General features: G+C 51.7%; 2 protein-coding genes across 2 annotated transcripts in view; both read right to left on the minus strand.

The window, feature by feature from the left end:
* Positions 1–1,387, minus strand: part of UBD (ubiquitin D) — a 3,783-nt gene extending 2,396 nt beyond the window's left edge. The window contains 2 exon segments of the mRNA XM_053722214.1: positions 921–1,002; positions 1,004–1,387. Of these exon segments, the coding sequence (XP_053578189.1) occupies positions 921–1,002; positions 1,004–1,387 (466 nt within the window).
* A 29,693-nt stretch (positions 1,388–31,080) lies between these two features.
* Positions 31,081–58,734, minus strand: GABBR1 (gamma-aminobutyric acid type B receptor subunit 1). Its single transcript, XM_047102877.1, has 23 exons — positions 58,717–58,734; positions 58,292–58,385; positions 57,514–57,717; positions 56,640–56,825; positions 55,355–55,375; positions 54,090–54,250; positions 50,895–51,029; positions 50,446–50,616; positions 49,410–49,511; positions 48,668–48,733; positions 48,056–48,247; positions 39,608–39,850; positions 38,956–39,019; positions 37,553–37,630; positions 35,579–35,729; positions 35,023–35,155; positions 33,874–33,990; positions 33,676–33,783; positions 33,251–33,344; positions 32,544–32,671; positions 31,985–32,113; positions 31,691–31,834; positions 31,081–31,474 (listed from the first exon to the last, which is right to left on the minus strand). The coding sequence occupies exons 2-23, from the start codon at positions 58,383–58,385 to the stop codon at positions 31,301–31,303; spliced, it is 2,895 nt and encodes a 964-aa protein (XP_046958833.1). The 5' UTR covers positions 58,717–58,734; the 3' UTR covers positions 31,081–31,300.
* Positions 58,735–70,518: the final 11,784 nt, after the last annotated feature.

A 70,518-nucleotide genomic window follows, 5' to 3' on the forward strand; every position in this document is an offset into this window, starting at 1 on the left:
TACAGATGAAACATATCGATGGAAACAGAAATTAGTAGAACATGGAACCCAATCTAAAACTTACACTAACTTGCTGGACAAAAGAGGAAACAGCAGTGTCTCTATAAATCGGAGGGGGCCAGGGAAAGATTCAATTGCAAGCTGGCTTTTTTTTTTTATTTTTTTTTAACATTTTTATTTATTTTTGAGACAGAGAGAGACAGAGCATGAACGGGGGAGGGTCAGAGAGAGGGAGACACAGAATCTGAAACAGGCTCCAGGCTCTGGGCTGTCAGCACAGAGCCCGACGCGGGCCTCGAACTCACGGACCATGAGATCATGACCTGAGCCGAAGTCGGACGCTTAACCGACCAAGCCACCCAGGCACCCCTGCAAGCTGGCTTTGATGCTGTCTCCACAGTGCCTTAAAGATTTATGTTCTGCTGGAGTCACATGCACAATCTTGCCACCTAATCAATTATGTGAGATCCAGGAAGGTGGGAATTAGAAAGCAGAGTTTTTCTGCAGCCCTTCCTCCCCACTTAACCCCACATCTTCTCTATCTTTCCCATTAATTTGGGGAAATCATCAAAGGATGTGGGTGGTGAGTAAGGGCTAGCAGTAGCCCTTCTGCTCCTGGATCACCCACCCATGATGCGGTCACCCCACCCCCCCACACCAGATACAGTAGGTCGTCATGAGGAGTAAACTGCCCCCTTTTTTTAAATTTTTTTTAACATTTTTATTTATTTTTGAGACAGAGAGAAAGCATGAACAGGGGAGGGTCAGAGAGAGAGGGAGACACAGAATCCGAAACAGGCTCCAGGCTCCGAGCTGTCAGCACAGAGCCCGACGCGGCGCTCGAACCCACGGACCACGAGATCATGACCTGAGCTGAAGTCAGACGCTTAACCGACGGAGCCACCCAGGCGCCCCTAAACTGCCCCTTTTGATGCCATACTCCCCCATGGTCTTCCCGTCTTCCAGCTCCTTGCCATTGCAAACCACAGTCTGTTTCTCAGGCAGGCGCTACAGCCATCTTGCTCTCAATCATCTGTCTCACCTGGGCCACCGAACTGGACCTTCGCACCTGGAGGAGGTGCCTCTGCCCCTCATCACCAATCTCCACCAGAAACAGGGACAGCTACTCGTCACTGGGCTTCACCACCTTTAGAGTGAGGTGGATGGTCGTCTGCCTGTCGATGCCATAAGATGACAGCTTTCTCTGGGGCTTGAGAGTCTTGGATCCCAGCAGAAGGACCTGGTCCTGCACAGGAACGTTGGTCTGAGCCCAGACATATTCAGTGATCTTCTTCACTCTGTTGTCCAAGTTAGCAGTGAGGGTCATTGATGCCCATTCCTCAGAACAGACCTCCACCTGGACAATGAAAGCCAAGCGACCCGGCATCAAGGTGACTGGAATGCCTGCAGCCTTTGCACCACTTGTCCCCTCTCTGACACACCCGGCTGGCCCTCCAGCTCCTTCAAAACAAGCTGTGCCCCCCCCCCCGTCTTGGAACTTCTTGTTTGGAATTTCCAGCTTAGAACTCAAGAAAATCAATCGTATTCCTTTATAGCCATACCTCTTCTTCATCCCAACGTCATTGATGGTTTCCCACATTACTTGCCTCCCTCCTATCCATGTAGTTTGTCAAAGGTCAGAACTAAATACAATTACAAAGCATCCAAAGATATATACCAGACTCTAAAAACAACTCCCAGGAGAATTCCCAAGCCGTGGTGGCCTCAGGGGTTACTCCCAGCACTGCTCTCCAGGACTATCTTACAAGGAAGCCCTGGCTAGGATGCCTATTCTCTGTACAATTGTTTCATTTTTTAAGTGTCCCATGGCCTCATAATAACAACTCAGTGTGTTATGTGCCTTGTTCACCTGTATTTCCTGTGTTTTTATATATGCCTGTTGTAGAATACGATCTCCTCCTGTAACTAGACTAGGGCCTCACTCACAGGAGGTAGGGCCAGGTCTGAGTCCTACTTGAATAATCTAAAACTGGGCAAGCTTACCCTGTGTCATTACCAGCAAGCCTGGGAGGCCCTCCCTCCTGCTCCACTCAAACTCATCTTTCCAGTCTGGATGCCACAGACATTTCTTCACTGGACTGGGGCCCCTCTGTGCCAAGCTCTTATCCTAGCTCTCTTCACGGTGCACATAATCTTTACAAGATAATGTATCAGGCCTTTAACAGCTGGGGATAAATGAGTTTTGTGAACTGCTCTTCTGGGAGGAGAAGGAAGTTTAAGAGCCCAGGACCCCTAAACACAATAAGAGTCAAAGGGCTTGCATGGTTTCAAATCTTGGCAGCCCCATTGAGCACAAGGCCCACTCATACCTCCCACCACCCTCCCCTAAGCAGCCTGTCAGATCTGACACAGAAGAGAACCCAGGAGTCAAGTGAACCTCTTCTATTTCCAGAATCTTCCTTCACCTCTGTAGATATCGGTGCCTGGTGCATCCCTGCAAGATGGCTTCCCAGCTCCTCCCAGCTCCATCTCTCCTGCACTCCTGAGCCCCCTCACGCCCCATCTCTCCCCAACCCCACCATCAAGCCCCAACTCATACGGAGGCAGGAAGCACCAGATGACATGTCTGCAGTCAAGGGACCAGAAGCAGGAGGCTGAGGAAAAAGAGCCTTGTGTCCAGCTTATATGCATAGGCTGGGTTGGAAATCTGCTGCCTGAACCACTGTGTCTGTACCCTTTGTTCTCAAATGATCTCATGAATTTTCTTTCACTTTTGCTACAGTGGAGTCGGTAAACAAAGAATACTGTCTGATCAAGCACTTTGTTGTCTGCCAAAGCATCTACCCTCCTGTTCCAAACACAGGATGGTCCTTCTCTGTTGAGAATTCTCCCTGCTTCACAACCACACCCCTGGTCCTGACCTCTGGACCCGGAAAGGCTGGCCAGGGTCGGTGAGGAGTGATGTGACCAGAGCAGCCTGTTCACACCAGCCTGACAGAGGGAACCAGGTCTCCAGAAGACACAGGATGAGTCTCCTGCATGGATGGAAGACAAGGCTGCAGTCCCAGGGCGCCACCTGCTACGTGCGCTCCAGCAGGTGCGTTCGCCTCCTCAGATGTTTGTTTTCCAGCCTTAACATGAGACGATTGGACAGAATTTCTAAGTTCTTCCAGGCTCAGAAAACTGTTCATAAAATGTTCTTCACAAAGAACTTTAGGTTCCTGGGTCGTGAGCTCTCTAACCTTCTTCCTATCCTGCCCCAGAACCTGCAAGCCAAATCCAGTACTTAAAACAATCCTAGACCAACAATCAAGTGCTGAGCCCACCTTCCGCACACCAGAACACCGCACATCCGCTGTCACATCACAGCACTGTTTCCCCACCTTTCCGCTGGACATTACCTACTCCCTATGCGCTGTGACCTCCCAGAATCTCCCAGGAAGCTGTTGCTTCCTCCCTGGCTCTGCAGGGAGGATTTGGATTGAGACAAAGAGGGCGTGCACAGGCTGTGTGCCCTCAGGGAATTGACTTGACTACTCTGATCCTCCTAACATCCCAAAGGAACCACTACCCTCTCCCAAACTCAGGACAGTGCCACAAAAGCCGTTCTCAAACACCATTTATTAAAAGTACTCCCAATGTTTTCCAAATAAAAATTCCCTAAATATGTCAAGTTATCATCTTTTTTGCTGTACTTTTAGTGGCCATTCACTCACGGAGAGATGCGAAATGGTCCCATTTTACCGCAGGAGTCTCCAACCTGCAGAACTTGGATTTACAGAAGCGCCTGTGTAGGGTCATGGGATCCAAGACCAACCAAATATTTTTAAAAACTCAACGTAAATCATGTTGGTCTCCTTGAAGCTCTTACTGGTCAATAAAATTGGAGGAGGACTGAGACCATCCGCCTGCAGGGCTGCACCTGCATCCGGCGTCCAATAGGATCCGGGCATCCTGAAGCGTCAGCAGTAGCCGAGCAGAAAACACCGGATCAGGTTGCGGGAGGCTGGAGCCAGCGCTGCAAAAAGAGGTTAGAAGCCGGGAAGCCATCTCCGTCGTGTTTGCGCAAAGCATCTGAGCCCCTCCCCTCCTCCCACCTTGGCCTCGGACCGGACCCCTGGTCTGAGCCCCTCCCCTCCTCCCACCTTGGCCTCGGGGCCCGGACCCCTGGTCTGAGCCTCTCCGCTCCCCTCCTCCCACTTTGGCTTCTGGACTGGACCCCTGGTCTGAGCCCACCCCTCCTCCCACCTTGGCCTCGGGACTGGACCCCTCGTCTGAGCCCCTCCGTTCCTCACACCTGGACCTCACACCCGGACAGAGATCAGGTGTTGAAAGCTGCTTACCATTCGCGGCTTCTCATGCTTCCCTCTCAGCCCTTCCCGCCTGGGCAGGCTACACCATGTTGGGGCCCATGTCTCCTTTCTCGGAAAAGCTCCTGCAGGGGGGCCCAGGACGAGGTTTCTTGGGAACAGAGTCTGTCGAGCCGCGGACCTGCCGGTCTAGCTGCGCCCGTGCACCGTCCGCGTTCCCTGCAGATGCCCCGACACCAGGTCAGGGAGCATGCCTTTCCTTCTGGCCCGCCCCTCGGCCTCAGGGGTTTACACAGATCAACCTGTGCGCAGCACCTCCTCCAGGAAGCCCTCTCTAACTCCCTTCCTATGCTGGGCCATGGGCCCATCCTCTCTCCAGTCATGAGCCTTCCTTGAGCCCCTCGGAACAAGCTTCTCCAGCAATAAGACCACCTGCTTACTTGTCTGTCACCCCCACTAAACAGTAGGAATCTTGGGGACCATGACTGTGTCTTGACTGACCTGTATCTTCAGCACTTCGTGGGCATCTGTCTGGTGCAGTAAATACTTGATATTTACCAACGGCATGAGGACTTACGAGATTCCAGGAACTCCAGGAGACATTTGTAAATGCACCGCATACCCTGTTTCCACTTTCTATGGGGTAAATGTTGGTACCCCTCCAGCTCCATTGATAAGAAGGGAACTCACCCACAGTCTTGCTAGTAGCTGCTGGCAAGCAAGACTGGAGATGCAAATCTCTACTGCCTTCCTTCCAGTCTTCTCCCAGAACAAAGGAAAGGGGGAGTGCGTGGTGTGCGCGCCCTGGCATTACAGGAAGGGCACACGTCAGGGAAGGAACAGGGCAGAGAAGGGGGCTGGTGAGGAATGGGCTCGAGCTCGGGTCTGTATGTGGATGGAGCACCCTGTGTGGCGGGCCCTGCCTGGACCTCCGGGCAGCGGTCAGCAGAGAGCCTGCGAGAGCAGACGTCAGAGCCTGGAGGAGGACAGCCCCCACCCGAACACTGGTGGTGGGGTGGGGATAGTTTACAGGGGCTGCTGTCACACCCGCCTCAGCCATAGGGGAGTCACCCAGGGGAGCTGGGGATTTGCAGCTCGGAGCCACTGCAAGGGCCAGCCTGGGATTTCCCTAAGAAAAACCGATTCAGGGGATTCCCTACCCAGACAGGGTTGGATTCCAAGACGCACTGTGCTTTCCAGCAATCCAAATAACAAACCTGGACTCTGATCTCTCTCCACATGGTTCCCTTCCATGCCGCGGCCCGGGCTGTGCCCTGTGCCCTTCTGGTGGCCGCAGGGAGGATTTCTTCCCAGGACCTGACCTTGTCCTTGCTTCCTAGCACAGTAGAAATCTGAAGCTTTTTCCCTCTGTCATAATAATTTTTTTTAGGCTCAGAAAGATTCCTTTTCATTTGCCCTTTGTCATAGATTGTGGGTCTGGAGTTCTCTCTTGCCCAGCAAGAAAGCGGTAGGCAGGGTTGAGATGCGAGTCAGGGTCTATATATATATAGATATATATATATATATAGATATATATATAGATATATATATAAATATATAGATATATAGATATATAGATAGATATATAGATAGATAGATAGATACACACACACACACACACACACACACACACACAACGGAGTATTACTCGGCAATCAAAAAGAATGAAATCTTGCTATTTGCAAGTACGTGGATTGAACTGGAGGGTATTATGCTAAATGAAATTAGTCAGAGAAACACAAATATCATATGACTTCACTCATTTAAGGACTTCATGGGACAAAACAGATGAACATAAGGGAAGGGAAATAAAAATAATATAAAAACAGGGAGGGGGACCAAACAGAAGAGACTCATAAACATGGAGAACAAACTGAGGGTTACTGGAGGGGTTGTGGGAGGGGGGATGGGCTAAATGGGTAAGGGGTACTAAGGAATCTACTCCTGAAATCATTGTAGCACTCTATGCTAACTAATTTGGATGTAAATTTTAAAATAAATAAGAAAATTAAAAAAAATTCTAGAAGAAAATATAAAAGTGGATATTCTCCTCAAATTTCTCTATGGATACAATACCTATTAAAAAAGCAGGACTCTTTTCTTTCTTTCTTTCTTTCTTTCTTTCTTTCTTTCTTTCTTTCCTTTGAAACTGACAGGCTGATCTTAAAAGTTAGAATACAAAGGACTAAGAATAGCCAAAAACACTTTGTAAAAAAAAAAAGGTGGCAAAATTATACTTTGATTTTAAACTTATTATGAAGCTTGAGTAATAAAGACAGTGTAGTAGTGACATAAAGGGAGACATGCAAATCAATGGACTATGATGGAAAATCCAGAAATAAAGACTTACATTTGTAAGTATTTCCACATTGTCCTTCATGAGAGTGGATGAATTGTTTTTCCAATCATAAATAAATGACAATTCTCAAGAACTTTGTGATGGAGTTTGGTTGGCATTTCTGAAGTGGTATTCTAGCTCTCTGAGCCGTTTTCCACATGCCCCCTGGGACACCAGAAAACACACAGGAGGGGCCTCTGCCCTGATGGCAGTGAACTGCCTAGTGACCCACCCAACACCAGCACCGACCTGCCTGGTTTTTGAGGGAGTCACACTGGCTGGTTGTACCGGTTGTACGTGTATGTGTCTGACACCTTCCTTTTATGAGCTGGTAAGGCCTCTGTCGCATGACATTTTACCTTGGCTGATTTTCTGACTCTGTTTGAAGGGCTGTGGGGAATAAGTTTACGAATTCCCCGAGCTTGCACCAATGGGTTAACAAGGCATAAAGAATTAGAAAGCCATAGGATGAACACACCCAAGTTTGGGTAAACAAGATTTGGTAAACAAAATTAGGTAAACGGGGCAAAAGCCCCTATACAAAGGTGTAGGAATAGGAAATCTCAGGATAAAAATATACAAGATTAGGTAAACAAGATTAGGTATTCCAATTTAGTCCAATAGCAGAAAGCTGCTTTCACAGGAAGGAAGGACCAAATTAGGTAAACAGGAAAAACAGGGCTTCAGACTGCTGTGGGGTGAAGCTGCCCAGAGTGGAGCTAATTAGAAAGAGAAAGGTGCCTTGTTGACCCTGAGGTAGCTTGCTCTGTCTTTCTTGTCCCCAGGTCAGTTTAGGTAAACAGAGGTGGTGCCACCAGAATTTTGTTTTGTGTTGACCCAAACCCCTAACACATATATCTTCAAAACGCCCTTTCCCCCATGCCCATGAGTAAATGTTCACGGTTTCATTGTCTCTCTGTGCACACCCATCAGCCCATCATGCTTGTAAGCCTGATCCTGACAAAAATGGAGCAAGGACCCTGACTATATATATATGTGTGTGTATGTATACACATATATACATATACACACATATATATGTATATATACCACATCTTCTTTATCCATTCATCCATCGATGGACATTTGGGCTCCTTCCATACTTTGGCTATTGTTGATTGTGCTGCTATAAACATTGGGGTGCATGTGTCCCTTTGAAACAGCACACCTGTATCCCTTGGATAAATACCTAATAGTGTAATGCTAGGTCATAGAGTAGTCCTATTTTTAGTTTTCTGAGGAACCTCCATACTGTTTTCCAGAGTGGCTACACCAGCTTGCATTCCCACCAGCAGTGCAAAAGATATCTTCTTTCTTCACATCCTCGCCAACATCTGTCCTTGCCCGAGTTGTTAATGTTAGCCATTCTGACAGGTGTGAGGTGGTATCTCATTGCGGTTTTGATTTGTATTTCTCTGATGATGAGTGAAGTTGAGCAGTTTTTGATGTGTCAGTTGGCCATCTGGATGTCTTCTTTGGAGAAGTGTCTATTCATGTCTTCTGCCCATTTCTTCACTGGATTATTTGTTTTTTGGCTGTTGAGTTTGAGAAGCTCTTTATAGATTTTGGCTACTAACCCTTTATCTGATATGTCATTTGCAAATATCTTCTCCCACTCTGTCGGTTGCCTTTGAGTTTTGCTGATTGTTTCCTTTGCTGTGCAGAAGCTTTTATTTTGATGAGGTCCCAGTAGTTCATTTTTGCTTTTGTTTCCCTTGCCTCCAGAGACGTGTTGAGTAAGAAGTTGCTGCGGCCAAGATCAAAGAGGTTTTTGTCTACTTTCTCCTCGAGGATTTTGATGGCTTCCCATCTTACATTGAGGTCTTTCATCCATTTTGAGTTTATTTTTGTGTATGGTGTAAGAAAGTGGTCCAGATTCATTCTTCTTCATGTCGCTGTCCAGTTGTCACAGCACCATCTCCTGAAGAGACTGTCTTTATTCCACTGGATATCTTTTCCTGCTTTGTCAAAGATTCATTGCCCATATAATTGTGGGTCCTTTTCTGGGTTCTCAATTCTGTTACATTGATTGAGTGTCTGTTCTTGTGCCAGTACCATACTGTCTTGACGATCGCAGCTTTGTAATATATCTTGACATCCAGGATTGTGATGCCTCCTGCTTTTGTTTTCTTTTTCAAGATTGCTTTGGCTATTCGGGGTCTTTTCTGGTTCCACACAAATTTGAGGATTATTTGTTCTAGCTCTGTGAAGAATGCTGGTGTTCTTTTGATGGGGATTGCATTCAATATGTAGATTGCTTTGGGTAGTATCGACATTTTAACAATATTTGTTCTTCCTATCCAGGAGCATGGAATCTTTTCCCATTTTTTGGTGTCAATTCAGTTTCTTCCATAAATTTTCTACTGTTTTCAGTGTATAGATTTTTCACCTCTTGGGTTAGATTTATTCCTAGGTTTTTGGAGCAATTGTAAATAGCATCAATTCCTTGATCTCTCTGTTGCTTCATTGACGTTGTATAGGAATGCAACCGATTTCTGTGCATTGATTTTATATCCTGCAATTTTGCTGAATTCATGAATCAGTTCTAGCAGTTTTTTGGTGGAATCTTTATGGTTTTCCATATAGAGTATCATGTCATCTGCGAAGAGTGAGAATTTGACTTCCTCCTGGCCGATTTGGGTGCCTTTTATTTCCTTGTGTTGTCTGATTGCAGAGGCTAAGACTTCCAATACTATGTTGAATAACAGTGGTGAGAGTGGACATCCCTGTCTCATTCCTGACCTTAGGGGGAAAGCTCTCGGTTTTTCCCCATTGAGGATGATATTAGCATTGGGTCATTCATATATGGCTTTTATGATCTCGAGGTATGCTCCTTCTATCCCGACTTTATTCAGGGTTTTTATCAAGAAAGGATGCTGTATTTTGTCAAATGCTTTCTCTGCATCTATTGACAGGATCATATAGTTCTTGTCCTTTTTTTATTGATGAGATGAATCACATTGTTTTGTGGATATTGAACCAGCCCTGCATCCCAGGTATAAATCCCACTTGGTTATGGTGAATAATTTTTTTAATGTATTGTTGGATCTGGTTGGCTAATATCTTGTTGAGGATTTTTGCATCCATGTTCATCAGGGAAATTGGTCTATAGTTCTCCTTTTTAGTGGGGTCTCTGGTTTTGGAATCAAGGTAATGCTGGCTTCATAGAAAGAGTTTGGAAGTTTTCCTTCCATTTCTATTTTTTGGAACACCTTCAAGAGAATGGGTGTTAACTCTTCCTTAAATGTTTGGTAGAATTCCCCTGGAAAGCCATCTGGCCCTGGACTCTTGTTTTTTGGCAGATTTTTTATTACTAATTCGATTTCCTTACTGGTTTTGGGTCTGTTCGAATTTTCTATTTCTTTCTGTTTCAGTTTTGGTAGTGTACATGTTTCTAGGAATTTGTCCATTTCTTCCAGATTGTCTATATTATTGGCATATAGTTGCTCATAATATTCTCTTATTACTGTTTTTATTTCTGCTGTGTTGGTTGTGATCTCTCCTTTTCATTCTTTTTTTTTTTTTTTTAATTTTCAACGTTTTTATTTATTTTTGGGACAGAGAGAGAGACAGAGCATGAACGGGGGAGGGGCAGAGAGAGAGGGAGACACAGAATCGGAAACAGGCTCCAGGCTCCAAACCATCAGCCCAGAGCCCGACGCGGGGCTCGAACTCACGGACCGCGAGATCGTGACCTGGCTGAAGTCGGACGCTTAACCGACTGCGCCACCCAGGCGCCCCTTTTCATTCTTGATTTCATTTATTTGGGTCCTTTCCTTTTTCTTCTTGATCAAACTGACTAGTGGTTTATCAATTTTCTTAATTCTTTCAAAGAACCAGCTTCTGGTTTCATTGATCTGTTCTATTGGTTTTTTTTTTTTTTTTTTGGTTTTGATAGCATTAATTTCTGCTCTAATCTTTATTATTTCCTGTCTTCTGGTGGTTTTGGGTTTTATTTGCTGTTCTTTTTCCAGCTCCTTAAGGTGTAAGGTTAGGTTGTGTATATGAGATCTTTCTTCCTTCTTTAGGAAGGCCTGGATTGCTATATGCTTTCCTCTTATGACCGCCTTTGCTGTGTCCCAGAGGTTTTGGATTGTGGTGTTATCATTTGCATTGACTTCTATATACTTTTTAATTTCCTCTGTAACTTCTTGGTTAGCCCATTCGTAGTAGGATGTTCTTCCAATCTCCAAGTATTTGTTACCCTTCCAAATTTTTCTTGTGGTTAATTTCGAGTTTCATAGCGTTGTGGTCTGAAAATATGCATGGTATGATCTCAATCTTTTTGTATTTACTTAGGGCTGATTTGTGTCCCACTACATGGTCTATTCTGGAGAACGTTCCATGTGCACTGGAGAAGAATGTATATTCTGCTGCTTTAGGATGAAATGTTCTGAATATATATGTGAAGTCCATCTGGTCCAGTGTGTCATTCAAAGCCATTGTTTCCTTGTTGATTTTTTGATTAGATGATCTGTCCATTGCTGTGAGTGGGGTGTTGAAGTCTCCCACTATACTAGTATTTCTATCAATGAGATCCTTAAGTTTGTGATTGACTTATACATTTGGGTGCTACCCCATTTGACACATAAATGTTTACAATTGTTAGGGATTTTTGGTGGATAGACCCCTTGATTATGATATAATGCCCTTATGCGTCTCTTGATACAGTCTTTATTTTAAAGTCTAGATTGTCTGATATAAGTATGGCTACCCCGGCTTTCTTTTGTTGACCATTAGCATGATAGATGGTTCTCCATCCCCTTACCTTCAATCTGAAGGTGTCTTTAGGTCTAAAGTGGGTCTCTTGTAAACAGCATATAGATGTATCTTGTTTCTTTTCCATTCTGTTACCCTATGTCTTTTGATTGAAGCATTGAGTCCATTGACGTTTAGAGTGAGTACTGAAAGATATGAATACATTGCCATTACGTTGCTTGTAGAGTTGGAGTTTCTGGTGGTGTTCTCTGGGCCTTTATAATCTTTGTTGCTTTTGGTATTTATTTATTTTAATTTTTCATCTTTTCTCCCCTCAGAGAGTCCCCCTTAAAATCTTTCAGTGCTGGTTTAGTGATCACTAACTCCTTTAATTTTTGTTTGGGAAACTTTTTATCTCTCCTTCTATTCTGAATGACAGCCTTGCTGGATAAAGAATTCTTGGCTGCATATTTTTCTGATACAGCACATTGAATGTATCCTGCCACTCCTTTCTGGCCTGTCAAGTTTCTGTGGATAGGTCTGCTGCAAACCTGATGTGTCTTCCCTTGTAGGTAAGGACTTTTTTTCCTTTGCTGCTTTCATGATTCTCTCCTTGCCTGAGTATTTTGTGAATTTGACTATGATATGCCTTGTTGATGGTCGGTTTTTGTTGAATCTAATGGGGGTCCTCTGTGCTTCCTGGATTTTGATGTCTGTGTCTTTTCCCGGACTAGAAAGCTTTCAGCTATGATTTGCTCACATAACCCTTCTACCCCTATTTTTCTCTCTTCCTCTTCTGGGACCCCTATGATTCTGATGTCTTCCCTTTTTAATGAGTCACTGATTTCTCTAATTCTCAACTCGTGCTCTTTTGCCTTAATCTCCCTCTTTTTTTTCTGCTTCATTAGTCTCCATAAGTTTGTCCTCTATATCACTGATTCTCTCTTCTGCCTCATCCATCCTTGCTGCCGCTGCATCCATCTGTGATTGCAGCTCATTTATAGCATTTTTTATTTCATCCTGACTAGTTTTTACTTCTTCTATCTCCACAGAAAGGGATTCTAATCTATTTTTGACTCCAGCTACTATTCTTATTATTGTGATTCTAAATTCTGGTTCAGACATCTTGCTTGTATTTGTGTTGGTTAAATTCCTGGCTGTCATTTCTTCGTGCGCTTTCTTTTATGGTGAATTCCTTCGTTTTGTCATTTTGAAGGGAGAAAAGGAATTAATGTGGTAGAAAAATTAAAATTTAAAATTTAAAATTTAAACACACACACACAAAATCAAATAAATGATGCTAGGTCCTAGGTGTGTTTTGTTCTGTGTGTTGAAAGTGGTTTCATAGATTAGAGAAAAAAAGGGGGATAAAAGGGAAATCATTTGAGAATTTGAAAAAATGAGTACACTGAAGTAGACTAAAAGTAAATGATGGGAGTAAAATAGAATTTGAAAAAAATTCGGTAAATGTAAAAAATATAGTAGAAAAAAATCAGAATAATATTTTTAATAAAAATTAAAAATAAAAATAAAGTTTTCTTTTTCTGTATTCAAGAGAAAGAAAAGAAATGAAAAAGAGGGAAAAAGGAAATTGAAACTTTGAAAAAGTGAATACACTGTAGTAAAATAAAATAAAATGATGGAAGTAAAATATAATTTGAAAAAATTTCCATAAAACTAAAAAATATAGTAAAAAAGTTAAGAAAAATATATTTAATAAAAATCAAAAATAAAATGAATTTTTTCTCTTTCTATATTCAAGAAAAAGAAAAGAAGTGAAAAAAAGAAAAACAAAGAAAATTGAATAGATGGACCTGCTAACAGATTGAAATACGACTGAAATTACTTATTTTTCCGCCAGAAGTCAGACTGTGAACTGCTTTATAGCCCATAAACTAAGCAGGCAGTGAGACTTGCGTCCCTGAAGAGCGAGGTTGGCCCAGTTGGGCGGGGCTTAGTGTAATGGCTCTGTTCTCCACTAGATGGCACTGCTAGCCTACTGGGGTGGATTGTTGTGGTGCTCGTGGATACGTATGCGCAGGAGCGGTGAAAATGGCGTCTCCCAGCTACCCAGTCTCTAGTATCAGAACTCTGTTCTTCCCAATCAGCAATTGTGCACCATCCTTTGTCATCCACTTTTGTCCACTACCCGCTTTTTCACTGTCAGTGACCAAGCCCCAGACAGTACTTCTCTCTCAAATTTTGTCTCAGATGCGGCTGTTTTTCCCAGCTCCTTACTTCTGAGGGACTGTGGCTTTGACCCATTCCGTGCTTCTGCAGAAGGGTCTCACTGAGCAATGGCCGGCTGCACCCAGGCACGTTTGCTGGTCCCTGCTGCTGCCAGTGTCCTGAGACTGCAGCCAGGTGCCAGCCCACCCCAGAAAAAGTTTGTGAGATAGTGTAGCAGCAGCCTTTCAGGGATTATGGAAAATCCCAACACACATCTGGCACCAGGCTTTACCCTTAACGACCTTGTTCCAGCACCAGCGAATGTGGCTGTTCTCTGGGGTCTGCTGGGCCCAGGTTGCCTCACAGCCTCTACCAAATGTCTTTCCAGCAGTGGGGATTTGCCCTTCCCACCAGAGCACCTCCAGGTATCAAGCTGTGGAGTTGCAGACTCTGCACCCCACCTTGTTTATAGAGTCTTAATGGAATTTAATCCCTCTCCTTTCTCCTTTCTCCCTTCTTAGTTTAGTCCCTGTGGCTGTTTCCAACTTTCCACTTTCTCTCCAGCTGCTTTTGGGGAGGGGTTCTTTTCCCATATTCTCCCCCCACCCCCACAATCTCTGACCTCTCTCCCAACGCAAAAGTGGCTCCCTGCCATCCAAGGCTTCTCTCTCCCCCAGTTTACCTCTCCGCGCTGCATATCTGGTGAGTTCTGTGGTTCAGGTTGTGCAGTTGTGTTAATCCTCAGATCAGTTTTCTAGGTGTGCAGGATGGTTTAGTGTTGGTCTGGCTGTATTTCATGGATGCTAGACACACAAAAAATTTCCATGCTGTTCTGCCATCTTGGCTCCCCTCTCTTCTAGAATTTTAATAGTTTAGCAGTTAGGTCTGTGATCCCTTTTGAGTTAGTATTTTTGTGTGGTTTGAGGTAAGGAGGTCCGATCAAAATACTTTCTGTGTGTGTGTGTGTGTGTGGTATTAATATCTGATTGTCTCATGACAATTTTTAAAACTACTCTCTTGTCCCCATTTAATTGCCTTGGCTGCTTGCCTTTAAGACTTACAGAGAGCATCACGCTTTATAGTCCCTGGGTCTTGTTTTCCTCACCCAGTAGGTGTCTGGCACATGATCATATTCTTGCTTGCTTGTGTAATCCTCCCGTGCTCATTGCTGGTGATATTCTACTAGTCACTTGTCTAGTTCTGTATGACAGAAAGGTATTTGGGTTGTTTGGCCCGGGACATGTTTTAGTGTTGGTAGCTGGGTCTGCAGCAGTGTGTGAACGCCAATGAGCTACACACTCGTGGGTGCAGGATGGGATTGGGCTGGTGGCCATGCAGAAGTGAACCCAGTCTGACTCTCCTACTTCCTGTGCCAGTTACCTACACACCCTGAAGCTTTGTACTTTCTTCTGTACGTTGGGGATTTGACTTAGGATCCGGCTGTGCTATCATTAGCAAACACCTAAAAATATGTGGCTTTAAAACAGATGGAAGTATGTTTCACTCCACATCAAAACCTGTAGGTAGAAGATTCAGAGTCAGTATGGTAGTTCTCTCCAAAAACACTCAGGGCTAGACTCCTTTGACCTCTACTGCTCTTAGGATATGGTTTACGTTTTTATGGTCTGACTGATAGTTAGCAGCTCTCTTCACTGAGTGGCTGCATCATGAACTGAGGGCAGCTTTTCTCACTCCACCATTTGTCATAAGGTACACCTCCCTCCAAGGCAGATTAAAGGTGGTTACAAACTCCAGGACAATCCTCCCATGCAGGGGGTCTGTTTCCCCCACTCTCAAATCTAGGTTTGTCTGTTTTAAGAGAACCAGCTGTCCTGCCCTGGTCTCTTACTGCCCCAAGTCACCATGTAAGAAGTTTGACAACCATATCTGAGGGACCATGGGAGAGGTCCTAAGATAACAGGTGGATGGAACGGGATCCCGAAGGATCCAGACAATCGTTGAACAAAGGGGATAATCATGTGAGTAAAGCTGTCTTTGTCTCTGGAGCAGTCCATCTACTGGTTGAACCCCTCTGGACCGTGGACCCAGGGTCCTGACAGAATTAATATTCCTGTCCCTCCCTCCATGGTAATTAGGGACTGGTTAGTGGTCTGTGGGCTGTGGGACCCAGGGTCCTAACGTAATTAATAAGCTCTTTCTCTCCATGGGATGGGAGTCACGCAATCTCTCGCTCCAGCACCATATCAACCCTTCTCCCTCCTGTGATGCAGAAACAGCCGACCTTCCCCAAGCCTCAGAGCAAAGGCTGGTGGCAAGGAGGGGCTCTGACCTGTGTGGCCTCACCTCCCTCTAGGGGTGTGACACGTGGCCCCTGCAGCCAGCCCACTTGGGTTCAGATGCCAGCTCTTGTGCTCACCAACTGCGTTGTCTGAGGCAAACGATGTAAACTTCCTCTGCTTCGGTTTCCTCCTGTTAAAGAGAGGGGCACGTAGGGTAGGAGGGTGATTACAGGCAAGCTGGTGAAGGTCTGGCCACCAGCTAGGTTGGGGGAGACAGAGCCTCCGTTTGAAGGGCTGGCCAATTTCTGTGGTGTAGACATTCCCGCCGTGGCTGGCCCACTCTTCTCACCAAATTCCCCGCACTGCACAGTCCAGCACTGGCACACGACACGGGCCTGGTGGGAAGCTGTAGCAACCCTGCGAAGACCAGAGACCACCGTGCGTGCCCGAAGGTCCAGTACCCTTGGCGTCCACGTGAAGACACCGGTTAAGAGTTTGTCGTCACCGCAGCAGAGGGGAGTTTCAGTGCTCCTGAGGGTAAGTGGGAAGTGTGCTCTCCTGGGAGAGGGTAGTTTGGACACGCCCTCAATAGCAGAGTCCAGATCCCACTGCGCTGGCACCTGTGGCCTAGTGACCTCAGCCAAGTTTCTTAACCTCTGAAACAATTTACTTCTTGGTAGAAGTGGAATAAGAGGATCTTCTTTGCAGGGTTTCTGTGAGAACTGGGTGGGTGGGCCGCTTGAGACACAAAGGAAGGACTGAGCACACGGCAGATATGGTAGCAAGTAGGGATCTCTGGGCTCTCACTCACTCCTCTCAGTGGGCTCCCCAGCCCAGGCCCTGGCTCCCAGTGCAGTGTTCACACGCGTGGGGCCAAAGAAATGAGGAAATGCAAAAACCACTGGATGAATGTGAGGGGAGAAGAGCCAGGAACAAAATGGTAGATGAGAGATAGTGGAGAAGACAAAGATTGGGGGAGGAAAGACAAGGTCCCTAAGGGAGAGGCCACCTAAAGAGATTCAGGAAGAAGAAAGGGGAGCATGGAGAGGCCAAGAGGATGAGGATGAGGATGAGGATGAGGAGTTCAGAAATGAAAATGAGTTGATTAGGACAATGGCTGGTGGGGGACAACAGAGGCGGGGCTACCATTCAGGGTACAGGACTTGTGAGTCACAAAGAAGTAAAGGGGTGACTGCCCATTGTCAAGTTCTTCTCTGCCAGGAGATGCTCTGGAGTTGAGGACATTGGTTGCACACCTGGTGAACGTATTATAAACCATGAAGTTGCACGCTTTAAATGGGCAAATGTATAAATATATCTCCACAGAAGAAAACAAAGGAATGGTTCATTAGAGATTCAGCGTGGTGTTTGCATCTGGGGCGTGGGCACGCTTGGAACATTTGCTCAGCTCTGTAACCTAGTTGCTTGTTGACTTTCTTACTCATTGAACTGTAGACATGTGCTTACTCACACTTTCTTGAATATATAAAAATATGGAAAAAAATTAAAATATGTCCTATAAGAATGATGACAGAAAAAGAAGAAAACCAAGTATGATACAGAAACAGAAACATCCAGAAGATGTACAGCAGGCTGGGAACCAGTGTGAGGAGATGTGGAGGCTGCCCTGCCCTCCCCCTCCCTGAGTGTGGAGGTCACCTAAGGCCAGGAACCCCTGAGTACTTGTCTCTCAACTGCCCCTAGCTACAGCCTCCTGCCCCATCTCTGAGTCAGCCTTCTATGCCCCAATACTCCTCTTTTCTATAGAAGAAACAATCACCTCCTCTAGGAAGCTTTCCCTGATATATCCACCCAAAGTGGTCTTTCACCTTATTACAGACCCTATTCCCTCATTCACTCAGTATGTTGGAATTACTGACCTTTATATTTTTCAAAATGTTTATTCATTTATTTTTGTAAGGGGAGGAGTGGGAGTGAGGGGCAGAGAGAGAGGGAGACAGAGAATCCCAAGTGCCCTGGTATTACTGAACTTTAGAGCTTGGGGTCTCATCAAGATAAAAAGCTTCTGCACAGCAAAGGAAACAATCAACAAAATAAAAGGCAACCAACAGAATGGGAGAAGATGTTTGCAAATGACATATCAGATAAAGGGTTGGTATCCAAATCTATAAAGAACTTATCAAACTTAACACCCAAGAAACAAATAATTCAGTGAAGAAGTGGGCAAAAGACATGAATAGACATTTCGCTAAAGAAGACATCCAGATGGCCAACCAACGCATGAAGAAAATGCTCAATATCACTCCTCATCAGGGAAATACAAATCAAGACCACAATGAAATACCACCTCACACCTGTCAGAATAGCTAAAATTAACAACTCAGGCAACAACAGATAATGGTGAGGATGTGGAGAAAGAGGAACCCTCTTGCACTGCTGGTGGGAATGCAAACTGGTGCAGCCGCTCTGGAAAACAGTGTGGAGGTTCCTCAAAAAATTAACAATAGATCTACCCTATGACCCAGCAATAGCACTGCTAGGAATTTACCCAAGGGATACAGGAGTGCTGATGCATAGGGGCACTTGTACCCCAATGTTTATAGCAGCACTTTCAACCATAGCCAAATTATGGAAAGGGCCTAAATGTCCATCAACTGATGAATGGATAAAGAAATTGTGGTTTATAAATACAATGGAATACTACTTGGCAACGAGAAAGAATGAAATCCTGCCATTTGCAGCAACGTGGATGGACCTGGAGTGTATTATGCTGAGTGAAACAAGTCAGTGAGAGAAAGATATCATATGTTTTCACTCATATGTGGATCTTGAGAAACTTAACAGAAGACCATGGGGGAGGGGGCAAAATAGTTACAAACAGAGAGGGAGGGAGACAAACCATAAGAGACTCTTGGATACAGAGAACAAACTGAGGGTTCATGGGGGTGGGGGAGAGGGAAGAGAGGGCAAAGTGGGTGATGGGCAGGGAGGAGGGCACCCGTTGGGATGAGCACTGGGTATTGCATGGAAGCCATGAACCACGGTAATCTATGCCAAAAACCAAGAGCACACTTTACACACTGTATGTTAGCCAATTTGACAATAAATTATAATTTTTTAAAAGCTTGGAGTCTTTGATAATGTTTCTATGATATTAATGACGATTTAAATGTGCTTGTGGCTTGCGTCCTGCCTGTGAGCGTCTCAGGGCAGTGACAGACCCGTCTGTGAACCGGGTCGTTAGCCGCAAAGGGAAGACCTCTCTCCTAGATACAACCTCGGTCCCTGACGAGCCCCCTCTCCCCGCCCCCAACCCCTGCAAGGAGGACGCACGGATTATAAGCAGCCCCACAAAATTCCTCTGACAAATAGAGAAATGATCCACTCCACAGACATAGCTTATAACCCGAAAATCCACTCAAAACACACATGACTTTGCTGGTTCTTCTGGCAAATGCGCAGGGAGGACACGGCTCCCCCAGCAGCACTCAGAGCACAGGGGCGGCAGGGGCACGCAGTGCTGGAAATTTCCACCAGCCTCCTTCACCCGCAGCCCACCAGCCCCAGGCCCCGTTCGAAGTTCCACCCCTCCTTCGGGACGCCCCCTCCCTGTGCCCCTCCTCCGAGATGCCTCACCACCGTGCACCCTCCTCCAGGATGCCCGCTCCCCCACCTCCGCGCGCCCCTCCTTCCAGGATGCCCCACCGACCTGGTGCACCTGCCAGACCAGGTGAGTTCCGTCCAGTCGGGACAGGAACCGGCCGTGCCAGCAAGAGCTCCCCGGGGGACTTCTCTGCACACCCAGGGCCCAAAGGAACCCCCTGTGCAGACCCAGGGGGGCAGCACCCGCATCATCCTGCTGTCAGTGCAGGCCCCCAGGCTGCACGCCCTGAACCTGTCCTCAGATCTATGCTTCAGCGCAAGCTGCACCGCCCAGATGCGGCCCACCTGGGGCGAATACCACCAGCCTCCTGGGCTGCCCGTTCCTGGGGACCACGGAGTGCATCGTCCTCACACTGATGGCCTTTGACCGCTACGTGGCCGTCCGCTGGCCCCTGAACCATGCTACCCCTGCCTGAGCCAGCAGCTGGCGGCCACCACCTGGGCCACTGGCCTGGTGGAGTCAGCGGTCCTGACACCACCCCCTCTCCGTCTGCTCTTGTGTCCCCACCGGCAGGTGGGTGATATTTTTGTGTGAGGTCCCGGCTCTGATTGCACTGTCCCGCGGAAACGCCACTTACGGTGAGATGCAGGTGGCTGTCGTGGTCCCTCACTGCCTCTGCCCAAGCAGTGCTCAGGTCAAGTCTGCCACAGGGTGGAAGAAGGCGTTCCGGATGCACCCCTCCCACCTCGCGGTGGTCACCCTCTTACGACTCAGTCATTACTGTCTATCTGCAGCCCCCAAATCCCGACGTTCAGCAAAGGGGCAAGTTGTCCAGTCTCTGCTATGCGGCAGGCACTCCAGCACTTAACAACCCTCTTGTTCACACCCTGAGGAACAGAGGGGTAAAGGGGGCACTTGGGACGCTGCTTGGGAGGCACAGGGACCCAAGGGAGTGCTGAGAGCTGCCTGGGTGCTTTCCAGTCCCCAGGGAATCAACCTGCTTCTGTGGGGATGCCTTGTGCCCCACACCACGCCCTCCTCACCCAGGGCGCCACAGGGCTGGGCAGTAGCTGTGTGTGTGCATGCACACACGCGTGCCTGTGTATGCACCCTGCGTGTGTCCGTCTGTGTGTGTGTGTCAGTCCGTGTGCGTGTCAGTCCGTGTGCGTGTGTCTGTGTGCATGTGTCTGTCTTTGTGTGCATGTCCGTCTGTGTGCGTGTGCATCTGTGTGTGTCCATCTCTCTGTGTGCGTGTCTGTGTGTACGTGTCCATCTCTGTGTGCGTCTCTGTCTATGTGTGCATCTCCGTCTGTGTGTGTCCATCTGTGTGTGCATGTATGTGTGTGCGTGTGCGTGTCCATCTATGTGTCTGTGTCTGTCCATCTGTGTGTCTGTGTGTGTCTGTGCATCTCCGTCTGTGTGCGTCTCCATCTGTGTGCGTGTCTGTGTCTGTCCATAAGTGTATCTGTGTGTGCATGTCCATCTGTGTGTCTGTGTGTGGGTGTCTGTCTGTGTGTGCGTGTCCGTCTGTGTCTGTCCATCTACGTGTGTGTGCATGTCTGTGTGTGTGTGCATCTCCGTCTGTGTATGTGTGTCCATCCGTATGTGTGTCCATCTGTGTGTGCTTGTAATCGTGTGCGTGTGCATGTCCATCTATGTGTCTGTCTTGTGTCTGTCCATCTGTGTGTCGTCTGTGTGTGTCTGTGCGTCTCCATCTGTGTGCGTGTCCATCTGTGTGTGCGTGTCTATGTCTGTCCATAAATGTATCTATGTGTGCATGTCCATCTGTGTGTCTGTGTGTCCGTCTGTGTGTGTGCATCTCCGTGTGTGTGTGTCCGTCCATGTGCCCGTCTGTGTGTGTGTCCATCTGTGTGCATGTGTCTGTCTGTGTGCATGTCTGTCTGTCGTGTCCGTCTGTGTGCCATGTGTGTAAGGTAGAGATGGAACACCTGCTCAGAAGGCACACACCTCCATGCGAGGTGAGACTATAGGAACCATCATGTATCCGTCCTCTTTCCTTTCTTCCGTCCTGAACTGTCCCCATCTCCACACCATGTGCCTGGATCACCGGTCACATCACTGCTTCACCCCCACGTCTGATCCCTGCCACATCATTTTGCTTCTCCTTCAAGTTGTTTCCACTTCTTTATGTGTGTTTGATATTTTCCATCCATTTCACCCTCTCAGATGACAGCAGAACAGGGGAGCCTCAAGCTCTGAAACCAGCCCAGGAACACGCAGCTGACACCTAAGACCCAGGCCCCGCAACCTCTCAAAGGCACTCAAATGTCACAGCCTCCTTAGGCCTGGGGCCAGATGAAGCCCATACGCCAAGTGGGGGTGGTCACCTGGGCACCTGCACCCCGCTCCCAATGCCCATGTGTTACCTGGGCACCAGCATTTCTCCCCGCCCCCTCCCGGAGTCCACAGGTCGCCTGGGCACCAGCGTTTCTTCCCAAGCATCCAGGGGTCACCTGGGCACCTGCACCCCGCCCCCAATGCCCATGGGTTACCTGGGCACCAGCATTTCTCCCCCGCCCCCCCTTCTCCTCCCCACCCCCGCCCGGGGCCACGGGTCACCTGGGTACCTGCATTCCCCACCCCACACCCACACCCCCACCCCCGCCACTCCCAGTGCCCAAGGGCCCTGCCCGGATCCGCAGGCCAACCTGCAGAACCCCCAGAGCCCTGGCCGCGCGGAGGCCCGGGACCGTTTGCACAACGCGGGCTCTGGCGCCCTCTGCCGGCTGCATTCGGCACTGCGCCTGATGTCGGGGGAAGGACCTACCTACCTGAGAAAAGGTGTGTACAATACACATACCCGTACACATTTCAGGTACCATTTAAAGTAATTTACACATATTAACGCATCAATCCCTGTCACAACACCACGAAGCAGATACTAGCTTTTTCAGATGCACAAACTAAGAAAGATATTTTGGGGCGCCTGGATGGCTCAGTCATTTGAGCATCCAACTCTTGATTTCCACTCAGGTCATGATCTCAGGGTTCATTAGATCGAGTCCACCATCAGGCTCTTCGCTGATGATGCAGAATCTGATTGGAATTCTCTCTCCCTCTCTCTGTGCCCCTCCCCTGCTCTCTCTCTCTCTCTCTCCCTCTGCCTCTCCCCTGCTCACTCTCTCCCTCTCTCTCTGCCCCTCCCTGCTTACTCTCTGCCCCTCCCTGCTCATTCTCTCCCTCTCTCTCTGCCCCTCCCCTGCTCACTCTCTCCCTCTCAAAATAAATAAAAATAAGCCTTAAAAAAAAAAGTAAGGCACAGTTTAAGTAGCAGCTGAAGAAGGTCAGTGATTGGTACCCAGGTGGGTGGAGTCAAGTCTGTGTTCTTAACCCTGTGTTTTGGTACAAACAGTGCCTCTTTAGCCCAGGTAGGAAGTCTCAGCCTTTCAGCAAACTTTGAGGAAATCATCCCAATCTAGAAATCTGATTTTCCACATGAAGGAGGTTTCCTCCTGGGAGTGAGAGTTTATCACATGCCTCAAAGCTGCTGGAAGTTTTGTTACAGCTCATGGTTTGTGTTCCTGGCTCACACACACCTCCACCCCTGGATTTCAGGCTCTCAGAAGGCAAGGACTGAAATGTTGCAGAAAATTGGCACCCAATTAATTCTATAAATGAGCAAAGGATTAAATAAATAAATATCTACCAAAAAATGTGTAAAGCTTTCTGGAAGGTCCTAATCCCACAGATGTGGTCTCTTAGCTTTTCCATGGCAATGGCAATTCCAAGTTCTCTTTGGTACATGCTGATAAGAAAAAGAAAAATCCTATGTTTATTCTAGTCCCAACACAAAGTGGCTTTGGCTGAACATGCACAGAACAGCTGTGTTAACTCTCTCCATCCTCCTCTTTCCAGCCATCCGTCCAGAGTAATTTTATTGTCTCCTCCGCCTCATGTTAGACTATGTCCTGATCTTAATGTAGATCCCCCCCATCTTATATTAATATCCTAATCTCATCCCCACAAGTAATGTTGACCTTAATTCCACTTTTCAAATCGCTTAGGTAATTTCTTTTTCCCATGACCACGTCTGCCCTCTTCCTCTCACTGGCATCTGGAAACCTCCAGTCTTTCTGCCTCTTTATCAGCTCTGTTCACACGGAGGCCCTGGTGTGGAAATATGACAGAGAATTAAATGAAGCAGTCTAAGAAACTTTTAATGAAACCTGATTTGTTGAATAAATGCTTTAACACAGGCTTAAAACTAGCATCTCATTCTGAATTAATTCTATGTGTAAAGTTATCTACTAGAAACTTCAGGAGAAAATCTCTACTAAGATTAGTCAACCACAATCCTCAATGTCCGGAGAAGATACAGATGCTCAGAGGCATATTTCTAGCCTGATTAAGCACCACACAAGTGACTTCGAGGCTCTTGGCCTTAGTAAAAACTGCCAGTCATTTTACCAGCACAAGGAAAAAAGAGAATTACAATCTGGGACAAACAGGTAGGCAAGTCCAGGGGACAGAGGAGAGAGCACACATTTTAAGGACAAAAGGGATGAGGTGGATGAGAAAATGTTGGGTTCAGAGCGAATGGTCAGGAAAGACTTCTTTTCTTTTTAAAGCACAACTTCCCTAGAACTTAATGTAGTTGGCTTTTTTCTTTTTTACTTTTTTTAACGTTTATTTTTGAGAGAGAAACAGAGCATGAGTGGGGGAAGGGCAGAGAGAGAGGGAGACAGAACCTGAAGGAGCTGTCAGCACAGAGACTGACACGAGGCTTGGACCCATGCACCATGAGATCATGACCTGAGCTGAAGTCAGACGCTTAACCGAGTCACCCAGGCGCCCCCAGGATTCTTGAGGCATCTTCAGTGTAAAAACATGGTTTTATTAAAGCACAGGAACAGGACCCATGGGCAGGAAGAGCTGCTCTAGGGTTGTAAGGAGGGACTGATTATATGGTCTTAGTGGGGATAAGTAAGTCTGTAAGGGATTTGGGAGCAAGGTTCCCAGGACTTTGAAGGGATAGCTCCTGTTAGGAAAAGGTCATTGACTACAGAGTAGTAAAATCTCAGTTATGAGACCCTCCAGATGTGTATCAGGGGCTATAAGCTTGGAGGATGATTGCCGGCATATACCTTGGGGCAGTTGAGATCAAGGAAGTTCCCAAAGGGATTGTTAAAGGATCCTGGGGGTTGAGATAATGTTACATTAAAGTTTTGACATCAAGGCAGCTGAGCTCCCAGAAGAAGGTCACTGTGCGTGTCTCAAGGACTTGTCAATGGGCTGCAAGTTGCAAAGAAAATTATTTTCTTTTGTCTTTGTTCCCCACATCACGTTGAGAAGGCTGTTATGAGCTAACAGTCCACTGGAGTAAACTGGGAACTTGGGAGTGTGGTGGCTTCTCAGTGCCTGAGCTGTTGGGGGAGGGGGGGCTCCTGCTGGAGTAGCTGAATGGTTTCCACCTGCAAGGTCAAGCCCCCCTCTTCCTATCAGGTCTGCATTTGACCAGCAGTGCTGGGCCTGAAGCGCCCCTTGCCGGCCTCTGGACTCCATTGTGGTGAGATTTCCGTTACTAATTTTCAAAGGCAAACAAGAGGTCCAAGGAACCCAGAATAAAAGAACAAAGTGTATGAGTGCTTGGGTGCCCGGGAAGCAGAGGATTCTTCTGAGAGGTTTGAACCACGGCAGAGGGAGCAAAATTAATAGGAAACATTCACTGATTTACTGCGTGCAAAGAGCTAAGGCATGTTGTGCATGATGGTGGGAAGATGTGGGAGGAGTTACATCAGGGACTTGAATGATTAAGGAGGAAGGTGGACATTATTTTAGAAATGCATGGAAGCTACTGAATTGGGAAAAACTGGGAAGTGGGACCCTTACAAATGCTTGAAGCCTGTAAGACTTAGGTCCCACGGGGACAGGCACTTAGCCATCCACCTGGTACAATGCTTGAGCCAGAAGTATTTACAGGTGTCATTCAAGAACCTCTAGGTTTTAGTTGCAAATTCAAGTCTGGCCACTGGTTCCCTTCTGAGGCACCCACTGGATAGTTAAGACACTAACGATGGCAGGGGTGGGGCAAGCTGAGGGCCAGGCACAAGCTAGCACCCTCCCCCCCCCCCCCCACCGATGGGATACGTGCAACATTCCTCAGCTTGCACCTCCCCCCCCTCAGGTGGGATGTGTGTGCTATTCCTCAGACAGCACCACCCCTGAGGTGGGATGTGTGTGATATTCCTCAGGTTCTCCTGCTGCCCAAGGAGGAAGAAAAGAACAGAAAACAAATAGTTAAACTGATATCATCTCCATCAGTTTATAAACATCTTAGTGATATCAGGGGAAAAGGGCAATCTTATCAGTAGCGTAATCTCCAGGAACTCCCACTGTCTTATGTTGATGCTTTGCTAGGTGGAAAACCACCTTAGCCTGAAGACAGCCAGGCCTCCAGTAAGGAGTCTTCTTTAGCATATGGAAATCCCTTTAAGAAAATCAGTCTTTACTTTACCTCCCCCAGCTCTGTAGCATGTAACCAGTCACTCTTCACAACCCCAGTGCAGCTCTTCCTGCGCATGGGTCCTGTCCTCGTGCTTTTATTATTTTATAATCACCTTTTTGCACCAAAGACGCCTTCAAGAATTCTTTGTTGGCCATCAGCTCCCAATCCCACCATCACCCCAAAACCATGCATGGGGTCCAGCTCCCACTGCATCGCAGAGCCAGGCTTCCCGTTTCTCCCATGCAGAATCAATCCCTCACTCCTGAAGGGCACCAGAACCCACAACCAAAATAGGCCTCTTTGGCATATGGATTATTTCGAGCCAAGGCCGTTGAGGACCAGCGGTGCAGGAAAAGCGCTAAGCAAAGGTAGGCACAGGTCCCTTTGCATCTGTGAGGATGCCTCCCTCCCTAATTCCAAGGGGACTCCACAACTTTGATCAATGAAGTCATTGACTTAAATCTGCAAAACAAGCCTGTCTGTGCAGTCTGCTTTCACGCCTTCCCTGACTTCCTCCCCCAACGGGCTCAGAAGCCCAAGCCCCTTGCCCTTAGCGCAGCCTAGAATGGGCACTAGCGAGCTCCTAGGTCACTATGAGCATGACGCAGTCACTGTGGGAAAACGTTTGTCATTCTCTGTAAGCCTGTCTCCGGCTAGCTGGAGACCTGGAGATGGGTAGAGGAAAAAGAGAATTTTTCTTCCCCCTGTCCCCACCGCTCTCCACACACTGGGAGGGAACATTCCACCAGCCCACCCTCAAAGCCTCAGCACGTTCAGGGCAGCGGCTGCCGCCACCAGAGCCCAAGTTTATCTTCCAGGAGAGTCTCTAGTGTCTCCTATCTTACTCCACAGGCCATACGGCGGGCTGCCATATTGGTGACGGGTTTTGAACATCACAGCTGTTTGGGGATGAGTTGGGGGGGGACCCTTTCTCTGATTTTCCCTTATGTTAATGGACCATGAAGTGCAAAGAACTCCCTGCTCCAAAAGCCTGAGTGAACAAACCAAAAGGCACCAGTCCAGAGGGGCCCGAGGTCACAAGGACCATGGCGGCAACCAGCATTGGCAGAAAGAGCCAGTGAGGGACTCCGGCTGGCCCTGAAGCATCCAGAAGGCAAGGTCTAACAGGAGGCTGCACGATCCATCAGCTTGGGGTGCAGACAAGCAGTATGAGGAGGTACCATGAACCGTCTCTGGCGGACGCAGACCACACACAGCAGGTGATGGGTCACTCTTTCCAAAGACAGCTTCAACAGCACATTTATCCTGTCCCATGAGCGTTTTTACAGTGTGACATTCATTCCAGGACGTGGGGCCTGTGTTTCTGGCACTTGAACGTGCAAGGCCTTGGGACGGCCTGGACCAATGGGACGCGGCAGAAGTGACACCATGTGACTTTCAAGGCTGTGCCAGAAAAAAGACAGCTTCAACCTGGCCAGCTGTCTGCTCCCGTGTTTCCCAGGATGCACACCTTTGGAGCCCAGCCCCCATGTCATGAGCAATCCCAGGCCACATGGAGAGGCCACGCCTAGGGCTCCACCGGACCACCCAGCTGAGGTCTCCACTGATGGACATCACCCATCTTTGGGCCCTTCTGACGACCTCAGCCCCCAGCCTTCAGCTGTCTCCAGTATCTCTCCACTCTCCCCTGCGTGAGCTCCTGACCCACAGAAACCCGGAGATCAACAACTACTCGTATTTTAAGCTGCTGTTTTAGGGCAACAGGTTGTGCAGCAACAAACACCAGTACGAGGAGTCTGGCTGCTGGCTCTACTCGTTAGCAGAGTGACCCCGGACCCCAGACCAGGGCCACGCTCTGCCCGAGCCACAGTGTCCTCGCCAGATGAGGGTCTCGAGAGCACGACACCTTCCTTACGGGCTGTCCCGAGCCTCAGAGCTGTCACCTACAGACCTGCCTACCTCCTTTCTGCCTCCACCTACACCCTCACTCATTAGAGAACGTGCACCCAGGAAGCCTGTGTTGCTCGCTGCGCCCAGAGGAGCTCCTGCCCACGTGTTCCCAGCCAGAACTTGTTTGTAGAAACACCACCAACATGGCATAGAGCTCTCCCGAAATTCTCTGATAGTGGGTGCCCAGGCGGGAAGCACAGTGCAGCCAGGTGGGCAGTCCAAAGCCCAGGGCACTCCAAGCTCAGCTCCAAGGTCACACGCCTGTGGGAGAATCCATCCCCACAGAGGCAGGGCTGGAAGCACCTGGCTCTTCCAACTTCCTTCCAGCAGGACATCTGCTCAGCTGGTTTCCTGATTCCCACAGCGTTTAGCTCACCCTCGACCTCTGCAGAGCTGTGCAAAAGACATCTGAGGCAGCAATAATGGTCTTTTAGGGTCTACCCTGGGGCTGGAACAGCACATTTTCCACACCACAGGCTTGCCTACCGCACAGGCTTCTTGCCTTTCCCTGAGAAGGAGCCGCTATGGGAGCAGGGGAACTTGCAGCGCATGCAAATGGCCTGCAGTGAATAATCACAGTGGACTGGTGTTCAACCATTGCTCTGGGACTTAACCCACAGGAGCTCTCCTGGGACTTCAGAAAGGCCTTCCGAACAGGACGATGAAGTGAGAGGACCACCCAGGCCTCCAATCTTCCACAAAAATGTGAGCATTGCTTTAAACAAACAGTACCAAAGGGAAACACAAAAGCTGAGCTGCAAAGAATCACTTCACTCAGACAACTCAGGGAATCATTCCCTCCTCTCGGAGAACTCAAGAAATCACCTGCTCCTCTCAGAGAACTCGGGGAATCACCCGCTCCTCTCAGAGAACTCCAGAAATCATCCACTGCTCTCAGAGATCTCAGAGACCTCACAGCGAAATTATCCGCTCCTCTCAGAGATCTCGGGAACTACTCACTCCTCTCAGAGAATTCGAGGAATCATTCCCTCCTCTCAGAGAACTTGGGGAATCAACTGCTCCTCTCAGAGAACTCCAGAAATCATCCGCTCCTCTCAGAGATCTCAGAGACCTCAGAGCGGAATTATCCACTCCTCTCAGAGATCTCGGGAACCACTCACTCCTCTCAGAGAACTCGAGGAATCATTCCCTCCTCTCAGAGAACTCGAGGAGTCAGGAGTCCCCGGGTTTCCTTGCCCTAATGGACCACTCAGTACTTTCTGTTCTCTGACAGCAGTTTCCTTGCCAGCTGCTCAGGGTTCTGAGAGACTGAAGGCAGGGGGTGCTCAGGGGCCGCTAGGCCCAAGGTCACCAGCACCCGCCATTCTTCTGTGGTGCTTGATCCCTAGGAGGGAGGGTCCTTGCGTCTTCTCAGGCGTGTGCCCCAGGCTCCAGTGAGCACCCAGCACTGTCACACACGTCCTTGAACAGCAGCGACAGCGCCTGGCACTCACGAGCATCCTCCGCGGGCCAAGGACCACTCCAGGCCGCGGTCCTGGCACCACTGGACAAAGGGCCAAGAGATGATGGTGAGCAGGACGAGGCAAGGAGCTCCAGGCACCTTTCCGCAAGTGGTGGTAACGGACGCTCTGCCGCGACTCCAGAGCCCCCACAGTTACGCGCTAAAGTATCACTGACTGGTCGCGGCCCAATCCTGTTCTGCTTTGAGAGGCCCTCAGTGGACCAACAAAACCTTCCTCCCACCCCTCTGCTGTGGGGCCTTTTCACCAGCATGGAGCCCCCCGAGTTCCCCTCCTGGGACTGAAGCCCAGTGTGTTCTCAGTAAGGGATGAGCTGATGAGTCACACTGTGCACTGGTTTATTGAGATTGGGGGAGATCCCTCCCCAAGAGACACCACAGTGTGAAGGGGATGTCACCTCCTGCCCGGAGTTCCGTCTGTCCACCCGGGGAGCCTTCCTTTGGTTGGAATTCTCAACCATCACCTACAGGACACAGCCTCCCAACCTGCCCTCACTTCTTCTCCCTTAAATCCCCCCAGAAAAACGCACGACCAGAGGGAGCAGTTCTGGAAAGAAAGACTGTAAGGCCTGGGGAGGGTGAACATAAGCAGGGGGACAAGGGGAAGGGGTGACATGAGCAGAGGGGGAAGGGAAGGGGGGACATGAATGGGCGGGGGGGGGAAGAGTTGAGGGGAGGAGGAGGGGGAAGGAGGGGGGCAGAGGAGGGGAAATGAGCAGGAGGGCAGGGGAGGGGGGACATGAGCATGGGGGAGGAGGGGAGACATGAGCGGGGGAGGGGGGCAGGGGGAGAGGGGAGTTGAGGGGAAGAGGAGGGGGACATGAGAGGGGGCAGTTGAAGGAAGGAGGAGGGGGGAGGAGGGGACAGGAGAGGGGGGACATGAGGGGGGCAGTTGAGGGAAGGAGGAGGGGGAAGGAGGGGGCAGGGGAGGGGGCACATGGGGGGAAAGGGGAGGGGGAGTTGAGGGGAGGAGGAGAGGGGTGGGGGGGCAGAAGAGGAGAGGACATGAGCAGGGGGGCGGGGAAGGGGGGACATGAGGGGGAAGGGGGACATGAGCAGGGGGGCAGAGGGAAGGGGAGTTAAGGGAAGGAAGAGGGGTAGAAAGGGGACAGGGAGGAGGGGACATGAGCAGGGGGGCGGGGAAGGGGGGACATGAGCAGGGGGGCAGGGGGAAGGGGAGTTAAGGGAGGGAAGAGGGGTAGAAGGGGGACAGGGAGGAGGGGACATGAGCAGGGGGTGGGGAAGAGAAGGGGAGACATGAGGGGGGGTGGGGAAAGGAGTGTACATGAGCTGGGGATGGGGGGGAAGTTCGGGCAGAAACCAAGTGAGTGGGAACTGGGGACAAGGGCATCACCTTGTGCAGGGTGGGCACCTATAGCTCTGCTGGGAGGGTGCCATGATTTCCAGGTGCAGAGGGGAGGTACCCAGGTACCACGAGCACGCAGGGAATGCGTCTGGATACACACGGATGCGCCCCACTGGGAAAGACCCGCCTCAGCTACACATGCACACGGGCCAGGAGAGCTTCGGGTAGCAAGGACACGTGACCCCAGGGGGGAGGAGACAGCACCTGTGCGGAGCAGGTGTGGGCCAGCATGAGCACGCGCAGGTTGAGGCGGGAAGAATGAGCGCCAGGAGGAGGCAAAATTCAAGAAGGACGAACCTGGTGTGAGGGGTGAGGGGTGAGGGGTGAGGGGTGAGGGGTGGACCCGGGGAAGGAGATTAGGCGAGGGTGGTAGTAGGTGAGGGTGTGGCAGGAGAGGAGTGCAGAGGTGGGCGGGGCGGAAGGGAGGGAGTATCAGGAGGTGGGCAGGGACAGGGCTGAGGTGGGGGGGGCAGGAAGGCGCGAAGGGGAGGGAGCACCAGGAGGTGGGACCAGGCAGGCAGAGGTGGGTGGGGGCAGGGCAGAGGTGGGCGGGAGCAGGGGGAGGGAGCATGGAGAAGTGGGCGGGGGCAGGGCGGACGTGGGCGGGCAGGCAGGGTGGACCGGGTGGGGGGCGCAGCGGCGAGGCACAGAGGGGACAGCGGAGTCCAGTGGACGCAATTTGGTGAGGACACAAGAGACACCGCCAGTTCCCAGAGTCGGAGAGTCCGAGAGGCCACCCGGCCTCACAGAGGGGGGACTTCGTCCCGGCCCTCCCCTTCCCTCCCCCCTCCCAGCCTCACTTGTACAGCAAATGAACCCGGCTCCCGTCACAGCTGAGCCGGTCAGGGGGCTCATGGGGCCCCCTGGGCAGGCCCCCAGAGGGGTCTGGGGGCGTCGGGGGGTGGCGCCGCGGGCGGAGCTGCTGCCGGGACCGGAGCTGGTGGCGCAGCTCAGAGACGCGCTCCTCCTTCTGTGGGAAGAGGACGGGAGAAGGGGGAGTGAGGAGCGAAGTCGGGGGTGGGGGTGGGCAGGGACGCAGAGGCAACAGTGGACAGAGGAATGGAGAGTCAGGAAAGAGTGCACAAGGGGGGGGGGGGAGGGCAGGGACGAGAAGGGACCAGAGAAGTGAGGACCAGAAGTGAGGACCAGGGACGGGAGGGACCGTCCGTGCGCCCCCACCGCGCACCTCGGCAATGATCTTCTCCAGCTCCCGGTTCTCCTTCTCCAGCAGCCGGGACTTCTCCTCGTCGTTGTTGTTGGTGGAGGACCCCGTCTTCATGGTGTCCTGAGCCTCTGACTGCCACTCGCCGCGGGTGACCAGCCGGCGCACCTGGGAGGCCAGTGTGGGGGGTGTGGGGTGCTGGAGCAGGGCGGAGGGGGGGAGGCCAGGAGGGGGGCAGGGGGGGCAGGGAGCAGAGGCCCAGGATGAAGGCCGGGTTCGGGCCAGACCGCGGGGGGCGGGGGCCGGGGGGAGCCTGACCTTGGGCACGAACAGTACCACCAGAGTGATGTAGGAGGAGAACACTATGGCGAGGGACGCGAAGGCAAAGGCGGCGTCCTGCTGGCTGGACAAGATCATGGTGACGGGGGCGGTGATGAGGCACAGGACCTGCGGGCGAACGAGCTTGGGACCTCCGGGCTCTCCTCCCCCAGGACGGCCCATGAGGACACATGCTGGCACAGCTACCCTGCCATAGGGGCCCAAATGTGAGGCCACCCTCTTGGGCTCTAGGTCAGCCCCTGGCTCTCCTGCTACCATTACACACATTCAGTCCCCGAGTGTCCCACACCTGGTGGCAAGCCGACCTGGCCAGGGAATCACACACAAGCCATCTAACCTTTCTGCTTCCTCGCCCGTGTAGCGGGGACAGTACCGTGTGCCTCATGGGCGGTCACAGGAAGATTAATGAGACAGTGTCTGCAGTGTGCTTTACCAACTGTAAAGTGCTTGGCAAACCTGGGGCATTAAAAACTATTTAAGACTTGCACCCACTGACCCCAGGCAGCCCCTGGGGTCAGGGCCAGGTGCTGCGGCTCACCGCCACATTGTAGATGGCCATGCCCACGGCCCTGTGGTCGTTGATCTTCTCGGTGGACACGCTCTTAGTCTCATAGGCAAGAAAGATGCCCAGCAGCAGTAGCAGCCCCTTGTAACCATAGAAAATGCCTAGAACGGCAGGAATCGGTCACATGGGCAACAAGCCCTCCAAGCGTCCACCCCTGCGTCCACTCTCCGCCCACACCCCCCACCTACTGCAAACAGGGCTCCCCTCCCGTCGGCCCCTCTGACCTAGCACAGCCATCTCTGTGCATCCCCCAACCTGACCACCTGACCACCTCCTCCTGGGACACAAGTGGATGACTGCTGACAGCAGCTATCCACCAGCCCCGGGGCCACACAATGTCTCACCCCCTCACCCTCCAGGCTGAGGGTATGTTTTACCCTTTGTGGTAAAACCACAAGACCAGAGCAATGTTCAGGAGGCCAAAAGGGGCCTGCCCCAGGCCCTCACAGCTCTGGTCTTCCTATAGGGAGCAGACCAGAGAGAAGGGGTCAGGCCAACCCCCTGGTCCCTCCGCCACACCCCTGCTTTAGCCCCCCGCTCCTCCTGGAAACAGTCCAACTCTCCCCCATCCCCAGAAAGGGTCAGTGCAATGACACAGAGGAGGACACTCTTATTCCGAAGACCCTTGTCCCCACCAGCCCACTGTCCCTGCCCCACCCCCTCCCCCACAGCCCACACACCGAGCCACGTATTCATCTTCTTGGAGCTGCAGTGCTCCAGCTGGGGCAGGATGGACACATCAATGTCTTCCTTCGGCTCCTCCTTGGCAAAAGTCTAGTGGAGAAATTGGGCCACCAGAAAGACAGCAGTCACCCTCCCCGCCCACCCCTGCCCCCCCTTTTCTAGGAGACCCTGGATACTGATGCCAGGCCCCATGCTAGGCCCAGGGGTGTTTTCATGAACCCCAGCTTTCCACATGCCTGGAAGGTCTACACATCCCTCCTGGCTCCCCACTACTCGCTTTCATCAAGGAACCTCGGGGCACCGGAGCACGATGCTGGACAGCGCTCTCCCACGAGTGGCTGCACGCCTCCAGACCGCACTCAGCCCAGACACCAGCGAGCCCCACTCGGCCCTGGCCTCAGTACCTCCTCCCAACCTGTACCTCAATGGTTCGATGCAGGGGGTCCACAATCTGCCAGATGGCGAGAGTGACCACATCCATGCCCACCAGCAAGCCCACCGTGGCATACAGCTTCCAGGGCTCCAGCGTCTGCACAAACAGAGCACAGGCCAGTCGGAAGAAGCCCTCTAGGCCCCGGGAGCCAAGGACCTGAGGGCCGAGGAACAGCAAGCAGCTCACCTTCCTCCACTCCTTCTTCTCCTCCTTCTTCGTGAAGACCGTATGCACCCACCAGATCTTAGTGAACATGGAGCCGTAGCCCAGACTGAACCCCAGACCCAGGAGCCAGAGGCGGGCCTGGCACAGGACGAGAGAGCAGGGCAGTGTGGGGCAGAGCCCCGGGAGGGAACAGGGGTACAGCCGGTGGGGATGGGGGTGTGGAGGGCCAGCAAGGGAGTCCTCCCATGCAGCAGGGTGACCGGCCACAACCTCCTGGGGTTACTGGCCAATCGGGCGGGTTCCAGCCCCAGACCCTCCACGACACAGCCCCACCCACCTCTGCAGGCCCATCTACGGGGCCTTTGCTCCCCCTGCTCCAGCCACACTGACGTGCCTGCCTGAGATGCTGGCTCTTCTAACCCTGCAAACCACGTGAGTGGCCACCTTTATCTCTCCAGCTGATAAAGCCCACGTGTCCTTCCATATTCAAATGCCACCCCTGCTGGGGTCCACCCAAGTCCTGAGCTGCTTCCTCTCTGCTTCCACAGCACTCTGTGCAGACACGCCTCCTAGAGCCCCCTCTGTCGACCTCGCCCACTGCTTTCTGGTTTTACTGGGGACATACAGCCTCTGGCGGGCTGCACGTGCACAGCTGCAGGGCCGGGACAGGCACACAAGGAGACGTGAGGAGGGCAGGGAAAGAAGGACTATTTCCCACCAGCATAACAGAACTACAGAAGCCAGCCTTTCCCCACAGCCCAGGACCTGCCATGCCCCGAATACCAAGAACGTCCTCCCTGCCCCCACTCCCTGCTGTTAGTTCAGGTCTCCGAACCACAACCAAGGCCACCCTGGGAACCCAGTTCCTTCTCTCAGCCCCACACAAGCTGCCATTGTTCAAGGGCTCTTTGCGCAGACCCTCCTTCACCCTCAACACCTCCCCTCTTGTCCGTGAGGCCATGGCAACCTTGGAACCGACAAGAGAGCCACACAGTGAGAAGGTCTGGAGGACAGAAAGAAGGAACGGGGCCAGGCAGGGACCACAGGGGTGGCATTAGGGGGACAGGGACAGTCGAGGAACGGCAGGGACCACGGCCTTCCGGGCCGGGCTCCTGGGCGGGGGGGAGGACAGCTTCCTCCTGCAGGGTGTCCGCCCCACATCCTCCTTACCTGACAGACAAAGGGGAACTGGCTTCTGCCAATGTGGTAGCCGTCCAGCCCGAGGGGGAAGACGGCAGCCAGTGCCAGGGCACAGCCCACAGCAGTCAGATTGTTCAGGTGGGGCTGGGAGTTCTGGATGTAGCTAGGGGCAGAGGCGGGGGGGGGGGGGCAGAGTAGAATTAACCTCTTCTCCTGGGGGGTCAGCTCCTCAGTGCCGCCAGGGCCTGACCCAAGCTCAGCCACGGGCAAGGGTGCATGGTGCAGCCTGGGAGACAAGGCCGCGTGGGCAGGGGCTGGCACAGAGCTGCGGGGAGCTCCCCAGCCCAGGACACCACCTACACACACTGTGTCCCCTGGCCCCAGAGGCTCTTGGTGTCCAGACAGCTGCTTTGGGGCCGGGATGGGGGGTTTCCAGCCCAGTGGCCACTGGGAATGCATTAGAATGAAAGCATCCACCGCCCAAGGCCTCCAGAGGGTCTTATCCTTGGTCCCTCGGGAGGGGAGGGCATGCCCGCTGTGTGGGAGGGGCAGACAGAACAAGGAAAGTGTCAGGAAAGAGACTTACCGGACATGAGAGTTGTAGATGTTAAAAGACAGACAGACCACAGCCAGGACAATGCCCAGGCTGGACAGAACAGAGACGGAGATGAAGAGTTTCTGGGACATGAAGCGAAATGTCTTGATGACCAGGGTCTGGTCAGCCGGGGGGGCCCCTCCTGCATGGCATGGGGGGTAAGAGGGGTCTGGTCAGCTAGGGGTCCCTCCTGCATGGAACTGCATGGGGGGGGATCTGGTCAGCTGAGGACCCCTCCTGCATAGCACTGGGGGGTTCTGGTCAGGTCGGGGGGTCCCTCCTGCATGGAAATGGGGGGGTCTGGTCAGGTGGGGGGGGTCCCTCCTGCATGGAAATGGGGGGTCTGGTCAGGTGGGGGGGGTCCCTCCTGCATGGAACTGGGGATGGGGGCTCTGGCCAGCTGAGGAACCCTCCTGCATGGAACTAGAGGGGGTCTGGTCAGGTGGGGGTCCCTCCTGCATGGAACTGCAGGTGGGGGGGATCTGGTCAGCTGAGGACCCCTCCTGCATGAAACTGGGGGGGTTCTGGCCAGGTGGGGGGCCCCTTCTGCATGGCATGAAGGGTAAGAGGGGTCTGGTCCCTCCTGCATGGAACTAGGGGAGGGGTCTGGCCAGCTGAGGACCCCTCCTGCATGGCACTGGGGGGTTCTGGTCAGGTCGGGGGGGGGGTCCCTCCTGCATGGAACTGGGGATGGGGGCTCTGGCCAGCTGAGGAACCCTCCTGCATGGAACTAGAGGGGGTCTGGTCAGGTGGGGGTCCCTCCTGCATGGCACTGGGGGGGCACAGGGGACAAGGAATGAAGATGGGGCAGATGACACCATCCTAGCCGTGAGGACATGGGGACCCTCGCTGCCCTGGATCGGGGCCCCTCCGGTGCCCACTCCCTGCCGCAGGGGGTCAGGAAGCAGTCAGAAGTGAGGGGTGGGGCTACAGACCCAGATGTATCACCAAAGCCCTAGTCTGTTTCTGTCATTGTCTGTTCCGTGTGTTTTTCTGTCTGTTTTGCAGCAAAGGAAAGTGGGTGGGAAAGAAGGGTTGACAGAGATAAACCTCACGAGGTCTCTTATGACTCAAATCAAAAGCTGCAAAAGACAGCTGTAGAATCATAAATCCAGAAACTTCAAAGTATCCAGGCTGGTCTCCTCACCTTAGGAAAACACTGATCTGTGATTTTTACCCCTCGTAGGGTGATATACCCAAAGGTGTTTTCTGGTTATTAATAGGGGAAGCTCAAATGTGTCATCGAGTTCACAGGGGAAAAAACGAAAAAAAAAAAAAAAAACCAATTTCAATTTGTTTCGCTTTAAAAAGAAAAGTGTAATTTAGGCCGTGCAGCATTTATAGCAGCACAGAACACTGTCCTAAATTCAAATTATGAAGAAATGTCAGCTCACCAGCAGTGCTGGGAATCTCTAGATCCCAGCTGGGTAGGGCAGCTGTCCCCACCTCGGTCCCTCCTTTTGTCCACCTTGAGTGTCTTTCCTATTTCTGATCATTTAGCCCACAAAGCACACAAAGAGTAATTGTTTCCTTTTTCCCTTTAAAAAGCATGTTTCACTGGAAGAGAATTACATGAGGTTTCAAAGCCTCTCCTATAGTTTAAGTTTTCCTGACAGAGATGAAGAGGCCATTGTCGGCTTCAAGTAGCTGGTTCAGAGACAGCAAGGCACCAGAACAGCTGGTAAGCCCAGACGGGGTTTCCTGGCTGCCCCCTGTGCACCCCCACCCCTAACCCTCATACCTGAGCAATGTCCTACCCATACCAGTGCATTGCTACCAACCACCTGCCCCTCCCCAAATACACAGCTCCCCTAGCCGTGTCCTAACCTGGGCCCCCGCCCCCAGACCATGTACCCCGCATTCTAGCCTCAGGCACCTGCCACCGCCTCACCCCCGTTCACATGCACAAGGCTCTCCCTCAACTGCTGAGGCACTGAAGGAAAACATCAGCAGGGCCCTGCTTACCAATCCACTTGTCCGTTTTGGACCAGGAAAGGTCATCCTTGGTGCTGTCATAGTAGCCAATCTTCTTGTAGCTTCCACCTGGATGGGGACGGGGGCGGGGTGGGGGGGGTGAGGGCCCAGCCCGGGCACCAGCTTCCCAGGGTTCTACTTCACCCTGAGCCCCTCAAGGGCACCTGGGAGGACCTGGGGGCCATCTGAACCAGCAATCTGACTGAAAGGCAGTACAGGATGGGTGCCAACGCAACGTAAATACAGAAGAACATCTTCTACGTCTAAATCGTCCGCCGCCGTGCGGCAGCCTCACACCTCTCACTGCGGATGTCTCGCACATCGATTCTGGCTTCTAAAGCTTTCAACATCCCTGCTCATTCTCCCTCTCATGACAGACAGAATCACAGGATCTATTTTCCCAGTGGCTTTCATTTTAATTTTAGACATTTCTCTTCTGTTGGCTTGGGTTCTAATTCCTTGGAAAGTTGCATCTGCCTCTTTAAAGACCCACAAGACAAGACGGAATGCAGCTCCTAAGATTCCTGCTCCACATCTGGTTATGAACAGCTTCCTTCAGAAGCCAGCGCACCGCCCTCCAGCAGGGGTGGGAGGAGGGAGGAGGATGGGGGAGAAGGATGGGGCGAGGGGAGGGAAAGTGGGGGAAGGGAGGAGGATGGGGGATGGGAGGTAGAGGGGGGAGGTGGTGCGAAGGAGGAGGATGGGAGGTGGGGGGAGGGGAAGAGGGGGATGGAGGGTGTTTGGGGGGATGGGGTGGAGAAAGGCGGGTTTTGGGGGGATGGGGTGGGACGCGGGGAGGAGGAGGGGGGTGAGGATAGGGTGTGGAGGAGGAAAGGGGGGTGGGAGATGGGAGGAGGGGGGTGGGGGGGGCAGGAGAGAAAGAAACTTCCCTCCGAAGGCCACACAATGGCTCTCTTGCAGGGGCTCTAGGAAGCTGGTTGGGGTGTGAACAGTTCAGCTCACAGAAACCTGGCAAATACACACATACATGTGGTAAATTATAAGAAAATGCAATCTAGAAAAACCAAGCTATGTACACCACACAAAAATTAGGATGCCTGTTTGTATAGCAGGGAAATTCAATAGGTTGGTTCCTTTACAAATGGTCTCTGCCAGATGTGGCTTTCCTGGAGTTGTGGGTAAGTGACCAACAAGGCGTTAGCCCCTCGTTGGCAAGCCACCCAAGGGAAATTCCTGAAATTAAATGGGAAGCCACTGGGGAAGGACGGGCTTTCACTTTGCCTGCCCCTCTGCAACTCCTGCAAACCCACCGTCCCTCAGCGCTTCACTGCTCTCATTTAGAGGAGAACAGCCAGAGGTGGGAGGCCCCTAGGTCATTGAGTCTTGCCCCAGGCGGTGACCCCGAACAGCTGGCCCCTGCCCCCTGCGCTCACCCTGCAGCTGCTCGATGAGAGTCCAGGCCATCCGGGAGCCGCTGGCATCGAAGACCACATGGCCCTGAGGGAGGGAAACAGGCGGAGGCAGACAGAGGTGATAAAAGCAGGAGCGAAAAGAGACTCGGGGACTCTCTGGATCCTTATGCTTTGATGTAACTGAGCCTCTGAATGAAGTCTATTTCTGGCATTTGCCTGCATATAGGACGTACCCCAGATGCCCATACCCTAGATTCCAGACACATTATTCTGTTGAAAAGAAGCTTCACCCATGGGATTCGAGTGAGAAAGAGCCCCAGGTAGAGCACCGGAGACCCGGCCCCTGGCTGTGTGACCTGGGTAGTCACGAAATCCTTCTGGACACTAATTTCCCCACTCTGAAAGGAACAGGAGACAACCTATCCGACTATTTCCTCCTCTAACGTTCTACGATTCTCATCTATTAATTCCTACACTGGAAAGAAATGAGGGAGAGGTGGACAGAAAAGGAATACACCACTTTTCCTTCTAGTCTCTTATGGGTTCTTCTGGTTTGGGGGTCCCTACCCCCCAACCCAAGACCCATTATTGCAGAGACTGATGTGCACATCCAGGAGGGGGACGCTGTGTCTGTGGGAGGATGGGGAGTGTGAAGGAGGTCACTGTAACTCACAGAGACGCCCTCGAAGGACGAGGAGTTCATCGCCCGGTAGATTTGGTCAGTAATGGTCTGGTTGTTATAGTTGAAGTCCTCCAGGCGCACCCCCGAACGGCCACCCCCTCCGGACGTCTTGTTCAGAGCCAGCGCCAAGGCCCAGATGGCGTCGTAGGCCAGCGGCGCCTCCTGGAACCCACCGGTCTCCTCGGGGTGTCTCTTGAGTCGCTTGGTCAGCTTCTCCACAAACTCCTGGGATGTCTGCGGAGGGAAGGAGGGGAGAAAGGGTTGGCGCAGGAGGGGGTGGGGGGCACGGCTTCTGATTCTGGCTCCAGAACTTCTGTTGAACGGATGGTTTGTGCTCATGACAGATGGAGCGCACGGCCCTTCGAAATCTAACCATGCCCCTGTATCTCTTAGATCCGCCGGTGAGCTGGGTCCAGGGGCTCAGCGTGCCCAGCCACTAGCTCAGAATGGGAACAGAACGTCTAAGGAACAGTCACTCTGCAGAACGAATGGCAAGAGAAAGGAGACGTGGACGACCTTCTCTCGTGCTCAGACCCAGCACCTGACAGCTCCTCCGGTTCGGAAACACCCTAGATGAGGTTCCTGCAGAGCCCTCCTCACTGGACTCACCAGGCAGGAAGGGGACTCTTCAGTGTGCTACCTGCCTTACCGTCCTCACGGGCCTTCAGCTCACAGCCCCCTGAAGGGTGTTCGAGAGACTGAGAGCCCAGAAGCAACCTTCATGTGTTTGAGGTCCAACACTCAGCCCCTACCCACACCCTCCCCACCCTCAACCTCTTTCCTCCAGAAGCTAAAGAGAATGAGATAGCTCCTGTAACTGTCAGGAGATGAATAAAGAGCCCTAAATTTCTGTACCTGGCAATGACCTCATTTGGCTAAATAACCATAGGTCAGTTGCTCAAGTTTTTGGAAATGTCTACCACGTAATGGAGAAAAATCACATCTGTCCTCTGTTACCTCCCAGAGGCCACACAAGGAAATACCCAGAGGCTACCCCTTGGCAAAGCACAAGTAATACACAGGGCACCTCAGAACTCTGTTAGATCTGGAATGTACTAACATCCTCAGACTCTAAGGAAGAAATGAATGATGAAGTATAAATAAAAATCTGTTTCCCATGCCTTGCCCGCTTTTCTTTCTATTCAACTTTCTGAAGATACAGCAGTGGGAGGTGCAAGGGGCAGGCAGTGTGGTACAGGGGAAACTGCCTCTAAAAACAGGCCAGGACCAAGTTCCATCCGTCTGCACATCCCCAGCACCCAGCCCTGTGCCCAGCACACCATGAACAAGCAGTAAATGTATCCTGGATTAGGGCAGCAAAAAATACCCCACATGTAATTCTAATGGGAGATACATGTCATTGTACATTTTCCCAAACCCACAGAATATACACCCCAAAAGCAAGCCCTTGTGTAAACTATGGGCTTTGGGCGATAATGTATCAATGTAGATTCATCAACTATAGGCACTCTGGTGGGAATGTTGATAACGGGGGAAGATGTGCACATATGGATTCAGGAAGTATATTCTTCTCAATTCTGCTGTGAACTTGAATTACTCTAAAAAAAATAAAGTATTTTTAAAAATGTCCATTGGCACTTTTCCAAAGAAGACATCCAGATGGCCAACAGACACATGAAAAGATACTCAACATCACTCATCATCAGGGAAATACAAATCAAAACACAATGAGGTACCACCTCACACCTGTCAGAATGGCTAACATTAACAACTCAGGCAACAACAGATGTTGGCGAGGGTGTGGAGAAAGGGGAACCCTCTTGCACCGCTGGTGGGAATGCAAACTGGTGCAGCCACTCTGGAAAACAGTGTGGAGATTTCTCAAAAAATGAAAAATAGAACTGCCCTACGACCCAGCAATTGCACTACTAGGTATTTATCCAAGGGATACAGGTGTGTTGTTTTGAAGGGACACATGCACCCCAATGTTTATAGCAGCCCTATTGACAATAGCCAAAGTATGGAAAGAGCCCAAATGTCCATCGATGGATGAATGGATAAAGAAGATGTGGTATATATATAATGGAATATCACTCAGCCATCCAAAAGAAGAAATCTTGCCATTTGCATAATGTGGATGGAGCTAGAGAGTATTATGATAAATGAAATAAGTCTGAGAAAGGCAAATATCATATGATTTCACTCAGATGTGGGATATAAGAAACAAAACAGATAAATGTATGGTGGGGGGAACAAGAGGAGAGAGGGAAACAAACCTCAAGAGACTCCTAATGACAGAGAACAAACTGAGGTTGATGGAGGGAGGGTTAGGGGGATGGGCATTAAGGAGGGCACTTGTTGGGATGAGCACCAGGTGTTGTATGTAAGTGATGAATCACAGAGTTCTCCTCCTGAAACCAATATTTCACTGTATGTTAACTAACTAGAATGTAAGTACAATTTTGGAAGAAAACAAAATAATAAAAACAACTTGAAAAAATAAAAAATAAAACTAAAAATGTCCACTGGTGGGGGGCCTGGGTGGCTCAGTTGGTTAAGCATCCGACTCTGGTTTCAGCTCAGGTCATGATCTCAGGGTTTGTGAGTTTGAACCCCACGTGGGGATTCTCCCTCCCTCCCTCCCTCTCTCTCTCTCTGCCCCTCCCCTGCTCACACCCTCTCTCTTGTCTGTCAAAATAAATAAATAAGTAAACTTTTAAAAAAATGTCCATTGGATAGATCTCAATTCCAACTGACCCATCTACCTGCTGTGCAACCTGAAATGACTTATTAAACCCCACTAGTTGGTTATTCAACTTTTTTTAAGTGATCTTCAAGCTCACTGAAGAGCCCAACATGGGACTTGACCTCATGATCAAGACCTGAGCTGAGATCAAGAGTTAAACACTTAACCCACTGAGCCACACAGGCGCCCCCTGGTTATTCAACTTTAAAATGGGCATAATACTATCTCGAAGGGTTATTATATAAAATAACAATGTATATAAAACACAGGGTATAAAGTAAGTTGCAGTTTCTCTTTGTGAATCTCCTTGTTCTTAATCTCACTGTTGTCACTGATACTCAGATCTATAATCAGGCTCAGCATTTCAGGACCTGTATCCCCAACTGTCTCTGAGGCATTTGTAACTATACGATCAGTAATCCAAAATTAAAAATATCTAAGACTAAGCTCAATTTTTCTTCACTCCCAACACTTCCCAATACATGAGACTGAAGCTTTAGAACCACCTTGGGCTCTTTCAAATCATGAAGTCCTCTCAATTCTATTGAAATGTTTCATTAATAACCATCAGCCCCTATGGGGCACCTGGCTGGCTCAGTCGGTTAAGCGGCCAACTTCGGCTCAGGTCATGATTTCACAGTCCGTGAGTTCGAGGCCCACGTCGGGCTCTGTGCTGACAGCTCAGAGCCTGGAGCCCGTTTCAGATTCTGTGTCTCCCTCTCTCTCTGCCCCTCCCCGTTCATGCTCTGTCTCTCTCTGTCTCAAAAATAAATTTAAAAACGTTAAAAAAAATTAAAAAGGGGTGCCTGGGTGGCTCAGTCGGTTAAATGGCCGACTTCGGCTCGGGTCATGATCTCGCAGTCCATGAGTTCGAGCCCCGCGTCGGGCTCTGTGCTGACAGCTCAGAGCCTGGAGCCTGTTTCAGATTCTGTGTCCCCCTCTCTCTCTGACCCTCCCCCGTTCATGCTCTGTCTCTCTCTGTCTCAAAGATAAATAAACGTTAAAAAAAATGTAAAAAAAAAAAAATAACCATCAGTCCCTACACTGAAAAATGTTAATAATAATAGCTAACGTTTCTATTTCCTTACAATGTACTAGGTATTTTCTAACATATTTATAAGGTATTTCTAAGGTGTATATATAAATTTATTTAATCCTCCAATAATCTAATGAGGTTTATTGCCCATTTTAGAGATAAAGAAACAGGCACAGAAAAGTTAAACTTGCCAGAAGTTATACCGCACAGCAGGGCTGGGATTCAAGGCCAGGCAGGCTGGCATCAAAGTCCTTACTCTTGGGGTGACTGGGTGGTTCAGTCAGTTAAGCGTCCGACTTTGGCTCAGGTCAAGATCTCACGGTTCGTGGGTTCGAGCCTCGCGTCGGTCTCTGTGCTGTCAGCTCAGAGCCTGGCGCCTGCTTTGGATTCTGTGTCTCCCTGTCTCTGCTCCTCCTCCGCTCTCTCTCTCTTTCTCTCTCTCTCTTTCAAAATAAATAAAGAAAAACTTAAACAAAAAACAAATGTGATGGAGGGGCGCCTGGGTGGCGCAGTCGGTTGAGCGTCCGACTTTGGCTCAGGTCACGATCTCACAGTTTGTGAGTTCAAGCCCCGCGTTGTTCTCTGTGCTGACAGCTCAGAGCCTGGAGCCTGCTTCAGACTCTGTGTCTCCCTCTCTCTCTGCCCCTTCCCCTGCTCACACTCTGTCTCTGTCTCTGTCTCAAAACAAAACATTAAAAAAATTTTTTTTAAAGTAGGGAAAAGCTGATAACAAACCTGGAAACAATCTCAGTGTTCATCAGTGGGGAGTGTCCAGACCCACCATGATACATTATACAATGTTAGTTTAAAAGAAATAATTTAGGGGTGCCTGGGTGGCTCAGTTGGTTAAGCGTCCGACTTCGGCTCATGTCATGATCTCACGGTTCGTGAGTTCGAGCCCCGCATCGGTCTCTGTGCTGACGCTTGGAGCCTGGAGCCTGGAGCTTGATTTGGATTCTGTGTCTCCTTCTCTCTCTGCCCCTCCCCACCTCCCCATCTTGCTCTCTATCTCCCTCTATCAAAAATAAATAAACATTAAAAAATAAAATCTTAAAAAAACACAAAGAAACAAAGTCCATAGTCCTCCTAACCACCTTGCATCACGTCTGCATGTGGACATGCCCCCTCTGAGAGCACCTGCCCAGCAGACAGCCGCTAAGCTGAGACTTTCTGAGTCATCCTCAGCCTCAAAGTCTATCCAATCTCCAGTTCAAGGTAAACACTTGAAAATACCCAGATGGAAAGGGATTCATCTGCTAGGAATGGGGTCCCCCCTGACCACATCTTCACAATTTCTGCTGGCTCCAGGTCACTTGACAAACACACTTGACCACGGGGGGCATCAGCCCCCCCGACTAAAGTTACCAAAAAAATGTTTCCCCTTGAGTCAACAGAGATACAGTTGCAAATGTTCAAGTAGAAACATTACTAGGCAGCTCAAGGAGAGGCAAACAGCAAAACTTCTACAACCCATAGAAATTAATAATCAAGTATAACTTTATGACCCTAATTTTCACCAGCCCTTCTGTTACGGCCCTTTCTGGAGCTTCACACTGACCTAAAGGGTGTGTCCTGGGGCAGCTTTTGATTTTGTATTGTACCAAGATCTGATGAGACCTCTACCCCAAGAGACAGAATCTTATCCCCAGGTACGGCCACCTCCCCACTGCCCCTCTAGCCTCAGAACTGCAATATTTCCCCAAAACTACTCCAACCTACTGTCCTAAACTATGTTTCTCAACATATGTAGAAAAAGGATTCAATAAAAAGGATATCCATTCACAATAAAATCCCTTGGCATTAAGAAAAATAAAAATAAAAATAAATAAACCAGGGTTTCGCAATCTCTGCACTATTGACATTTGGATCAGGATAATTCTTTGCTGTGGGGACTGATCTGTGCCTCATCGGATGTTTAGAAGCATCCCTGGCTTACCCATCAGAAGCCAGTCGTGACAACCAAACTTATCCTTAGATATTGCAACCTTTGGAAAACTACTGCTCGAGCCAACAGTCCTCAAGATGTGGTCTCCAACCAACAGCACCAACATCCCCAGGGCACTGGTTAGAGATGTAGGTTCCCAGGTCCACCTCAGACCCGCTGAATCTGAACTTCCAAAGGAAGAGCCCAGTAATGTGTGTCCTAATAACCCTCCAGGAAGGTGAAGCTTGAGAGCCAGTGCCCTTAAGTGACAGCCATCCTTATGGGCCAGAGGCAGTTCTGCTTTTCTCAGTCAGCATGGCTCTGGCCCCTGGGTCCAGCCTGTGCTTCTGGTCCACCCTCCTGGTCCCTGCTTGATTCATCCACCATGTCTTCCCATCAGTGGTTCAGGCTGCTTCTACCCCTGGAAAATCTCGGCTGGTCCACTTGGTGTTTCAAGCTATGAAGCAGACCTCCCATCACCAGAACAAAGGCTATGGCCTCAAAGGCAGGCACTACCTCTCTCTAGAGACCAAGAGCCAGAAAGAGACCCTCTCGCTCATTGAGTTCCAGAGCCCAGATGTCCCTATTCTCTGCCAGGGACTCCACTGTTGCCTGCTGTGGGGCAGAAGCTGGGACGGGCAGGGCCTGGGCTCTAGGCACCAGCTCCAGTACTCCCCAGGTTCTCCCCAGGTTCCCCAGGATGGCTCACTGCTCGGGTGCTCTGCAGGAAAGTGATCCCTGGGAACTTCCCCAGACACAGTCCACAACTGGAGTCCACACAACACAACCCTCTGCTAGAACAGACTGACTGGACCTTCTTCCTCCCCTGCTCCAAAACTCTCACCAGCTCAGGTGTTAGCCAATAAAGGCACAGAGTCTTTAGTCAGAATTCATGGTTTTCCATGGAGGGTGATGGCGCAGAGGGCCTGGGGTCAGACTCCAACAGGGGCCAACTCTGGCCTCACGACTCAGCAGGGACAGGGACGGAGGGTGATGGGGCAGAGGGGTCTGGGGTCAGACTCCAACAGGGGCCAGATCTGGCCTCACGACTCAGCAGGGTCAGGGCCGGAGGGTGATGGGGCAGAGGGGTCTGGGGTCAGACTCCAACAGGGGCCAACTCTGGCCTCACGACTCAGCAGGGACAGGGCCGGAGGGTGATGGGGCAGAGGGGTCTGGGGTCAGACTCCAACAGGGGCCAACTCTGGCCTCACGACTCAGCAGGGTCAGGGACGGAGGGTGATGGGGCAGAGGGGTCTGGGGTCAGACTCCAACAGGGGCCAACTCTGGCCTCACGACTCAGCAGGGTCAGGGCCGGAGGGTGATGGGGCAGAGGGGTCTGGGGTCAGACTCCAACAGGGGCCAACTCTGGCCTCACGACTCAGCAGGGTCAGGGCCGGAGGGTGATGGGGCAGAGGGGTCTGGGGTCAGACTCCAACAGGGGCCAACTCTGGCCTCACGACTCAGCACGGACAGGGTCGGAGGGTGATGGGGCAGAGGGGTCTGGGGTCAGACTCCAACAGGGGCCAACTCTGGCCTCACGACTCAGCAGGGTCAGGGCCAGAGGGTGATGGGGCAGAGGGGTCTGGGGTCAGACTCCAACAGGGGCCAGATCTGGCCTCACAACTCAGCAGGGACAGGGCCGGAGGGTGATGGGGCAGAGGGGTCTGGGGTCAGACTCCAACAGGGGCCAACTCTGGCCTCACGACTCAGCAGGGACAGGGCCGGAGGGTGATGGGGCAGAGGGGTCTGGGGTCAGACTCCAACAGGGGCCAGATCTGGCCTCACAACTCAGCAGGGACAGGGCCGGAGGGTGATGGGGCAGAGGGGTCTGGGGTCAGACTCCAACAGGGGCCAGATCTGGCCTCACGACTCAGCAGGGACAGGGCCGGAGGGTGATGGGGCAGAGGGGTCTGGGGTCAGACTCCAACAGGGGCCAACTCCGGCCTCACAGCTCAGCAGGGACAGGGCCCCTAGGCCAAGTCACGTAACCTCTTTGCATCAGTTTCCTGGTCGATAGAACAGAATGACAACCCTAATCAGAGCACTGGTGGGAGGATCACTGAAATCACGTATCTAAGCTCCTGGTTTACTACACAAAAGCATTTTCACTGAACCTTTGTTTTGATGAGATATTTGGGACTTTACGACCATGAATTTGCCCCTGGCATGCTTTCCAAAACAGGTACCCCAGACCTGGACCTACCCCTGGGAGTAATAAGCAGGCATGCAGATTGCCCTGTAAGCTAGCTCAAGACGCCCATGGTCCTCGGGGCATAGCACTGAGAGGAAAGGAGAGGGTGCCCCTCCCGCGGGGCCACCCCAGCCTTCCCAACCAGAGCATGCGCCTCCCAGCTCCAGGTCCGCCACTATCCGTTATCCGGAAGTAACTGATTTCAGAAGTCCCTTTTATATCTGAAATTCTAAAAGGGAATCATTGAAACAACATCAGGAACCAAGCTAATTGAGTATCAATCAGGAGTGAATATTAAGCAAGTGCAAAGGGCCCGGAAGTCACTAAGAGAATAAAAGGCGTTTCAGCTCAGGAACAGCTCTGCCGAGGCGCCTGCGTATACAGCATCTATATTATCATTAACGCGTCTCCTTCACTTGAGTTCTTGCCAACTGCTCCTTGTTGCCATGGTAACAGCCCTTCCACTCAGGTGGGCCTAGTGAACTTGCCCCTCCCATCTCTCCTTCCCGCTCCCCTGCCCTGCCAGGCTCCCTCAGTCCTCGCCCCTGCCCAGGGGCTGGCTTCTAGGTCCCCACTCTCACCATGTTGGAGATGCTGCGGGTATTGGCCGGGTTCAGCATGACGATCTCAGTGGTGATGTGGCCTTCCACAGCCTCCGTCATCTCGTCCACTGTGCAGTTGATGGACGGGTCGTAGATCTTGAACCAATTGTCAGCATACCAGCCGATGAGGAACCAGACGTACTTCTTCCCGAAAAGCCGCTCCTTGTACACCTGAATGCAGAGGAGGAGGGAGGCTGGGCCCTTCTTTCCCTTTTTCTTTTATTTCCCTTGACACTCTCCAGCCTCTTGGGAATCAGAGAAGAGCAGAGAATTGAAAAGAGGAATCTACAAGTCTCGGAGGGAGTGGGAAAGACTCGGCGATTCCTCCTTCTAAGCTCCTCCCCAGCTAGTCAGGAAAGATGGGACTCGGGCTCCTGCAGAAGCACAGAGGGTACAAAACTGAGATCTGGAGAAAGTGCTGTGTGTGAGAAGCCAAGATGGGAGGCAGAGTCAACAGACAGGAGCATCATATTACTCGTCATCTCACAGCATCTGCTATCAACCTGATCAGAGATGCAAACAGGAGCCCCCACAACACACCCAACGTACAGAGCCCAACCAGACCCCTGCCTCCTCTGATTCCAACTCTACCTCACAAAAAACTTTCCGGGCTTCGGTCTCATAGAACAGTCCCACGATGATCCGGGCATCCTGGCGCTGCAGAGTAGACAGAAACAGCTGCTGAGGGAGGCCTGGAAACAGCCAGCTGCTGAGGGAGGCCTGGAAACAGCCAGCTGCTGCCACGGCATTCATCCCCTGCCCCAGAGTGCTTAATGCAGGGTTCTGCTGGAGGGGTAGCATAGAAATGTCACTGGACAATGGAAATTAACCTCCCCAGGAGATGCTACTGTCTCGCAGAATCAAAATTCTGTGATGCGATAGAGATGTTAGCTGGGGGGTGGAGGAGAGGGGAAAGTGGGTGATGGGCATTGAGGAGGGCACTTGTTGGGATGAGCAGTGGGTGTTATATGGAAACCAATTTGACAATAAATTATATTCATAAAAAAAAGAGATGTTAGCTAGCGTGGGTTGTAATCGTATTGCAACACATCAATGTATCATCATAGCTTATATAATATTACACATCAATTATATGCAACCTATAATATGTAACATGCAATATATAACTGCATGCTACATATATATATATATATATATATATATATATATATATATATATATATCTCAGATCAACTCGTTGCAGGCTGCAAGCTTACACAATGTTATACACTAATTATATCCCAACAACCTGCCTGTTCTCCTCTCCAGCCCACCACTGTCCCCCCAACCCGGTCCCTCTGTAGGCTGAGCCCACCACTCCCAACCACCCCACCTTAAGGTTTTTGACAGGCACAGCTGGATCTGAGAAGAAACTCTGGCGGAAAGTAATCTCGATTCCAGCCTCCTTCACTCGTTCCTCTAGGTCGTCCAGAGTCTTGGGTGGGAATAAGAAAAAACGGAGAAAGCACAGGTGCACAGTGGCATAAAGACCGGAGATGCTACCTGGGGATCATACACTCTGAAGTGGAGGAACCGCAGTTCTGACCCTTCCTTCAATGGCATCTGCCCCAGGGTGGGAAGAGCTCAAAGCAAAGCAGCTGGGGTCTCAGGGATGGTCCTACGTGGGAAGGTACTTATGAGCCCCTCGCAAGGATCTGTGTCCTGGGAGGTCACCCTATCCCCCCACCCCCACCCCCCGCCAATCCCTACCAAGCAGCAAACATGGGGGAGAGCAGAACAGAGGACTCGGGGAAAGATGAGACAGGGTCTGGTGTGCACACGATGGTCTCAACCTCAAGAGGCAAGTGGGCAGACAAAAGGATCACAGAAGAATGTCCTGGTCACTGAGAGAAAGTCAGGGGAGGATTGAAGGGCTGCTGAACATGAGGGCGGGTGGAGGATCCAAAGACCAGAACAAAAGGAGGGGCTGCCTCCGTCGGGTTCAGAGCCCTGAGCTTCCTCTTTTCCACCCGTGCTGTTCCAGAGACGTCTTCTGCCTCTCCTGTCCCTCCTTCTCCGTTCCCACTCACACCTGCCACCCCGAGTGTCTCTGGATTTGCTGCCTTTCTGGGTTCTTCTCTCACATTCTCTCTCTCATGTCATCTGAACTGTGGAGTGAACCTACTTTATTAGAAGTGGGTCATTTGGGTCTGTCTGGGGAAGAGAACGTCAAAGGGAAAAAATGTCCTAAAACTAAGAAGTTGCAAAGAATCTTGAAAACTCAGCTCTGCTCATTCCTCTGGCTACAGAAGGAACATGCACTTAACCCAGTCGGAACGTGTCTGCTTTTGATAAAGAAACAGGATCTTCTCCCCAATAAGGGATCCTGGCCACGTGTCTCCACTGGCACGTGGAAAATGCGCTCTCACCGAGGTGAAGACCTCAGTGGTCTGCTGGATGGTGGCGATCTTCCTCCAGCCCCACTTCTCAAAGAGCTTCACACGGGTGGGGTTGTGGAGTGTGGCCGACGGATGAGTTCGAAAGAACGTAGGGAAACGCTGCCGGTTGGACAGGGCCGGTGAGCTGGAGCCGTAGGAAAGCTGAGGGACAGACACAGCGTGGGGCACGCTCACGCTCCAGGCTCCCAGGAGAGGGGACCCTCACGGACCCCCCACCGCCTGGCACCGGTGCCTGTTCCCTGATCTGACTCCACTTCCGTCTGACAAGAAGCTAAGTCAGCTGCAGCTACCAGCCCCCTGCTGCCAGGAGGCCCCAAAGGACCAGGAGTCCTGCACCTGGGTCCCTCCACAGCCCTCTTACATGCTGTCCACCCCTGTTCAGCCCCCACCTTCTGAAACCCCCCCCCACCCCCACCTACCACAATGAGGTTCCACATCCTGGCGGCCTCGGCCACAAGTGTGGAGACAGAACTGCAGCCAGGCATGAGGATGATCTTGATGGGGTCATTGTAGAGCAGCTCGTACAGGTACTTGGTGGCTTGGCCTGGGTCACACTGGATGGGAGGGGGTAAGCGTGGGCTCTCCCGGTGCCCCCCCCCCCGCATCTCCAACAATCTAGTCACTCCTCGAGGACCCATCCCACCGCTGGACTCTTGTGTGCTTTCACCATCTTCTCCTGCCTACCCTCTCCTGCACGCACCTCCATCCGTGTTCATGCAGACACAATCTTCCCTCCCTTCAGCCCCTGCTCAGACAGCCCCAGCCTCACTTCCTCTAGCACCCCTGTCCCTTTTCCCCTGTGTCTCTGCTCCAAATCTCTGTGAGTCTGCAGGAATGTGAATAAACTCTCCCCAAGTCCGCAGACAGGCTCCTCAAACATGGCATGGAAATTCCTCCCTCGCCTCTCCCCACCGTCCATTTTCCCCTGGCTCTTCCCTTTCCAGGGCTAGAGATAAACAAACAAGAGAGAACAGGGAACAGGACCACTAGGGGGTCCTGCTGGGCGATCCCTCCCCTCCTGCTGGGCTCTGACATTTGACGGGTCCATTAGAAAAAGAAGCCTGGGGGGGGGGGCGGCGGAGGGAGAAACAGGTGAGGAAAGAACTGGGAGAATAAATAGAAAAGGACTCTTAACAAACCGGGTGTTTTTAGGGGTGCGTGAAGGAAGGGGAGGCAGAGAGCTGGGGAGGGCAGGGGTGCTGGGAGGACGGCACGTGGGGAGGAAGAGCCCCATGGTCTCCCCCTGCCTGTTCCCCTCCTGCTGAAGTTTGACATTTCCGAAGCCGCTGGAGCCCCAAAGGAAGCAGAGAAGAAATGGAAGCCAGTGGGAAGCCAGGGCAGAGGAGAAACAGGAGGCACAGGGGACTGGGGGGGGGATGGAAAAGGGGGGGCCGGCAGTGAGCAAATAAGGAAGGCCCCCTAGAGCTGCTCGCTTCCCACTGAGGCCTGACATTTGAGACCCTGTGGGAAGCTGGAGCAGGGAGCCAGGTGGGGCAGGAAGAACAACACTTCCCCCCCCTGCTAGGAGGGGCTTCTCCGGCAGGTCCCAGCATCCTGAACTGTCCCAGGGGGTCACTGCAGATCCTACCCCAGCCCATCGCAAGGCCCCTGGGTGCCCCCCTTCTGGCTTGAAGGAAGGGTAGACAGGAACACGGACATACCAGAGCATACACACAGGGCCACTAGCCTGCCCCACGTCTCTTCCTCTGCTTCTCCTTCCTCCCCTACCTGCTCTCAAACCCTTTCCCTCCACACCCTGCTCCTCACTGCAGATTCCCTCCGTGTGATGCCCACCCCCTCCCCCATAGACTTCCTCCCAGCCTCCCCTCTGCTCTCTTCTGCAAAGGATCCGGATTTGCAGGCAGGAAACCACAGGAAAGCACACATTCCTGTTAGTCTGCTTTCCTTGTGCCTTCTCTCAGGGCTCCCCCCACCTGCTTCCCAGCACCTCTGGGGAGTCACCTCTCATGGTGGAAGAGTCTGAGCCCACATCCAGAGCTCCTGGTGACCCCAGTCATGACACCTGCACCCAGCCCTCCCAGGCTCCCGCCCCAGACTCCCGCCTCCAGCAGCCCTGACCCTCTGCCCTAACTCCTAATTCTTTTCCAGCTCCCTGCTGTGCCTCCACAGGCGTCCTGGGGTCATCTACCTAGGCCTCCTGCACGACAGGATTTCGTGCTCCTTCCGGACCAGACAGTTAGAATATGTGTTTGAAACAAACTCCTCTAGCATGGAGAAGTTTAAGAGCCCCTCCCCAAGTGTCAGGAGGGATCTGAGTCCCCTCCCCAAGCTAACAGTCCCCATGCACCCCACCTTCAACCCCATTCCTGCCCCCTCTTCCCACACAAACCATTTCTAGGTGCAGATGGCTGTTGGAAAGAGTGACAATAAATCCTGAGTCCAGCCAGGTGTAAGATGACCGTTTCATCACCTCTGCACTCCACGGTCTCCCAGTCCCTCGCGTTTCCGGGGCCACACGTCAGACAGGATAAATCTGAGGCCGGAAGCCACATCCTTCCCCACGTTCCCAATTACTCAAATGGGACATAGGGTGGGGAAGGAAACTCATGGCCGACCCAAATTTTCTCACCTTCCGCCTTCCTCTGGTCCCCGCCTCCCTAACCCTTCGTGCTGGTCCTTTCTCACATCTTAGAGGCCACAGTGCTGAACAGAGGAGCCACTCCAGACCCAAGTTCCACAGGAGCCCAAGGACTGATCTTCACCCCAGCCCTCCTACTTGCCCCCTCCCCCACTGCCCTTCTTGCTGGTTCTCTCTTCTGCCGGTTCCCAGACTCCCTCTATCCCTAGGCTCTTGTGCAGGCTCCCTGCAGACCGCTAACCCAGTTCGTTGCCCATCTCCCAACCGTTAGCCCCTCCCCAAGCACAACACGCAGTGTAACCCACAACCCAGGAACCCTCAACCCAGTTCTGGTGGAGAATGAGCAATGAGCAGAAACCTGGTGCAGCTCACCACTACCTGGCTGTTTCGTTGTGATACATACACGAGAGCACGCAAGTCCCTCAAAATTTCCCTTATTCAGTCCCCATTCCTCCCAGCTCCAACCTGCTGTCAAGATTTACCTCGTTACCATGGAAAACGTGAGCCGGCCTCAGCTCCTGCCTCGGACACCTCCTCCACCCCTCCACCCACCCCGGGAGGTAACGGACTCCCCAGAGGGTCAGGGTCAGCTGGTGCCCTACACCCATCCCCAGTTCCCCCACCCCCGCCCCCATGTCCAGGGGTCCTGGGGAGCGGAAGGGTCACGCTCCCAGCACGACCCACCTCCTAACCCCCTGACCCTCATCTTGAACCTCCAGCCCCTCTGACTCTCCCCAGGCTCCCACACCCCAGCCCACCTCCCTCCAGTCACACGTGGGAGGGGTCCACTTCGCCATCCCAGCGGTCACCCAGGCCAAGGCGCACGGCTGGCCTCCTGCCCCGCTGTCCCCTTGCCCCCTGTCCCCCTGCCCCTGTCCCCCTGCCCCCTGCCTCGTGTCCCCTGCCCCTGTCCCCCTGCCCCTGTCTCCCTGTCCCCTGTCCCCCTGCCCCGTGTCCCCTGCCCCTGCCCCCCCTACCCCTGCCCCTGCCCCCTCCCCGCCCCCGCCAGGACTACCTTGCTGTCGTGGTGGATGAGCTTGAGCTCGTAGTCCGGCAGGATGTCCCTGCGGCTGTTGACGTCCTCCAGCGCCATCTCCACCGCGGGCTGGCAGGCCTGGCCCCCCGGCCAGCCCCCGCTCATGGGGAACAGCGCCCCGATGTACACTGCGCGCCGCTCTGAGGAGGGGTGCGGGGGGACCCGCGGGTGAGGCCGCGGGAGGTGAGGGGAGTGGGAGGCCCACGCCGGGGCCACTCCCGCCGCCATCACCACCAGGAGCGGCAGCGGCCACCCCGCCCGGGGAGAGGGGACCCCCGGGCCCATGGCGTGGGGGGGGGGGGCTGCTTGGTGGGGAGGAGCTCAGGGGGGACACTTTTCCCGGGGAGGGCTGCTGAGGGGGTGTCGAGGCGGCGCCTCCATCCCGGGTTTCGGAGGGCGCAGGGGGCCGGAGCCCCCAGGACGCGCGGAGGGCTGGCTCCCCGTGGCCCCCGCGGCTCCCGCCACCGCCGCTGCCGTGGCCACCGCGGACTCTCCTCGCGGACTGACCGACCGACCGAGGGGAGGAGGAGACGGACGGCTGGGAGGGGGCCCTGACGTCACGGGCGGCGCGCGGCGGCTGGGGGAGGGGCGGAGGGAGGCGCGCGCGCGTGGGAACGCCGGGGGAGGGGCGGGGAGGGGAGGGGCGGCGGACGCGACCCCCGCGGGACACCGGGGAGGGGCGTAGAGGGGAGGGGAGGGGGCGTGCCGGGAGGGGGGAGGGGGTGGAGAATCGGGGCGAGAACGGGGGTGTGGACGGACGGGTGGATGGATGGGGCGGGGGCGGCCGGGAGGGGGGGGGGGAGACAGGACGCGAAGGACCCGGGATCCGAGGAGGGAGAAGGAGGGGTGGGGAGGGCAGGGGCGGGGGTGCGGGGTCTGGGGGGGGAGGGGGGCAAGGCCTGGCCCTGAGACGCGTGCGCGTGGCTGGCGGGGGCGCCTGGAGAAAGCCCGGGGAGGTCGGGGGGAGCCCCGCGGGGAGGAATTGGGGGGCCCCGCCGGGCTCTGCCCTCCGGGAGGAGCGGAGTGGGGAGGAGGCGGAGCCGAGCGCGGGGCGCCGAGCGGGGAGTCGGGAGGGACCGCAGCCTCGCAGAAAACCGGGACTGGAGGCAGAAACCAGGTAGGAAGGAGGGGCCGGCCGCAGACGGGGGCGGGGGGCGAGAAGGACGGGCCCCCACCGCCTGGGGTGCAGGGGCGCGAGTGGGGGTTCGGGGGTGCAGTGCGCGAGAGGAGGGCTGTCATCTCACCTGAGTGCGGCGTTCGATTCACTGGCAGCAGGAAAGACGGGGATCAGAGAAGAGTTACCACCGGCGCCCGGCTTCCCCGGCCTGAGCCCAGCCCCCTCCCACACCTGTCCATGCCGGGAGGCCCGCGTGCAGCAGAAGCCTGCGTCTCTGAGGGTGGGGGGAAGGGTGCCTGGGGATAAGAGCAAGGTGGGGCTGTGGGTCAGGACCTGTTGGTTTTCTTCTTTCATTGTTCATAGGACAACAGAATTTGAGACAGGACATGGGCAGATTCTGGCTTTGTGGAGCCTAAATATTATAAAATGCAGGGGTCTCTCTTTAAGAAGAAAAAACTGCAAATTACAAATACAAACGGATTTTAAACTGTTGCTGTTAAAATCTTACTTTTGCATTTTTTACAAAAAGCTATGACCGTGTGAACACATTACTAGAGCACAGGAAGAGACCCTGGATAGGATTCCCAGTTTCCAGAATGGAGTGGTGAGGTATAAGCAGAGCAATGACATTAGGGGACGAAGCCAGGCCAGGACCTCCAGAGAGTCTGCAAAAGTGGGGGACGCATGAGGCCGGCCTGAATCCCGGGGACAAGAGTGCAGGGGCAGAATCTGGGTGCCCAGGACAGGGGACATTCTGCTGAATGAAATGACAGAATAGGTGTTGGACACAAGACTGAGTGCCCTGGGGAAGGACGGAGGTTGTCCGAGACCCTCCTTTTCCCCTCCCCCATCCCCGGGTCATCCTTTAGTGCTCTGACAGTTCTGCCTCCAATTTTAAGTCTTTTTAAATTTCACCCTGATAACTTTCCACCCCAGATATTCTTTCCAGTCTTAATGTTTTTTCTAAGTATGATATGGTTTATTTCTGAGTCTTTACAATAATCCAGTTATATGACAAATGGAAAGGAATCCGTTGTAGAAGAGGGTTATGCCTAGGAAGTTCTAAGTTTAGAGAGAGGCTAGGGGAAACTGCAGTATTTAAACCTTAAGAAAGGTGATGGAGGGTGAGGTTCATAACGGAAAAGAGAACATGTAGAACTGGGAGCAGGGAGGAGATCTCTAAAGAGGAAGGTAGAGGAAGGGGCCCCAGCGTAGGCGAAGTAGACACTGATGCTGCAGAAGGGGCTGGAGAGAGGCAGGCGAGGGCAAGAGTTGGGTTTTCACCTCCACTTCCCCAAAGCCCCCCCCCCCATTTTGCATGGCACCCCTTCCCTTCCCGCCGTCCCTTCCACCCCGCTCCCAACCTCTGGCACGCGCGTCCTCAGCTGCATGCAGGCAGCCGGTCCCCTCACCCTGGCAGTGGGGCTTGGGAGCACTCCACTGGCCCTGACTACAGATGCTGCGGGAGCTGCCCACCAGATGGAAGTCAGGGTCACACCGGAAATCCACCCGGGCTCCGTCCAGAGCGGGGAGGTCTCCACCCGTCAGGAAAACCTTCCCGTTTTCCAGGGCCAAGTATGCCTTGGAGCAGATTCGGACTGTGGAGAGACACGAAAAGGAAAAGAGAGGCAAGTTGGGGAAGGGGGCCTCAAGCACCCCACTCTTCAGGAAATCTGGCGTCCTCTCCTCCCTTAACCCTGGAAGCATCCACACACCACCCAAGGAAAGGGAAAAGGCGTTTCCATGGCAGGAACCTGAGGTGGAGCTGTAGGTGCCCAGAAGGGAATCTTTTCAAAGTCAGCGGCAGTGGGCGGTTCCCTGGCTTTGAGAGTGCGGATGTGTAACTTTAGATGCACAATTGGATTTACCTTTCTTATTATAGTTGGCTTACAGTAATGTCAAACTGGGTTTCGCTTCGTGGGTATATGGCCTCTGCGTTGGAGACAGAGGTGTTCAAGACTGCAGTGAAACCATTTTACGAGGGTTTTTGCACAATCTGCCACTAGTCCTCAAAGAGAAGAACTCACAAGCAAGACGAATAGTCAAGTTATTGTGTCAAGTGGTCAGTGGCCTAATGCAGGGAGGATGAGATGAGGTGATGTGTGGGCTGCTGACTTTACTGCCTCCAAGTGCGGTAGGGAAGTCCCTCTCACATGGTGTGAGCTCTGTAAGTGTCCTTGTGAATTGTGACAGTGGTTGAAAGTGCTGACCTAAGCAATAATGCTAAGTGTGAGGCAGGCCGAGGAATGATCTAGAAGAGAAGAGGGGCTTGGGGATGCTACTCACCGCAGCGGCTGGGAGTGTCCATGTCTGTCCAGGAGCCGTTGGCCAGGCACTTGCGGACCTTGGGCCCCACCACCTCGCGCTCCCCCCGGCACACGTACTCGATCTCATAGTCCACGGGCAGGAAGTTGATCGCCTTCACCTGGTCCCGGGTCAGGCCCCTGTACCTGATGCCCCCTTCCCAGGGCGGGTGTATGATCTGGCACCCTGAGGGGTGAGTGGAAGGCGTCAGAGAGGAATGGCGGGGAGGGGAGGGACAGAGGGCGTGGTCAGCGGGCAGGTGGCGGGCCCCGGGGAGCAGCTGCGGTGCCAGAGGGTGGGGGTCGGGACGGGTACAGAACCCGGGACGAAAGGAGAGAGAGCTCTGCGAGCTCGCCAGTGAGGAAGGAAGGGTGCAGGTTGGGGGTGATGGGCAGAATTAAGAAATGGTGAAGGGGTACACTGTGCCGGCGAGCTTGGTAAAACAGACTGGAGGAGGATTTTTGAGCGAATTAGGCTGAGAGGGCAGGGGGGACTTAGGCTCCCTGGGCAGCAGTGTAGGCAAGGAAAGAGGGGTGGGGTTGGGCCCATCATGCAGGGTCCCCGAAAGGTGGCCTATGCAGCAGTGTGGGGCAGACAAGAGGGGGCGCTGGGTCACAGGCGGGGGTGATGGAAAGGAGGTCAGGGATGTCACAGTGGGTCCGGCGGACGGGACAGGAATGGGGACCAGAAAAAGGGAGGGGGAGGGGCAGGGAGAGGGGGAAGGGGATGGGGGTGCCCGAGGTCGCCGGCGAAGGTGCACCTTCGGAGGTGGCGTTGGGGGTCTGCGCCCCGCCCGCGCCCGGGGGGCGGAGGAAGAGCGGCGCCAGCGGCAGCAGCAGCAGCAGCAGCAGCATCTGAGTGACAGGAGGCCGTGAGGGCCGGACCCCCGCCGGCCTGGCCCAACCCGGGAGGCCCGCCCGGCCTCGCCCGCCCGGCCTCCCTGGGCCCGGACCCGGCCCCGACCCGGCTCCTCCCGCCGACGAGACGCGCGCCCGGCGGAGGAGGCGGGGGCGGAGCCCCGCGCGGGGTGGGGTGGGGGGGGGAGGAGAGAGCGCCGGTCCCCACCCTCCTCCTGCCTCCCTCGGCCCCCCACCCTCCCGGGACTCCACCTCTCGGCCCCCGCGCCCCGGCCCGGCCCTCCCCCGCGCGCCCCTCGCGGAGCCCGGCTGCCGGCCCGGCTCTTACCTCTGCGCCCGGCCGGGCTCCCCGGCTCCGCGGCTCCCCGGCTCCCCGGGCCTGCAGGCCCCAGGCCCGGCCGCTCCTCCCGCTCCCCTCCGGTCTCCCCGACCGTCCCCTCCGCCCGGCCCTCCTCCCGGCGAATCCGCGCTCCGGCCCGGGTCGCCCTGCCCTCGCGCTCCCCCAAACCCCACCCCGGTCTCTGCTTCCCGGGGCGGCGGCGGCCGCGGGAGCGGGAGCCGGGAGCGAAGGAGGCGGCGCCGGGGACCGGGGGAGGCTCCGGGCGGAGGGAAGAAGGAGGGTGCGGAGCCGGCAGGGCGGGGGGGGGGGGGGGGAGGGCGGGGGAGCCCGAGGAGCGGGCGCCTCCCACAAGCAGAGCCCCGGGAGCCGCCCCGGATCCCGGCCCCGCCCTGGACCGCCCCCGGCGCCGGGGGGTAGGGGGCTCGGGCGCGCACGCACCCCGGGCGGGGGGCCGGCGGGCGGGCCTCGGGGCACCGCGGCGGGCTGGGGGGGTGGGGGGGGGCCGAGGGGCCGCGAGCCGCAGGCGGGGACGCAGGGATGCAGGGTTGCAGGTGGAGGAGGCGGCCCCGGATCGCGGTGAGAGGAGGGAGGCGGGGGCCGCGAGGGGAGGAGGAGAGCCAGGCAGGTGGGAGGGAAGGAGAGCTGAGGTCAGAGCGGGAAGGGCGGAGGAGAAGGGGGGCGGGGGGGTGAAGACCGGGCGACCTGAGCGGCCCCCCGAGGCCCAGCAGCTTAGCCTGGCTGTCCTGGGAAGGCCCCTCGGAGAAAGGGCTGGAAGCTAGAGCCGGGGAGAGGAGCACCCTGAGAGAAGCTGAGGCGGCGGGAGCAAGCAAGGGATATAGGGGGGCCTCCAGCGGAGCCGGGCCCAGCGGCACCCTGTCTGCTCCAGCGGGGCCCAGCGGCACCCTGTCTGCTCCAGCGGGGCCCCAGGCCCAGTGTTTCCTGAATGATGGTGGAGAGGCACAGGCCTCGGGACCAGCCCGTGGCCGTGGCCTTTGTGCAGTGGTGAAGGCTGTGTGTGTGTGTGTGTGTGTGTACGTGTGTGCGTGTGTGTGTGTGAGCATGTGTTCATGGTCGTATGAATGTGCGTGTTCGTGTGTGCGCACGCATGTGCGCATGTGGTTGTGTTCGTATGCGTGTGTTCGTGTGCCTGCACGTCTGTTTATGTGTGCGCACGTGCATGTGTGTGCGTGGGAGTGAGTGTGGGCTGCTGGAGGAGACGGGATTCCTAATGGGGGACAGGCAAACAGTATGTAACTGATCTGACCTGAGGGTCTCATCCTTTAGCCCTTTTTATAGCAGGTATCTTCCAACGAATCTTTTACTGTGCAGAATTGAAATTCATAGATGATACAACCTACCTACACACAGAACTTGAAAATCAACGTGCTTCCCTGTCCATACCATAGAGGAGAAATGACAAAGAATAATTTGTGCTAAAATAACATAAACAGGTTAACGTGTGACTGTTGAGGCCCCACCACACTGGCCACACCTGTCCACACAAGCACACGCGGCTGCAGGTGCTGAGGCAGTGACTCACCTACCTCCAGCATGTTGCCATCGATGAAGTGATTTAAGGAAATGTTGGACAACTCTTGGTACCAAAGTGAACCTTCCCTAGATTTACACAGAACTGTAATTGTGTTCCTAGAAAGTTCATTGTATATTAATACCATTTTTTTAAACACTATTAATTTCCAGGCTCAGATAATTAAACACAGGTTTTCACCTACATGAATGTCCTAGGGGACACTTGGGAATCTGGATGAGGGACAATTTATTGTGCCCGCTATGTTTGGAAGAATATCTTATTCCCCTGCCCTGCTCATAACTGCCAACAATGGCCCCTCATCACTGTAAGCACAGAAGAAAACACCACAGATTGTTTTTTGATGTTCTCTAGGGAGTGTTTGAGATCCTTTGAGCTAGAAGTTGGGCAGAAGGGAGGAAGAGAGTGGGGCAGGATTTCTAACCACTCAAAGCAATAGACACCCTCCTCAGCGTGGCCTGATGTCCTCTCAGCAGGGTGGAACCAAAAAATGTGGGTGTCGACTGAAATAAAGTTACTGACCCCAGGACAACATGTGGATGAGGAATTTCCTAGACTGCTTTGAAAAGAGTTTCCTGTCTGCCTGGTCTGAAGGCTACTTCAGCTGTCTGGCCATCAGAGCACCCTCTCTCTGTGCTTCTGTATGGTCCTGGCAAAGCTGATGCCCGGGAGGACACCCCTCCCAGACCCAGCATGGCCTCTCTGGAGGGGTGAATCTGCATAGGCACCCTCTCAGGAGCCCCCAAAGGAGTTCTCAAAGCCCTCATCTAAACCTTCACTCTGGCAGCTTCTCTCTGGCTTCCCTGAAGTCCTGACCCCTTTGCTGGTCTGAGTTGAGGGGGACAGAAGGGTGGAGTGCCCCCCTGGAAAAAAGCAGTCTGTGATCCCGTGAAATTGAACATTATTTTGGTGTTATTTATCGCCACGCTGCTGGTGCTAAATCAGAAAAGGAAACACCTTTAATGTCCATATCACAGAGTATTGGTTTAGTACATTGGAATGTATTCATTCCATGTTTAAAACAGCAGCCAATGATATTAACTTGGGAAAATATGAGAATTTGAGGCGGGGAGACAGAATACAAAATTTGTACAGTTGTGGTATATATGTGTTTAAAAGCTGGAAGAAAATACATCAAGGGGCACCTGGCTGGCTCAGTCAGAAAAGCAAGTGACTCTTGATCTTGGGGTCATGAGTTTGAGCTCCACGTTGGGCGTAGAGGTGACTTAAATAAATAAAACTTAAAAAAAACCATCAAAATGTTAGCAGTAATTGCCTCTGGGGCCATGAATAATTGGGCACCTTTTTTTCTTGACGTTTGTTTTTAAATTTTAGTTCCAATGTTTTACAAGTGTTACCTTTATAATCCTTTTTTTAAGCTTTCTTTTTAACTGCCCTCGGGACTCTGAAACTGCTCACCTTTTTCCACCAGCACCTACAACTGCATCCTCCGGTGTCACTGCCCAGATTCCCCAGGACACTTACCAAAGTCCACCCCCCACCAGTACCCAACGCCCATCCACTCCTCTTCCTTACACCAAGCACCAAACTCCTCTCCTCCAGGGAGGACGCACTCAATCCCGTCCCCTCTGCTTTGCGCCCTTGCTGACATGTCCTCCTTTTACAGTTTCTGACCGTCTCTGACTCCTGAGAACGGTGCCAGTCTTCCTGTTCATGTTATTTCTCATGCTCCCAGCTCCTTTCCTGTCTTCCGCTTCAATTTCTGCCTGACATGGAGAGCATAGAGCCCAGAACTTAACACACCACACACCCCACAAACATATTAGCCCAAGTAACCCAATTCACTCATGGTCTGCTAGGCGCTACGTGCCCTCAGTGGGCATCTAACTTAATTCTCACCCAGCCATGCAAAGTAGGTGTAACGTCCTTCTTTTGGAGCTCAGTAAGCTGCAATTTGAGGACAGTAAGTACGAATCAGAGGTCACCGGCTATGCAGTTGACAGAGCCAATAGTGGAAACACTTAGTGCGGTTCCAAATTCTTTCCACAGTGTCAGGAGATTTGGTTTCAAGGCCCTCCTCTTAGCCAACGTCCACCGCAGGGCGTTCCTTATCAGAGGTCACGCAGCATCTCAGTTTCCCATCCGAATTAGCAGCGGGTGGTGGGTATGCGAGGGGGGTGTTCACGTCCACCTGCCCCTCCTCTTGCATTGGGGTGAAAGTCCTGGCCTCAGGGAAGCCCTTCTGTCCTACGCAGCTCTTGTGATTTAGAAAAGCATATGGGGCAAAGGCTTAAAATTCAAACATTTACATTGCCAGGCTTCACCCTGGTGTTTCAGTGATGGCTTGAACCTTCCTTCATACCGCCAAGGCTTTCTTGTTGGACCCTTCCCATCGTGTTCCATTTCCATGTCCTCCCTCCTCCTCTAATGGGACAGTCTCACAGAGCTGTGGGGCCTGGAGAGGGCAGGGGCGGGGGTAACCATTCTTTAACAAATCTTCTCCACTGCTCCCCACACAGTTCTCTCTCACTGTATGTTCTTGACACTGCTGGCCTTGGTGCTTTTGAGCCAGGAGAAGGAAACAGGAAAATTATAAGGTCATTTCTATTATGTCTTTACAGGCACATCCAGGGGAACGGAGCGTGGAGCTCAAAAAACTTCAGTGAAATAAAAAAGGGCCACACACCCCTCCACCCCCACTTCCCACAAGGTGCTCTGGGCCAGGGGCAGCTGTCTCCCAGGTGCTCTGAGCCAACAGCCAGATTACAAAGCTGACAGCGGGGTGCCTGGGGAGCTCAGTCGGTTAAGCACCCGGCTTCGGCTCAGATCATGATCTCGCAGTTCAGAGGTCACGATCTCCTGGTTGGTGGGTTCCAGACCCGCGTCAGGCCCTGTGCTGACAGATCAGAGCCTGGAGCCTGCTTTGGATTCTGTGTCTCCCTCTCTCTCTGCGCCCCCCCGCAAAATAAATAAACATTTTAAAAAGTTTTTTAAAAAGCTGACACTGCCCATTGCTACTGTAAATAATTCCTTCATAAGAGAGCCCTTCTGTAATAAGCAGATGAACACGAGGTGCTGAAATGCTAGGTTAGCCTAAACAACAAACAGGAAAATAATTAGCTTGTCTGTCCCTCCTTCTACAGGGTATACGTGGTCAGGTTAACAGATGTAGAAAAGATTCAGTTCTCACAGACACATTTAGTGAGTATTTCTACTCCTGGAACAAGAGACTCAGATTTTTAAGGATTTCAACTCAAACATGTTTACTAAACTGTGTTTAGTTAAATATATGTAATTGAGTATATACCAGATATGAATATACATAAATTCATAGCAATCCAAAAAGCATATGTATCATAATGCATGTATGCTTTTGGGCGTTTGGTTGGTGGGGTGTGTGTTTGTTCATTTTGCTGCAAAATATTTCTTTCCCATTATGTCCAGTTCAGGATCCGATAATGACTGTTCATTTATCCAGAGAACACGAGCACAATACTGAATAATACTAAGAGAAGAAGACACATCTCCACAGTTTTCTATTAGAAACTACAGAACGTGGAGGACTCTGTTATTTGACACGTGTTGCAGGTGTAACATCCATAATAAAGTACAATCTTGTTTCTGCAGTAAAATACATGACTATTAACATTAGGTGCAGTAAATAAAGACCATAAATAGCTTCACGTCTGGTCTTGCCACCAAATGAGTTAGAAACAATTTTTTTTCTTACTTTCAGAGCACTGTGGATTTTAGAAGTACAGAAAAGGATGTGTGGAGGTGAGTGCACAAACATGAAAAAATATTTACAAATAGATGTTTTAGGAGTCAAATGAACAAATCTGAGGCAACAGACTAGAGATTCTATTCATGGAAATCCCATAAAAACACGAGTTTCATTGAAGTATTATTGAAAGTTTTATTGAAAAACACAAGTGTTATTGAAGGCGTGACCTGCACTGAACAGCAGAAAGTAACTGAATAAACCAAAGAGGTAAAAGAGGTAAAAGATCTGTACACTGAAAACTACAGAAAGCTTATGAAAGAAATTGAAGAAGACACCAAGAAATGGAAAAATATCCCATGCTCCTGGGTTGGGAGAACAAATCTTGTTAAAATGTAGATACTACCCAAAGCAATCTACACATTGTGCAATCCCAGTCAAAATAACACCAGCTTTCTCCACAGAGCTAGAACAAACAATCCTAAAGTTTGTATGGAACCAGAAAAGACCCTGAATAGCCAAAGGAATCCTGAAAAAGAAAACCAAAGCAGGAGGCATCACAATCCCAGTCTTCAAGCTGTATTACAAAGCTGTAATCATCAAGACAGTAAGGTACTGCCACAAGAACACACACTCAGATCAATGGAACAGAATCGAGAACCCAGAAATGGACCCACAAACTTATGGCCAACTAATTTTTGACAAAGCAGGAAAGAATATCCAATGGAATAAAGACAGTCTCTTCAGCAAGTGGTGCTGGGAAAACTGGACAGCGACATGCAGAAGAATGAACCTGGACCACTTTCTTACACCATACACAAAAATTAACTCAAAGTGGATGAAAGACCTCAATGTAAGACAGGAAGCCATCAAAACCCTAGAGGAGAAAACAGGCAACAACCTTTTTGGCCTTGGCCACAGTAACTTCTTACTCAACTTGTCTCCAAAGGCAAGGGAAATAAAAGCAAAAATGAACTATTGGGACCTCATCAAGATAAAAAAAAACTTCTGTTCCGCAAAGAAAACAATCAATAAAACTAAAAGGCAACCAATGGAATGGGAGAAGATATTTGCAAATGACATATCAGATAAAGAGTTAGTAGCCAAAATCTATAAAGAGCTTCTCAAACTCAACACCCAAAAAACAAATAATCCAGGGAAGAAATGAGCAAAAGACATGAATAGACACTTCTCCAAAGAAGACATCCAGATGGCTCACAGATACATGAAAAGATGCTCAACATCGCTCATCATCAGGGAAATACTAATTAAAACCACAATGAGATACCACCCCACACCAGTCAGAATGGCTAACATTAACAACTCAGGCAATGACAGATGTTGGCGAGGATGCGGAGAGAGAAGAACCCTCTTGCACTGCTGGTGGGAATGCAAACTGGTGCAGCCGCTCTGGAAAACAGTGTGTAGCTTCCTCAAAAAATTAAAAGTAGAACTACCCTACGACCCAGCAATTGCACTACTAGGTATTTATCCAAAGGATACAGGAGTGCTGTTTGGAAGGGACACATGCACCCCCATGTTTATAGCAGCACTATCAACAATAGCCAAAGTATGGAAAGAGCCCAAATGTCCATCGATGAATGAATGGATAAAGAAGATGTGGTTTATATATATACAATGGAATATTACTCTGCCACAAAAAAGAATGAAATCTTGACATTTGCAACAACGTGAATGGAACTAGAATATGTTAGGCTAAGTGAAATAAGTCTGTCACAGAAAGACAAATATATGATTTCACTTATATGTGGAATTTAAGAAACACAACAGATGAACATAGGGGAATGAAAGGAAAAATAAGATATTAAGATAAAACCGGGGAGGGAGGCAAACCATAAGAGACTCTTAAATACAAAGAACAGGGTTGTTGGAGGGGAGGAGGATGTAGGAATGGGCTGGATGGGTGATGGGTACTCAGGAGGGTACTTGTGATGAGCACCGGATGTCATATGTAAGTGATGAATCAGTCAATTCTACTCCTGAAACCAATATATCACTGTATGTTAATTAGCTTGGATTTAAATTTAAAAAAAAAAGTAAGTATAACCCTGTTACAGTGGGTGGGATGGGTCTGCCCCATCCAGGGACCAAAATGGACAATTCAATCTGAGCAGAAAGGGAAGTCTGGAACGGATGTGAAGCTGGCTCTGCTATCATATCAGAGTCTGAAGGCCGACATGACTCAGACACACCTTTGGATGCTTCAGTGTTTATTACGCTTCGATCAGAGCAGAAACACACTACCTTAGTGGTGCATAACCTACAAGCAGTTCACGTTACCTCCTTTAATCCTTCCAGCTGTCCCTGTGTGGTGTGCTATTATTATGATGCATTTTCAGAAGAGAAAACTACATCTCAGAAAGGTGGCTGAGCCAGCCCCAGGTCACCCAGCCAACGCCAGCACAGCTGGGGCTGCAGCCTAGATCCCTGGACCTCCTCCTTGTCACTCATGGTGCTATAGCCACACTGGCCTGATTGCATTCTTGAACTTGTCCAGATACTCTCCGCCCAGGAAGCAAGCAGCCCGGACATGCCCTCTTTGGCCTGCACACCCCATGCCACCCTCACCTGTTTAAACTTAAACATCATCTGCAGAGAAGCCTCCCCTGAATTGCCCAGACTGACCTAGGCCCTGCCCCACCCTGCAGGTGCTCTCCCAGCTCACGACCTTCGCTATGCAAAACACTCATCTCAGTGGCCACTTTTTTAAAAATTATGGAACCATGTATTTAATGATACACCTTCCTGAGCAGCCCTCAAGCTCCACGGGAGCCGGGACCCTGAGCGTCGTGCTCATTTTCTCCCCCCACAGGAGCTGCACAGCACCTGCTGCCTGGTTTGAAGCTCAAGGGAAGATCAATCAACAAAACATCTGACTCAAACCTCAGCTGTCACCCCACTCACTGCGTGGAATTATCTCACCACTTCTCAAGCCTGGTCTCTACTGTTTGGCAAAGATCTCCTAGGCATTGGTGAAGTGAGATACTTTCTTCCAGGGGACACGCCCTCCACACATTTAAATCCTACCACTATGAGCCTGCAGCAGCTCTACAGGGTCGATGTCTGATGCATGCACGAATTCTCGTCCACGGGGCAGCACTAGCGGTGGTTAGTGGGCCACATCGGGCTGTCAGCACAGTGAGATGTCACCAGCAAGATTGTCCTGCTGTTCTTAAGACAGTGTCTTTCCTAAGACCAGCCTCCCTGGTCTTACCCCCAAGATCCTGCTATGAAACAGGGGCAAAGGTGGAGAATTTCCAGCTGTGTCTAGAGGAAACTTTTACTCTGTAAAAGTAGGATGTGGGAAGAGACAAGAGAAAGAGAAAGAAAGAAAGAAAGAAAGAAAGAAAGAAAGAAAGAAAGAAAGAAAGAAAGAAAGAAAGAAAGAAAGAGGAAGGAAGGCTAAGAGCCGATGGACCCCCAAAAAAGGGTTGGTGGCCCTATTGTCGCTGCTTGTTGTCAAGCAGCCAGCACTAAACAGTTATGAGACTCAAACAAGGTCAAGAGCTCTGGAAGCCTGAAGCATTGCCAAGTATTAGTACTTAAAATTGTATTATGGGAGGGGGCACCTGGGGGGCTCAGTCGGTTGGGCGTCCGACTTCGACTCAGGTCATGATCTCATGGTTCATGGGTTCAAGTCCCACGTAAGGCTCTGCACTGACAGCTCGGAGCCTGGTGCCTGTTTCAGATTCTGTGTCTCCCTCTCTCTCTGCCCCTTCCCTGCTCATGCTCTGTCTCTCTCTCAAAAATAAACATTAAAATAAGAAATTTAAAAAATTGTATTACGGGAGAGAAGTGGGTTTGAGAATGATTCTCTTACGGAATGAGAATGGGTTTGTGTATCATGTGATAAAGGTAGGAGGCACTCGCGAACGTTGTGTCCTTGGTTTAGAAACAGAAACATGGAGTTTTTCCGCTCTCCCAGCCCACAGCGGGTCCTTTCTTGCCACCCTCCACTAGGAACTTTCTGGAAAGCCCCAGGTGTGGGCAGTGGTAAGTTCAGAGGCACTGCCTCCTCTCACGGCAGAGGCTGCAGACTACATTGCAGTCGGTCCTGAACCCACCAGGAAGTGCCTGTCTGTGCCTCACCTTCCTCACTCTTGAAATGGGGATAATAACATACTCTCCTGGAGTTGTAGGGATTAACTGAGATAATCACACGTGTGCAAGTTTCTAGCCCATGAATGGGTAACTCCCTTTACACCCCTAAATCCCCCTCGGACACGTCTCAGCCCAGCCCCCTGACCGTGGATGCCAGGCCTCACGGTGGACAGGATGGGCTTCTTATGTATTCTTCCAGAGATAGACTATGGCTGTGTAAACAAATAAGTTTCCCCTTTATGACACAATAGTAGCATACTATAGTTGAGGGGGTATTCCGTATCGATACTCAGGGGGCTCCCCCTTGCCTCATTATAGCTAAATAATATTCCACTGGCTGGCTGGCTCAGAGATAATTTATGCGGTCCACTTTTGATAGACCCTGACATGTTTATAGCCTTCTGCAATTACAAACAATACTGCATTGAATAACTTTGTACATGTATCATTTCCCACATGTGGGAGTCTCTCTGTGGAATCACTTCCTATGCAGTAAAACTGGGTGAATTGTGTACGCATTCACCAATTGTGTATGGCATTACCAAACTAAATCCAAACGGAACTCTTGGGGCACCCAGCTGGCTCAGTGAGAGGAGCACGAGACTGTTGATATTGGGGTTGTGAGTTTGAGCCCTATGTTGGGTGTAGAGATTACTTACAAATAAATAAACTTAAGGGATGCCTGCTGGCTCAGTCAGTTAAGCATCTGACTCTTGCTTTCAGCTCAGGTAATGATCTCATGGTTAGTGAGATCAAACCCAGCCATTGGGCTCTGCACTGACAGCACAGAACCTGCTTGGGATTCTCTCTCTCTCTCTCTCTCTCTCTCTCTCTCTCTCTCTCTCTCCCCCTCCTCCCCTCACTCTCTCTCTCCCTCTAAAATAAAACAAAAAAATTTTTTAACTTAAAAAGGGGTGCCTGAGTGGCTCAGTCAGTTAAGTTCCCAACTCTTGATTTGGGCTCGGGCCATGATTTCACTGTTGGTGGGATTGAGCCCTGCGCTGGGCTCTGCACTGACAGTGTGGAGCCTGCTTGGGATTCTGTCTCCTCTCTCTCTGCCCCTCTCCTGCTCAGGCATGTCTTCTCTTTTTCTCTCAAAATAAATATATAAACTTTAAAAATATATATTTTTTAAAGTATAAAATAAAGTATAAAATAAATATAAAAACTTAAAAAAAATAAAAATAAATAAACTTAAAAATATATAAATATATATATATTTATCAAGGGAGGAGTCTTGGCTGACAAAGAGAACATTGTCAAGAGGTCTGCTCGGAAAGATGAAAACAAAGGATTCAGAATGCTTTTCCTACAGATGTGCTGACATTGCTGGCAAGTGGCCCATAAGAAAGTCCTATTATTGGTCGATATCTCCCATAGCTACCATTGAAAGTATTACAGGTACATAAAGGAATCTTGGTTGGCTGAAGTTTTGTTTATTTTTCATGAGAAGACAAGCTGTCAGCCTTCACAATCTTTGCAGTCTGGTAAGGTAGTCTTAAAGCTGGAATCCACATTGGGGCGCCTGGGTGGCACAGTCGGTTAAGCGTCTGACTTCAGCCAGGTCACGATCTCGCGGTCCGTGAGTTTGAGCCCCGCGTCAGGCTCTGGGCTGATGGCTCTGGGCTGATGGCTCTGGGCTGATGGCTCGGAGCCTGGAGCCTGTTTCCGATTCTGTGTCTCCCTCTCTCTCTGCCCCTCCCCCGTTCATGCTCTGTCTCTCTCTGTCCCAAAATAAATAAAAAACGTTGAAAAAAAATTTTAAAGCTGGAATCCACAAAGACGGAAAAATAAATCCATGCTTTCATTTTATTATGTAAAAAGCAAAACAGGGGCGCCTGAGGTGGCTCAGTCGGTTAAGCGTCCGACTTCGGCTCAGGTCATGATCTCACGGTCTGTGAGTTCAAGCCCTGCGTCGGGCCCTGTGCTGACTGCTCAGAGCCTGGAGCCTGTTTCGGATTCTGTGTCTCCCTCTCTCTTTAACCGTCCCCCATTCATGCTCTGTCTCTGTCTCAAAAATCAATAAACGTTAAAAAAAATTTTAAAAGCAAAACAGATACATATATTCTCTTTTTTAATTTTTTTAATGTTTATTTTTGAGACAGAGAGACATAGTGCGAGTGGAGAGGGTCAGAGAGAGAGGGAGACACAGAATCTGAAGCCAGCTCCAGGCTCCGAGCTGTCGGCACAGAGCCAGACATGGGGCTTAAACTAGCGAACCATGAGATCATGACCTGAGCTGAAGTCGGTCGCTTAACCGACTGAGCCACCCAGGCGCCCCCAGCTACAGCTACTCTTATGGCCACTAACTAAAATATCAAGTCTCCTTAGTGGTGGAGCAAAGGTGGAGTTATTCAGATGCTTAAGCACATGGTGCTGACTAGTAGAGGAAGTTACAATTTAAAATATGGTTAATAACAAAAATGAAATGAATTCT

This window comes from Lynx rufus, unplaced genomic scaffold (genome assembly GCF_022079265.1).
Source record: "Lynx rufus isolate CCGP_SWC_20201006 ecotype Redwood Valley unplaced genomic scaffold, mLynRuf1.p SCAF_6, whole genome shotgun sequence".
NCBI classification, from domain to species: domain Eukaryota; kingdom Metazoa; phylum Chordata; class Mammalia; order Carnivora; family Felidae; genus Lynx; species Lynx rufus.

Bases quoted from the DNA above. Each gene is read 5' to 3' on its own strand.
- GABBR1 (XM_047102877.1), bottom strand. From the start codon at position 58,385: ATGCTGCTGCTGCTGCTGCTGCTGCCGCTGGCGCCGCTCTTCCTCCGC. The intron at 37,631-38,955 runs GTGAGCGCAGGG...GTCCCCATCCAG, and splicing joins TCTCATCGAGCAGCTGCAGG to GTGGAAGCTACAAGAAGATT. The intron at 32,672-33,250 runs GTGTGTGGGCTG...CTGCCGTTCTAG, and splicing joins GAAGATGAATACGTGGCTCG to GCATTTTCTATGGTTACAAG.